The sequence below is a fragment of the Hippoglossus hippoglossus genome, chromosome 1 (assembly GCF_009819705.1).
Source record: "Hippoglossus hippoglossus isolate fHipHip1 chromosome 1, fHipHip1.pri, whole genome shotgun sequence".
In the NCBI taxonomy this organism is placed as follows: domain Eukaryota; kingdom Metazoa; phylum Chordata; class Actinopteri; order Pleuronectiformes; family Pleuronectidae; genus Hippoglossus; species Hippoglossus hippoglossus.
In genome coordinates, this window is record NC_047151.1 from 25,601,590 (window position 1) to 25,673,678 (window position 72,089).

At 43.7% G+C, this 72,089-nt stretch overlaps 3 protein-coding genes and 1 long non-coding RNA gene across 7 annotated transcripts; 2 read left to right on the forward strand and 2 right to left on the reverse strand.

Annotated features, from left to right (window-relative positions):
• The first annotated feature begins 1,972 nt into the window (after positions 1 to 1,972).
• Positions 1,973 to 12,234, forward strand: LOC117762975 (beta-1,3-galactosyltransferase 2-like). The gene is made up of 2 exons (XM_034587784.1): positions 1,973 to 2,003; positions 11,278 to 12,234. The coding sequence occupies exons 1-2, from the start codon at positions 1,973 to 1,975 to the stop codon at positions 12,168 to 12,170; spliced, it is 924 nt and encodes a 307-aa protein (XP_034443675.1). The 3' UTR covers positions 12,171 to 12,234.
• Positions 9,762 to 10,264, reverse strand: LOC117763000. Its single transcript, XR_004614105.1, has 2 exons — positions 10,136 to 10,264; positions 9,762 to 10,044 (listed from the first exon to the last, which is right to left on the reverse strand). It is a non-coding gene; the product is annotated as an uncharacterized LOC117763000 (long non-coding RNA).
• Positions 12,235 to 16,066: 3,832 nt separating the features above from the next.
• On the reverse strand, positions 16,067 to 18,348 carry LOC117762961 (beta-1,3-galactosyltransferase 5-like). 4 transcript variants are annotated; one of them, XM_034587762.1, is made up of 2 exons: positions 18,090 to 18,280; positions 16,067 to 17,249 (listed from the first exon to the last, which is right to left on the reverse strand). In XM_034587762.1, the coding sequence occupies exon 2, from the start codon at positions 17,242 to 17,244 to the stop codon at positions 16,291 to 16,293; it is 954 nt and encodes a 317-aa protein (XP_034443653.1). In that variant the 5' UTR covers positions 17,245 to 17,249; positions 18,090 to 18,280; the 3' UTR covers positions 16,067 to 16,290. The 4 variants fall into 4 exon arrangements, with proteins under 4 accessions (XP_034443653.1, XP_034443643.1, XP_034443632.1 ...); XM_034587752.1 differs by having other exon boundaries at positions 16,214 to 17,249; positions 18,137 to 18,348; XM_034587741.1 differs by having other exon boundaries at positions 16,214 to 17,261; positions 18,137 to 18,348.
• Positions 18,349 to 27,779: 9,431 nt separating this feature from the next.
• On the forward strand, positions 27,780 to 58,056 carry LOC117764493 (vasorin-like; the record flags this gene model as incomplete). Its single annotated transcript, XM_034590368.1, is given in 9 exon segments — positions 27,780 to 27,826; positions 41,539 to 41,618; positions 52,829 to 53,939; positions 53,941 to 53,983; positions 53,985 to 54,092; positions 54,094 to 54,300; positions 54,302 to 54,551; positions 54,554 to 54,793; positions 54,796 to 58,056. Coding segments are annotated over 9 exon segments (2,268 nt in total), but the record flags the coding sequence as incomplete, so codon positions are not given.
• Between the last annotated feature and the right edge of the window lie 14,033 nt (positions 58,057 to 72,089).

A 72,089-nucleotide genomic window follows, 5' to 3' on the forward strand; every position in this document is an offset into this window, starting at 1 on the left:
TTGTTTATATTTGGTTGTATTTTAGATTTATTTATAGTTTATGATAAAGTTGATGGTTAAGCTGTAGAATATTAAGCCTTAATAATTATCAAATTAACAACAACACGACTAATACAAATTTGAGGTGTAAAATAAATGATGAGATTAAATGTGTTGATTAATCTGCTGTAACTGCTTTTGATCACTGATTTCTAATTACTTTCTCAATTATCATATTATATATATATATATATATATATATATATATATATATATATATATATATATATATATATATATATATAAATAAAAAAATAAATAAATAAAAAAAAAAAAAAAAAAAAAAAATATATATATATACACACACACACACGAAAAAAAAAAAAGAGTTCTAGAAACTTTAGACACTGATTTAGTAAATAAACTGGTATATTTCGTTACTGGTCGACCCGAAAGTCTGGATTCCTGTGAAGGGCAAGGGCCTGCAGGGAGTCTATGTGGACTGGTGAGAAGCTTGATTTGTCTGTTCGGGGTTTTACTGTGGAACAGAGAAAACGACGCGGCGCAGAGGTCCGTTCAAGGTAAGTTAGGAAAGGTAGCGATGGTGCGTTGACTGCCCATTGGTGACCTCCGCAAATCAGAAAACTCAGCGACTCGAGTGTTCCACTAACGAGGCGTTTAAAAAAAAGTGATATTTCATGACTTCGAACATGTGCAGTGTCTCCTGGTGTTTTCTGCTATCATTGTTGGTTAATTTGATTTACCGGTGTGCTCGTAATCTGTCGGGTGAATTGAGAATATAATTGAGTTTTAGTTGTTGTTTGCTTGGACTTTATAACTAACTGTGTAAAGTGACCCGTTTCAAGAAATGGTCAGAGCCACACCAACAACTATTCTTTCCACCAATTGCACCTTTTTTTTATAAGATTTTACATTCTCAAAAACATCAGTTACCGAAATATATATATTTTTTAATCCCAATCCTTGAGTTATTTTGTTGGTTAGTGAAAAGTTAAAAGTCCCTATCTGGTAAGTGCCATGCATTATCATTATAATAATAAAACTCATGGCCAATGACAAAATAATTAAATGTCTGATTTGTTAAATTATATGATCAGTGAAATATAAAATCAGTGTCTTGAAAATTATCTAGTGAAAGAACAATAATATCTCAACAATATGTGATGCTATTTAATACTTTGTTTATTACTTTAGATAAAATTTAATAAAGATTATTAATTATATCCAAATGAATACAGACGAGTATAGACTGAGCTTTGACAGTGTTTGTCGCCATGGTATTCACACTGAACAAGAGTGTGTGGTGAAGCAACTAGAGGATCAAAGCGGCGGCAGCAGTCACTGAAGAGCTGGTGAGACTCTTTTGTTATGGATTGTACTTGCAAATATTGGGTAATCGTTTGAGATGATCGCCACATTACAGCTTAAATGTGATGCCAGATTAAAACTAATGTTTCCATATATCCTCTTGGTCACTCTAAGGTTGCACAAAACCAATTTCAACAGGGTCTACCTGCTGAGCGAGTTTACCCCCTTAAGCTCCTGGAACATTCTATTGAGCACAAAGGCAACAATGTGAACCGTGCTGTCTTTGAGAGTCTTGGGTGACAAGTTGAGATGAAACCGTTTCTTTGGCTGAAGAACGGTTATGACACATCCTAGGAGGAAGATATGTGTGTACATGTATATTTATGTTTCCACTGACAGATGGTAGATGACTGAGCTGTTGTTGTTAATCTGGATTGGTATTTCTGAGAGTGCTGCTGTCGTTGGATAACACAAGTCTCTTCTCTTTGCAGTTTCAATGGAGAACGGGAGGATTCAGATAAAACACATCTTTATCTGCATCATGGGAGTGGCAACCATCGTCTTGGTCAGTATGAACTTCGACAGGAGATTGATTCTCGGGAATTCAGTAATCAAGAGTAGCTATGCTGCTTTTAAAAGTCGAGGAACTACCCTGGCTCTAAGAATGACTCCAAGAATAACATCACCACCATCAGGAGAACCACAATGGGAGGATCCTGGGCCATATCATGTGGCCTATCCACGAAACTACAAATTCATCATAAGCAACACACCGACATGTAGGACCAGGTCTCCTTTCCTGCTCATGATGGTCCCGGTCGCGCCCAGTGATGTGGCGGCTCGGGACGCCATCAGAAAGACATGGGGAAGTGAGACAGTGGTTCAGGGTGAGGTGGTGGGGACGCTCTTCTTAGTGGGCCTGCCTGGAGGAGCTGATGCTGGGCAGCAGCAAGAGAAACTCAGTCAGGAGAATGATCTGCACCGCGACCTGATCCAGAGCGACTTCCAGGACAGCTACCGCAATCTGACCATCAAGACCATGGTCATGCTGGAGTGGCTGGCTGCTCACTGCACCAACGCTTCTTACGTCATGAAGATTGACTCGGACATGTTGGTCCATGTCCCCAACTTGGTCAAACTGTTGGTGGATCCCGGCACGGCCAAACAAAACTACATGACAGGTTTGGTGTGGTGGCACAGCCCAGTTTTGAGAGACCCATTTAATAAGTTCTACCTCCCGAGAGACGTTATCGCTGAGCCGGAGTTCCCCCCCTATCCTCTGGGCATGGCCTACGTCATGTCCCTGGACCTTCCCTGGAAGATCCTGCAAGTCTCTCCTCGGATTAAACCGCTCTTCATTGAAGACGCCTACCTGGGGATGTGTCTGAAGCACCTGGGCATTTCCCCCACCGACCCCCCGGAAAACACCATGTTTATCGTCGACCCCGTGCATCCTCTGAGCAGCTGCAGCCTCTCAAAGGTCATCGCCGTGACAACGACGAGCATCGCACAGATGAAGAGTTACTGGGAGACGAGCAAAGGACCAGACGCTAAATGCTGAGCTTCAGATCATGTTTGTTTGAACTGAAAGTAGTTTCTTGTGGGCGGTGGTGGGGCGACTTCATTTCATATTTAGTCTGGGGGGGAAACCAAGAGTGGAGGATTTATTCAGTTTTTGCAGAAGTTGAACATAAAAATGTTTGTATAAAATAAATGTAATGCTTTGAAACCACAATATTTGTGTAATCGAATGTTTTTCTCAAACAGCTGACAGTTCGAAGCTGTACTACTTCATATCATGATCCTGAACCGAGTCTCTGTCTGAAACATGATTTCATCCACATGAAGAGAAGTTGAAAAAAATGAGCTGTTTTGGTTATAGACGTGTTTGGAGTAACCAACTTGTGGATTCAATCATCTCGTGTTTTCGGGGAAAGGATCCTCAGACGATTCTCAGACAGTCCAGAGAATCTCTTGACATTCTCTAGAGGGGGTGTAACTGCAGAGAAGGTCTGGACCCAGTTCTGCAGCAAGAGTAGCCTACTAATGATTGGAGAAATCTGTCTGTTTGTCTTTCATTTGTGTTGCTGCGAGTCTGCAACAGACTGTATAAAGATGGACGACATGATGATTCCTCAAAAGTGACGCCACCGCGTCTCCATCGCTGTTTGGCCGCTGGCTGCAGTGGCGGTCATAAACCCTGCCTCCTCCATGTTAGTGGATTGGACTTGGACCAAAATATGAATAATCAAAGTACAAAAAAAAATCAAATAGATTTTTCTCTGGTTAATGTCATTTATTCTTATCTGATTTTATTCCAGCAAGCTTAGTCTTAATTACTCATCTGGTTATTATAAAAATGGGGTGAAATGTCAACTTTAGTATCTTAACAGATTTTGGCTTCATTTCTGGATGGAGACGTGTCGACCACGTTTATTTACAGTCTATGGTTTGTAACTAGAAACTATTTAATCCCATCAGGCTATTTTTCATCACCCAGTTGCTAGTTTATTTTTGAAATGTTGCCGCTCATGCCACTTAAGAATTTGAAGGTGCAATAAAATGGACACTGTTCATAAAATCTTTGACGTCATATTTGGAAAATGTATGTTGCAATTTATAAAGTTAGCAGTGGAGTTTTGTTCCTGCTTCTGCAATCAACCCTCTGCACTGCTGTAGTTGCTCCTTTTGTCCACAAGAGGGCAGAATAACACCAGGTAAAATCTACAGGCATTAACACAAACGGCATTAGATTATGAATGAGTATTGAATAATAATCATACTGGCTTTGATGTATTTACATCTTTCCTGTACATTTAAGTTTTTACAACATTTAAGTTGATAATATTCCCAAACTGTCAGAATTAAACATGTTTACAGCCTGATTTGGTCTCAACGGCTAAGTTACCACTTCATGACCTCTGTATGGGCCTAAAATGATGCATAATGAAGGGGCGTGGCCTCTGTAGCGTTACCTGGGTGCTGTGCGCGGATGCCGTGGCCACAACGCTATGAACTGTGGGTAATTGTCTTTGTCAAAGTCTTTAGAAATGCCAATTTAAGGCGTGTGTGTGTGTGTGTGTGTGTGTGTGTGTAAGTGTAAAGGGAGTTTTCACAGTGGGAAAGTTGTTTTCAGACATGAACTCCGGAGGATGTCGGCACGATGGGGTCTGGACTTTCTCCGGAGTTTTTCCTTTTTCACACATGAACGACGCAGCAGGAGATTCTCCGCTCACAGACGTTCACAATGCAGAAATCTCCAGAGTGGATGTGACGTGTAAATTCTTCCTCCTGATATATTTCTACTCTCTTTCCTTCAGTTTTGCGTCTCCTGCTGTTTTCTTGCATGGGCCCTTTTGGATATTTGTCAGGGGGGCGCTGGAAGGAGAAGGTATCAGGAGATTATCCGGAGTACAGTGCAGGTCTGAAAGCAGCTACTGACATATTGGGCACCAACCTCAGCGTCTGTGAGTCCTTGGCGGTGAACAGTGGGTCTCGGCCTTGAGGACCGTGACCTTCCCTTGGTCTCTTCCTCTCTCCAGCTGTCTGCGATCTGTTCTCCCTCCGTCAGATAGGGAGGATCCTCCAGTCAAAGGCCCTGCTCGCCCTCTTGCTGCTGACGGCATAAATCACACACATGTTGAAAACCCAAACCCTGGCTCCACACATCATTCATTGTTGTGCTGCCATCTAACGCCAGAGATCCCGCTCAGTGTCTGGGACCACGACATAAATCACTGCTGGCTCTCACCCACTGTGCAGCAACGTACCAGGTTACATCTGGCAAGTAACTATCTTTTTCTTGTGTGTGTGAATCCTGTTAATGATGCAGTGAAGCGGGTGCTTCATGGACAGTCTGGAGTTTTGCACTTTGTCTCGGGAACAAGATTTACAGTCATTACCTGAAGCAGCAAGTCGGAGCAGGATGACTCGTTTGTGTTCAGACACATCGTCACTTCCTGTCTGCGCCCACCAGACACTCTCACACACACACACACTGCAGAGGAATTAGCTTATCTCCTTTTCTATCTCCTAGCAGGTTGGGTTGGACTAATGTTTATATTTATATTATTTAGGTGTGAGACAGATTTGAATAACAATGAGAAAGACCGAAAGAAAGTAGGAAAGAAAATGAATGTCTTGAAAATATGTAAATCCTAAATGTAATATAACTTGAGTCCTGGTCATGAGGTCCAGTTGAAATCTGTTTAAAGTACAACACAGATACTTTGAAAATGTAAACCCCATCCCCCTCTCACCCGTCATGTGCCGCTCCGCGGACCGATATAATTTACGCGAGGTGAGTCGCTACGTTTAAAAGGACAACAAATTACTAACTTAAATAACACGATACTTACTTGAACATAAAGAACAAAATAAACCCAACCCAAATAATAAATGAAACAATCTGCATAACCTACCAGGTTTAGCAGTCAGTTACATTATATGTTGTGTATGTTCCAGCAAAGACTGGTTCTTACAGTTTATTCTGTGTTCAGCAGGTGGAAGCACCACCGATTTCAGACAGAACCGATGTACTGGGCTCTGGGTTTGTACCCTCATGGTTAAATGCACATATTGTAAGTCACTTTGGATAAAAGCATCAGCTAAATGAAATGTAATGTACTGAAAGAAATAAAACATTGTACAAATAGATAAAATGTCTTTCTACCTCATCTGTAATATTCAAGGTGATAATCTCCCACAGAGCTGTTGATAACAGTCCACATCAAGTCTCTCCACTTCTCTGTGTGAAAACATAATTATATAATAAATATGAGAACTGTTTACAACAGTGGTGTGTGGAGATTATAATCTTATCTAAACTGTCTAATTCACTGTAAATTCCATAACAGGCTAAATAAACGAGATGGTAATAGTAATGGTGGTTATACCAGCCTGTATCAGAACATTTGTGAAACATATAGTTACTATCACATGCAACTTACACATGTAGCGTATTGATATTAACTTATTAACTTATTAAAATCAAGTCACAACCAAACACACGACTCTGTAGTAGTGTAGTTAATTTGCTTCAATCTGTTCACTACACGTGTTAAATAAACGGTACCTTTTAATAACAATTACATATTAAAAACCACGCCCGCAGAGGAGTAGCAACTAGGAGGAGTCAGCACCGGTAAGCGGTCGCCGGGTGAACGCCCACTGCGAGCCTCATTTCCGCTCTTCAGAAACTAACGGCTGTCGTCACGGACTCTGCGTTTCTCCTGGTCCGTAAACAGCGGTCGGTTGGACTCGTCACGCCAGACAACGCTGTAGGTTGCGTGTAGCGCCATCGCAAACGGGTAAGAGCTGTGTGTCTAAGAAGATGTTCGGAGTTCAGTTAACGTGATCACCAGGTAATCTCCACCTGGGGCGCTTAAGTGATCTTCATTGACTGCTGTTCGCCACGAGTTGGAGTTTTAAACCACATCTTCTGTTTAATTCACGTGTTGTATGTTTTTCTTCCGAACTTTATTCCCCCCATTCTTGATTTATGATGGATTCAAGATGATTGTTATTTGGGTTCTAATTAGAGAAATATTGCCTTGCCAATGGTTTTTGATTTTATGTGAAATTTCACTTCCCATCTGCCCACAAGCCGTTTCTGTGGTTTGAGGTTAGGTAGGTGATGGCATTCTCTGCGCCGCAGATCAGCTGTGTGTCGGTTGTCTGTTTTTCACACGCGCTGTGTGTCGGTTACTGGCGGTGGAGTTGCCGGTTTATCTCCTGCATTTCCTCCAAGAACAAGTTGGTTTATGCACTGAAGTTAATGTCAGGACTCGACGGTATGAAGATGCGCATCTTCCGGTCTGTCGATAACAATCAGAGCCCCGTTAGAACGAATGAGTGGATTCAGAAGGTGACACACTGGAGGGCTTTTACTTTGAAACAGGTTCTGAAAAAAGTGTTGTAACTACATTTGTGTCTCAGACCGATACACGTTGTGGTTCACAGCAGAATAAACAGAGAAAATGATCTTTCACCTGAGTTTTAATGTTTATCTGAATTTATGTCACAAACAAATGGTTGCAACACTTCCTGAATGCCTTTACAAAACTGTGTAGTACTGGTATTTATTTGTGTACAAGGGACTTCTTTCATAGAAGGAAATAGTCAAATTTATGGCCACAATCAAATCAAAGCCATTATGTAAAAACATTGTCCTGCAGTAGCAGCTCCTCTGCAGAACTTGCATTGTAAATATGAATTGATATTAATTTAAATACTTTGCATTGAATAGAAAAAGTTGCACAACTGCCCTTTATGTATATTTACTTCTTGTACATTCAGCCTTTAACAGAAATTGCAAAAAAATAATAAGTATGACCCTCCTGACTGGGATTTTTGGAAGATATCAGGGTGGTAGATCTCGTCTTATGTTTGGAATTAAAGTGATCTTGGGCTCAAAGGTTGGTGACCACTGATTTAAGCTGAAGACTGCAGTAACTCTTTCGGTCTCATAGATCCATTGTTACAGTCATACCTTACGTTATTGGTTGCTGCAATACAGTGAAGTGATTCCTTCTTAAAATCAGCATGGAGCACATAATGATCAGACTTTCACTGTATCCTAGTAATGTAATGTATCCTAGTTTTGATTGTCATGTGTAAACGCCACAGAGTCACTACCAGGATGTGGCTCAAGGTGTGTGCTCTATGTAAGAGAGCACTCAGACTAGCTGTTTGTCACATTCATGGACAGGATATCTCGTTGCATTCAAGGTCTTCTGAAGTGTCTGGTTTGGGGGCATCGCAGGTCTCGCCAGATAACGTGACCTTGTATGTTCATCAGATCGTGACGTTCGGATTCCACGATACCGCTTGGAGGCCGGAGTGAAGTGGTTAAAGCTGAGTGTGTGTGTGTGTGTGTGTGTGTGAACTGCTTCTGCTGTTGTTTGCTGGGACTTTGTTTCAGGAGGATCAGTCTGATAAACTTCTTGTATAATGTGTAATAATTATTACATTTAATTTAAGCAGAGCCTGACTTATTCATTTGTTGGATGATGAAAAATGGACGCATCGGAATCTATTGTTTTTGCAGATATGAACACTTTTATTTTACAGAATAAATAATTCAGAAAAATTGTTTTTTATCTTTACATTTGTAGAATAGTTATTTATATTTGGTTGTATTTTAGATTTATTTATAGTTTATGATAAAGTACAAAATACAACAACAGGACTAATACAAATTTGAGGTGTAAAATAAATGATGAGATTAAATGTGTTGATTAATCTGCTGTAACTGCTTTTGATCACTGATTTCTAATTACTTTCTCAATTATCAGATAATACAAATATGATATCAAGACAAATGGAAAAAAAATCAGCAAATCAGTGTCTAGAAACTCTAGTGTTTTTCACTACAGGTGAGTTAATAGTAAAAGAAGAAAATAAAAATAAATCCAGGTCACCGTCTCGAGACATAATATTCACAAGACGCCACTGTCAAGGGCTGTGTCTAGAAACTCGAGACACTAAAACTAGTAATTAAACTGGTAGGTGTCTTTACTGATAAACCCGAAAGTCTGGATTCCTGTGAAGGGCAAGGGCCTGCAGGGAGTCTATGTGCACTGGCAGGAAGCTTGATCTGTCTGCTCGGGGTTTTACTGCAGAAAAAAAGGAAACGACGCGGCGCAGAGGTCCGTTCAAGGTAAGTTAGGAAAGGTAGCGATGGTGCGTTGACTGCCCATTGGTGACCTCCGCAAATCAGAAAACTCGAGCGACTCGAGTGTTCCACTAACGAGGCGTTTTTAAAAAAGTGATATTTCATGACTTCGAACATGTGCAGTGTCTCCTGGTGTTTTCTGCTATCATTGTTGGTTGATTTGATTTACCGGTGTGCTCGTAATCTCTGTCGGGTGAATTGAGAATATAATTGAGTTAGTTATGTTGTTCACTAGACGAATTTTCGTCACTACAAACCTCTGCAAACTCGCCTAATTCCTGGCAGACAGTGCCTGTTTACAGATGGCAAGTTCCGCGTTCGCCCTAGACACATACAACCAGGAACGGGTTCCGCAGTGGTGGGGGCTGGGGAAGGGGGCGTGCCGCCGTGGAGTCGCGGAGCGAAGGTGTTGTCCAATTAGCATATGAGTGGCAGCGAATCACTTGTTAGAATTTATCTCACTTCACCATTGGATGAAACCACAGACTAAAGGCACTTGTGATTGGCTGGTAGGTCTGTTGCTATTGGTCACCCTGGGTCATTATAATACACACGTGGGTAAACCCCTCCCACACAATATTAATAATAATAATAATTAATATATAGTTATTACTAATAATTTATATATATATATATATATATATTAATTAATATATATTATTAGTAAGCCATTACCAAAAGCACTGCAGTTACTGAAGACTATACATTCATTCATGTGATGCTTGATGTTATATGTTGAACATATTGTAGAGGGAAAAAAACATGAACAAGGTATATGTTGAGTCAAAGCTTTATTTACATACAGCACAAATAATGTAAAAACACAACTGGCCTAGCCAGTGAAAAACTAATCAGGTGAAGGTTGACATGTCTCTTTGCCGCCTCTGGGTCATAAGTTCTTTGTGGGACTCTGTCCGAATCTGCTCCAGTGTGTAGACGTCTGTGGTGTGTAGCTGTGAGATTCAGTGTAGCTTCCAGTCTTATTTGAAGTGTGGCACACAGGTCGGTGAGCTCCTGGCTGTGGAAGGATGGATCTATGTCATCTGTCCCGCTTCAATCAGCTGTAAACGCAATCAGCACAATTAGCACAGTTCAATGACAACATACACCTACACATGTAACTGAAAAATGATCTAATGAATCTAATCTTACCCTCTTTCTTCTCTGTCGACTCCTGAACTTCTCAATGCTGCTGCAAGAGCTGCAAGGTCCGGTTGGATGTACAGTAAGTTCCTTCATACTGGCTCTTAGTACGTCTTAGTACGTCTTAGTACAGGCAGCTGGAAAACAACATGAGTAACATGAGTATATTATTAATAATGGGAATAGCCTCGCTACATCACCGTTGGAAGATCCACAGTAAACAAACACAATTACTTACATACAATGGCGTCATTTTCCACACTGCAAATCCGGACTTGCAGCTAGAGTCTCGGCCAAATGTGCATGTGCCTCGTTGTGTGTGTGGGGGGGGCTCAGGCTGTGAAAACACAATGATGAAATGGATCAGATAAAGTAAACCTGGAGAATGTATTTTATACAGCACAGTGCGTCTCTTCTTTAATCTCACCCTTGCTCCGGTTCGTGGCGCCGGCCATTTGCCTCCGAGGTGTGAAGAGACGGGCAGTTTCCTATTAAATACCACAGGACAAAAAGTCACGTTTATGAAAAAACTTAACAAGAACAAACTCTTGAGTTGAAGCAGTTCGTACATATTTAAACATGCACTCGTTCTGCTCAAGCACTCGATGCTCTCTTCTTCATTTAGCAACTTTCTCGCTAATCCCACAGTTGTTAACACGCTATTCAGAGCTAAGAGTGTGTGTGTGTGTGTGTGTGTGTGTGTGTGTGTGTGTGTGTGTGTGTGTGTGTGTGTGTGTGTGTGTGTGTGTGTGTGTGTGTGTGTGTGTGTGTGTGTGTGTGTGTGTGTGTGTGTGTGTGTGTGTGTGTGTGTGTTTCACCGACATGGTAGGTGACTGAACTATGAGCTGCTGTTTAATCTGGATTGTTATTCCTGAGAAAGTGCTGCTGTCGTTTATTGAGACTGTAATCCGTGGCATAGTCTCAACACGTTGGATAACACGAGTCTCTTCTCTTTGCAGTTTCAATGGAGAACGGGAGGATTCAGATAAAACGCATCTTTATCTGCATCCTGGGAGTGGCGACCATCGTCTTGGTCAATATGAATTTAGACAGGAGATTGTCTCTCGGGAATTCAGAAATCAAGATCAGCTATGCTGCTTTTAAAAGTCGAGCAACTACCCTGACTCCAAGAATGACTCCTAAAATAACAACACCATCATCATCATCATCATCACCAGGAGAACCACAATGGGAGGATCCTGGGCCATATCATGTGGCCTATCCACGAAACTACAAATTCATCATAAGCAACACACCGACATGTAGGACCAGGTCTCCTTTCCTGGTCATGATGGTCCCGGTCGCACCCAGTGATGTGGCGGCTCGGGACGCCATCAGAAAGACATGGGGAAGTGAGACAGTGGTTCAGGGTGAGGTGGTGGGGACGCTCTTCTTAGTGGGCCTGCCTGGAGGAGCTGATGCTGGGCAGCAGCAAGAGAAACTCAGTCAGGAGAATGATCTGCACCGCGACCTGATCCAGAGCGACTTCCAGGACAGCTACCGCAATCTGACCATCAAGACCATGGTCATGCTGGAGTGGCTGGCTGCTCACTGCACCAACACTTCTTACGTCATGAAGATTGACTCGGACATGTTGGTCCATGTCCCCAACTTGGTCAAACTGTTGGTGGATCCCGGCACGGCCAAACAAAACTACATGACAGGTTTGGTGTGGTGGCACAGCCCAGTTTTGAGAAACCCATTTAATAAGTTCTACCTCCCGAGAGACGTTATCGCTGAGCCGGAGTTCCCCCCCTATCCTCTGGGCATGGCCTACGTCATGTCCCTGGACCTTCCCTGGAAGATCCTGCAAGTCTCTCCTCGGATTAAACCGCTCTTCATTGAAGACGCCTACCTGGGGATGTGTCTGAAGCACCTGGGCATTTCCCCCACCGACCCCCCGGAAAACACCATGTTTATCGTCGACCCCGTGCATCCTCTGAGCAGCTGCAGCCTCTCAAAGGTCATCGCCGTGACAACGACGAGCATCGCACAGATGAAGAGTTACTGGGAGACGAGCAAAGGACCAGACGCTAAATGCTGAGCTTCAGATCATGTTTGTTTGAACTGAAAGTAGTTTCTTGTGGGCGATGGTGGGGCGACTTCATCTCATATTTAGTCTGGGGGAGAAAAACCAAGAGTGGAGGATTTATTCAGTTTTTAGATTACAATATTTGTGTAATCTAATGTTTTTCTCAAACAGCTGACAGTTCGAAGCTGTACTACTTCATATCATGATCCTGAACCGAGTCTCTGTCTGAAACATGATTTTATCCACATGAAGAGAAGTTGAAAAAATGAGCTGTTTTGGTTATAGACGTGTTTGGAGTAACCAACTTGTGGATTCAATCATCTCGTGTTTTCGGGGGAAAGGATCCTCAACGATTCTCAGACAGTCCAGAGAATCTCTTGACATTCTCTAGAGGGGGTGTAACTGCAGAGAAGGTCTGGACCCAGTTCTGCAGCAAGAGTAGCCTACTAATGATTGGAGAAATCTGTCTGTTTGTCTTTCATTTGTGTTGCTGCGAGTCTGCAACAGACTGTATAAAGATGGACGACATGATGACTCCTCAAAAGTGACGCCACCGCGTCTCCATCGCTGTTTGGCCGCTGGCTGCAGTGGCGGTCATAAACCCTGCCTCCTCCATGTTAGTGGATTGGACTTGGACCAAAATATGAATAATCAAAGTACAAAAAAAAATCAAATAGATTTTTCTCTGGTTAATGTCATTTATTCTTATCTGATTTTATTCCAGCAAGCTTAGTCTTAATTACTCATCTGGTTATTATAAAAATGGGGTGAAATGTCAACTTTAGTATCTTAACAGATTTTGGCTTCATTTCTGGATGGAGACGTGTCGACCACGTTTATTTACAGTCTATGGTTTGTAACTAGAAACTATTTAATCCCATCAGGCTATTTTTCATCACCCAGTTGCTAGTTTATTTTGAAATGTTGCCGCTCATGCCACTTAAGAATTTGAAGGTGCAATAAAATGGACGTTGTTCATAAAATCTTTGACGTCATATTTGGAAAATGTATGTTGCAATTTATAAAGTTAGCAGTGGAGTTTTGTTCCTGCCTCTGCAATCAACCCTCTGCACTGCTGTAGTTGCTCCTTTTGTCCACAAGAGGGCAGAATAACACCAGGTAAAATCTACAGGCATTAACACAAACGGCATTAGATTATGAATGAGTATTGAATAATAATCATACTGGCTTTGATGTATTTACATCTTTACTGTACATTTAAGTTTTTTCAACATGTAAGTCGATAATATTCCCAAACTGTCAGAATTAAACATGTTTACAGCCTGATTTGGTCTCAACGGCTAAGTTACCCCTTCATGACCTCTGTATGGGCCTAAAGTGATGCATAATGAAGGGGCGTGGCCTCTGTAGCGTTACCTGGGTGCTGTGCGCGGATGCCGTGGCCACAACGCTATGAACTGTGGGTAATTGTCTGTCAAAGTCTTTAGAAATGCCAATTTAAGGCGTGTGTGTGTAAAGGGAGTTTTCACAGTGGGAAAGTTGTTTTCAGACATGAACTCCGGAGGATGTCGGCACGACGGGGTCTGGACTTTCTCCGGAGTTTTTCCTTTTTCACACATGAACGACGCAGCAGGAGATTCTCCGCTCACAGACGTTCACAATGCAGAAATCTCCAGAGTGGATGTGACGTGTAAATTCTTCCTCCTGATATATTTCTACTCTTTCCTTCAGTTTTGCGTCTCCTGCTGTTTTCTTGCATGGGCCCTTTTGGATATTTCTCAGGGGGGCGCTGGAAGGAGAAGGTATCAGGAGATTATCCGGAGTACAGTGCAGGTCTGAAAGCAGCTACTGACATATTGGGCACCAACCTCAGCGTCTGTGAGTCCTTGGCGGTGAACAGTGGGTCTCGGCCTTGAGGACCGTGACCTTCCCTTGGTCTCTTCCTCTCTCCAGCTGTCTGCGATCTGTTCTCCCTCCGTCAGATAGGGAGGATCCTCCAGTCAAAGGCCCTGCTCGCCCTCTTGCTGCTGACGGCATAAATCACACACATGTTGAAAACCCAAACCCTGGCTCCACACATCATTCATTGTTGTGCTGCCATCTAACGCCAGAGATCCCGCTCAGTGTCTGGGACCACGACATAAATCACTGCTGGCTCTCACCCACTGTGCAGCAAAGTACCAGGTTACATCTGGCAAGTAACTATCTTTTTCTTGTGTGTGTGAATCCTGTTAATGATGCAGTGAAGCGGGTGCTTCATGGACAGTCTGGAGTTTTGCACTTTGTCTCGGGAACAAGATTTACAGTCATTACCTGAAGCAGCAAGTCGGAGCAGGATGACTCGTTTGTGTTCAGACACATCGTCACTTCCTGTCTGCGCCCACCAGACACTCTCACACACACACACACACACACACACACTGCAGAGGAATTTGCTTATCTCCTTTTCTATCTCCTAGCAGGTTGGGTTGGACTAATGTTTATATTTATATTATTTAGGTCTGAGACAGATTTGAATAACAATGAGAAAGACCGAAAGAAAGTAGGAAAGAAAATGAATGTCTTGAAAATATGTAAATCCTTTAAATGTAATATAACTTGAGTCCTGGTCATGAGGTCCAGTTGAAATCTGTTTAAAGTACAACACAGATACTTTGAAAATGTAAACCCCATCCCCCTCTCACCCGTCATGTGCCCCCTGCAGACAGCTGTCCTCTCCGTCACCCTGACAAAACACAGCAACACACACACACACACACACACACACACACCCCTGCTCATCTGCATGATCCGTTAACTCGTCTGATCAGTTTATTTTACTGAGTGCACCTTTATAATTCATGTAAAAGTCAATTTACAAGATTCCCTCACGTTATCTGAATAAGATTTTTAAATACTGAGGATTGATTCGGACAGAAAACTACAGAAGTCACTACAAGAGCCTGATACCAGTGTTGTTTATGAAAGACAAAAAAAACACATAAATATTAATACATTAATCAATATACAGAAATGTAGAAATCATAAAAACATTATGTAGAAGTACAGAAATATCAATTCGTGAGTTATTTGAATAATTTGGGGCTATTACACTACAACTCTGAAAACATCAGACTTTGACAACCTCTAATGAGGAGAATCAGTTTTTATGTTCAGTATCTAAATCCACATGATGTTCTGATCCGTGTCCGACCTGAGACCACGTAGTGGTTTGATTTATCACTTGTACACACACATTGTTCTGTGTAACAAAGGGAGAAGGTGCCTCCATGTTGTCTGCAAACACAATAATCATCTTTATTTAAAACAAAAAGGAAGCAGCAACTAAAAGACGTCACAAATTCAGTCAATTTAAAAGAGAGCAGTTGAAAAAGTTCACTCACTAAAAGAAAATTAAAATTCAAGTAAAACCAGAGACGTCTCTCAGAAAAACTTATAAGAAATTGAGTCAGCCGACATTATTTCCTCGGGCAGATCGTTCCAGATCGTCTCAGAGCCAGATGAGATCATTTTGGTCCCTTTAGTTTCCAACCAGCTTTCTGAGACAGGTAGCAGACGTCTGCCCGAGGATGTAGAGGTAGGAGCTAGGGTGTAGGAGCTAGTGTGTAGGATCTGGTGTGTAGGAGCTAGGGTGTAGGAGCTAGTGTGTAGGAGCTGGGGTGTAGGAGCTAGTGTGTAGGATCTGGTGTGTAGGAGCTGGTGTGTAGGAGCTAGGGTGTAGGAGCTAGTGTGTAGGAGCTGGTGTGTAGGATCTGGTGTGTAGGAGCTAGTGTGTAGGAGCTAGTGTGTAGGAGCTGGTGTGTAGGAGCTGGTGTGTAGGAGCTAGTGTGTAGGATCTGGGGTGTAGGAGCTAGTGTGTAGGAGCTAGTGTGTAAGAGCTAGGGTGTAGGAGCTAGTGTGTAGGAGCTAGTGTGTAGGATCTGGGGTGTAGGAGCTGGGGTGTAGGAGCTGGGGTGTAGGTCAGATACACAAGATTGAGAAAGACTTTAAACTTAAAATAAAATTCTAAAACATGGAGCCGGTGTAAAGAGGCTAAAACAGGAGTGATGTGATAACGTCTCTGGGGTCTAGATGAAAGTCTGAAAATATGCTCCACTTCATTTAGCAGTAGAGTCGCCCCACCACCGCCCACAAGAAACTACTTTCAGTTCAAACAAACATGATCTGAAGCTCAGCATTTAGCGCCTGGTCCTTTGCTCGTCTCCCAGTAACTCTTCATCTGTGCGATGCTCGTCGTTGTCATGGCGATGACCTTTGAGAGGCTGCAGCTGCTCAGAGGATGCACGGGGTCGACGATAAACATGGTGTTTTCCGGGGGGTCGGTGGGGGAAATGCCCAGGTGCTTCAGACACATCCCCAGGTAGGCGTCTTCAATGAAGAGCGGTTTAATCCGAGGAGAGACTTGCAGGATCTTCCAGGGAAGGTCCAGGGACATGACGTAGGCCATGCCCAGAGGATAGGGGGGGAACTCCGGCTCAGCGATAACGTCTCTCGGGAGGTAGAACTTATTAAATGGGTTTCTCAAAACTGGGCTGTGCCACCACACCAAACCTGTCATGTAGTTTTGTTTGGCCGTGCCGGGATCCACCAACAGTTTGACCAAGTTGGGGACATGGACCAACATGTCCGAGTCAATCTTCATGACGTAAGAAGCGTTGGTGCAGTGAGCAGCCAGCCACTCCAGCATGACCATGGTCTTGATGGTCAGATTGCGGTAGCTGTCCTGGAAGTCGCTCTGGATCAGGTCGCGGTGCAGATCATTCTCCTGACTGAGTTTCTCTTGCTGCTGCCCAGCATCAGCTCCTCCAGGCAGGCCCACTAAGAAGAGCGTCCCCACCACCTCACCCTGAACCACTGTCTCACTTCCCCATGTCTTTCGGATGGCGTCCCGAGCCGCCACATCACTGGGCGCGACTGGGACCATCATGACCAGGAAAGGAGACCTGGTCCTACATGTCGGTGTGTCGTCCATGATGATTTGGTAGTTTCGTGGATAGGCCACATGATACGTTGACAAAGATCCGGGACTCCAGTTGCCATCAAAGCTGAGATAGATGAGGAAGACGGCCGCCGTCCCCAGGATGCAGATCAAAATGTGTTTTAATTGTCTCCTCCTGTTCCCCATTGAACCTACAGAGAAACGACACTCGTGTTGTCACATGACGAACAGCAATTCTCTCAAATATGATTCAGGTAAAACAGCAGCACACGACTCAGTCGTCCACCATGTTTGAGAGAAAGAAACATGATGTAATGATTAAAAACAAATGCAATGCAAGTGTAATCATTCCAAATGTTTTCAAGTAGCAATCATGCAAATTATAACTGATTTATACAAATGACTGTGCTGTAAACAAAATTATATTTAGGAAACAAAGGTTGTAATAATGATTATATTCTAACCATGTTTTGTATTTTTAGTCGTTCATCTTCTCTGGTGAAGTTACATGACTAAATGCTGGAAAGACTGTATTTGATTTGCATTCACCGGCCACACTGTCAATAAAAATGTTTTAAAACCACGTCCACATATTTACAGATTGATTTTTTTTTTCGCCCAGATGATGAAACTTAATTCTGTTTTCATCCTGTCACAAGGTTTTTTAATTCCATATCTGGGCTCTATTGCTGTGGGATCTTCAAATTGTTTTCAAATCACTTCTTATTCTTTGCTTTTAAACTGTTTACTATTTGTTTCAATTTTCAACTTGGAAAACACCTTGTTACTGTGTGTTGAAGGGAATTAATGTAGATTTTTACTGTTATTCTACAAGTTTAATTTCTATTATTATACAAATGTATTATTATAATATTATTATTAATAATATGTAGACACATTAAAGTCTTGTCTCATGAATGATCTCAGTTTAAAACACTTGATGCTAAATGTCTATAGTAGGTTTTGATTGATTTTCTCCTTTTACAGCTTAAAGGTGTGGATGTTCCCCGTGTAGCGCGGTGTTGTCCCACCTCTCCCCGGGGAAAGAGACTCTCCCACGGCGCAGCTTCTCACTCACCACCGCTGCAGAGACTCGGTGAAAACCTGGTGACTCTTCCCTCTCCTCTCCGTTTTCCGTCTCCGTGTAGGTTTGGACGTTTTTCCATGACTTACAGAAAATGTACCAATTACTGTCACTTCCTCGTTTTAGTTTTAGGTTGACGAAAAAACCCGAAGTGGAGTTTCTTGATTACTGGACTGAATGGAAGTGGACGGACAACAGAGAAATCCTGGAATGGAGCCCAACACCTCTAACCTACGGTGGGCGAGAGAGCTCAACGCGTGCAAATCAATTTGAGGACACGTGCGCTCACAAGGGGACACACACACACACACACACACACACACACACACACACACACACACACACACACACACACACACACACACAGAAGATGCACCTGCTGTAGTGTGTAATGCTTTGAAAGGTCCGTCACCATTGACCAATAGAAGACTGAGATCATTTCTCAGTACGTCCGACCTGGAGAAAGTCATTCATGCTTTCATATCCTCACACCTGGATTACTGCAATTCTTAGAGTGCAACATGACACTTCACCACTAGATGTCACTAAATCCTACACACTGAACCTATAACATTGCCTAAATCACATTTTTGACTGTAGGCTATGTCTTTGTAATCCCAATAAAAGACTTTTATCCTTTAAACACAAGCAAACATACCAAAAAAAAAAAAAAAAAAAAAACTGACCAGAACTAAATCTGTGAAATACTCTTCTATCACGTGTACTTATGTCTTTGTCTTCTCCAACGCCGTGTCTCCGTCCGTCTCACACACCATGAGCAGAGCATTAAAAGTGAGAGTGAGCCAGACTCCGTGGTGATTTAGTGGTCGCAGACAGTGAGAGGGTAGAGGCCAAGCTCTGGGTCTCATACTATCTCTCCCCATTCACCAGCCCATAAATAATCACACTCACACAGTGACACCAGGGAAACTGCAGACGGAGGAGATGAAGGATGGAAGAAGAAAGACGGAGGGGGAGGTGGTGTCTTTTGATGGAGAGAGAGAGAGAGAGAGAGAGAGAGAGAGAGAGAGAGAGAGAGAGAGAGAGAGAGAGAGAGAGAGAGAGAGAGAGAGAGAGAGAGAGAGAGAGAGAGAGAGAGAGAGAGAGAGAGAGAGAGAGAGAGAGAGAGAGAGAGAGAGAGAGAGAGAGAGAGAGAGAGAGGTGTTTGCACAATGAAACTAGTACAAAGCCCAACAAACAAGTTTAAATTCACTACATCTGAAGTTTTATTTTCAAGATCCATAAATTACTCTGAGAAATCAACAAAAAATTTGCTAAACGTCTTACAGTGTTAAAGAAAGTGAAAATAAATTCCTAGATCCGCCGCTGAACCAAAATGTAATAGTTTCAATCAATGAAATCAAATGAAATTTGTACAGCCCGTATTCACAAACCACAATTTGCCTCATAGGACTTAACAAAGTGCGACATCCTCTGTTCTTTACCCTCATGAATAATATAATATAATATAAATAAACTTCAAACAGGAACCATAGAAACCTCAGAGAGATTTGATGTGTCCCTCTCTACCAGGACGGACAGAAGAGTAATAGATGCCATGTGCAGCAGAGCACATCAACACAATTACAATATTTACAACACTCACGAGAAAAGACAGCGACTAACATAAATGAAGATGTTTAAAGTATCAATACAAAAGAAATATGTCTGACAGAGATGAAGGGAGCAGCAAGGACAGCTGCAGTGACTGTGTTGTGTTGTTGACGTCCACGCCGTTTCCCTCCTCTTTACATTTTGTGGACTTCCTCCTCACCACGAGGACCCCTGCCACTCAGGTTCTCACGATCCCTGTCGGAGAGTCACTGCGGGCTGTGAGAACCACCGCCGCCCCCCCCCCGACCGTGCCGGGGTCTGCGCTCCCCTGACGCGAGCGCGCAGACGCAAACAAAAACACACACAAACATGTCGCTGCTGGACGTATATGTTGTACAAACAGATTCACACGACGGCAAACACGGGCTCTGCATCCTGACTTCACTCCATCGTCTCTTAAAACAAACACAGCTGCAGCTGGAGCATCGAATGTGCTTTGTGTGGATCATGTAAACCATATGTGATCAGTCTCCAGTACATGTGTGTGTGTACATTCATGATAGTGTGTCATTGTCAGCGAGGAGCAGGAGTAGAGGAGGCAGTAACTAAGGCGAAATCTATACTACTATTTGAAAATTGGCGATTTCAAACTAAAACCATCACTGTTCACCTGGAAACTCACATTAAGTCACTATGGTGTAAACAGGAATTGCTTGATTAATAGGAAAAAATGTATTCCCACAACAGGGACAGCAAAAGCTTTGAATTGATCCCCCATGTTGTGTCCTACACTGGAAGCTGACGTTGTCCTCTGGGAGGGGGTCACGTGAAAGGAGCCTGACGAATTAGCGAAGTCTACGACTTGACTGAAAGGACCCGATCAGCAAGCGGTTGTGAGTGTCTGCGTCATCTTTTCCAATTGTCTCGGTTTCAGCTCGTTTAGAGGGGGTTTTCAAACTAAAACGGGACCAGCAGCATTTCCAAACGTCCCAGTTTTAGCGTCTCTAAAACTCCGGAGCAGTGTGGACGTCCTGTGTTTCAAACCAGAACGTAGTGGTGTGGATATCACCTTATGATGGTAGAGGATCAGGTATTTACAGTCAGATTAACTTAGGCTGTAGAATGTGCGCCTCCTCCCCAATCGGGGGATGGAGGCGTGTTGTTGAGGTGCAGCTCGTACACCTGCTCGACCAATCGTGAGTCACTCTCAGCCGTCATTCGTTCACTGTGTTTTTCAAAGCATCTAATAACTAATTAAAACCAAACCTGAACAAACTAAGACGACAGAGACCATCTTTGATCTATTTGTTGTGTAATTTGATATTTTCAGGTTTGGTCCATGTCCTATCTGCTAACATGGAAGAAGCGGGGTTTATGACAAGTGCTGCAGCCGTCCACCAGGGGGCGATCAAGATGATTTGGCTTCACTTTGGGAGATGGTTTCCTCCAGCAAAGTTCAGCTCAGTTCATTTTGAGTTCATCTGCAGATCTACACTCTCCCTCCGTCATCTCTGGAATATTTGTGCTCTTTTCGTTTTTTCCCCCGTCGCTGCAGCATCGTTGCCTCGGCGATGGCGTCCGTCCTCACGAGGCGTCTCACGAGGCGTCTCACCACAGCTCATTAACAGCGCTGATGACTCCGGAGCCGCCGCCGCCGCCGCTGCTGCTCTGAGATTCGTCATTAACATCTGTTTGTGGCCGGCGAGGCAAAGGCTGAAGGCCGCGAGAAAACAAAACAACAACACTGACGAGGCTGACGACTGCAGAGTCTGGAGCATGGACGCAGGACGGGTTCCCATGGCTGTGTCCTCCTCCTCCCTCGTGTTTTCCTTCCTCCCCTCCTTCCCTCTCACTGTCCCTTGTCAAATCCCTCCCTGTCTTTACCATCCTCCCTCCTCACTTTCTGTCTTATCTCCCCCCCCCCCCCCCCCCCCCCCTGTCCTTGTGTCTATCACCTCTCCTCCGTCCTGTCCTCACCTGCTCTGCCTCTTCTCTTTTCCGGCTCCTTCTCTCTCAAAGCTTCACTCCTCTCTCTCTCTCTGTCGGAGATAAGATGTGGCAAAATGAGACTCTGCTTCAAAGTGGGAATCCTCGCCTGTGTCGGCCCTGCCAAAGTGCTCATGAGCAAATTCATCACAGCTGCATGAGTGTTCTGCAGCGTTTGTAGTCAAACATGGCATCTATAGAAGGAAGAAGACAAAACAAATGTTCTTTAGTCATGAACACCTTAAGGGAAAATGTGCACTGTCCTTAACTCTGAAGCAAATTGATGTGAAGTGATGTTTGTTGTTCACTTCATGCACCTTGATGTGTATTAAGGTGTCAGGAAGGCAGCGGGTTTATCACACTCACTGGATTGATGCATCGCATTTGTCTCCAGCTGCTTTCAGACGTTTTACTGAAAGTTTCCAGAGAGGCTGTACTACTTGGGAAAGCAAATGTCTGAGTCAGTAGCCGCGGACATTTTACAAAACTCTTCCTCTCAGCGGATCATCGTGTTCTGCCCCAGGCGTTCAGGGACAGTCTCATTCTGGGTACTTCATATGTTAAAGGTAGATATATACTATGTTTATGTTTATGTTTACTTATTAATTGTTTGGGCAATGTACTGCAATGACCCCTTCAAACTTATTTTTAAGGTAATAGTATTTGTATTAATGTGTGTATCTGTATACATATTATATATATTTAAGTACATGCTGTGTATGTACTTTTTGTATGTGTATGCATTTACATGTATGTACATTAATTCAAAGGGTTAAAATACTAATATAAAATATTATTAAATTAAGAGGGAAACAGGTGTTTTACTATTCACGATAATAATAAACTAAACGCACTAACCGATGACCAGAAATATCACACACACACACACACACACGGCATGCATGCATGTGTGTGTCTGTGTGTGTGTGTGTGTGTGTCTGTCAGGGTACAGGTGGCAACTTCATCATCAGCGGTGAAAAGTTCTATTAATACGCCAGAGTTAAAGAGGAACACACACACACACACACACACACACAGAGACATGACAGTTATATGGAGAAAGAAAAAGGCAGAAGTCAAAAGACATAGAGAGGGAAATAAAAATAAAATCCTTCTGCTTTCTGGCAGTGAACCAAACACAGAGTCTGACTGCCCCCCCCCCCCTGGGGAGAACAACTCCAGGCCTGAATTCCTTTGTGTTATTTCATGTTTTCCTCTCCACCACAGTTTCTCTCTGAAACACAGTCTGTGTGCGAGCCCTCCATAAAGCAACTTCCCCCACGTCTGCACTGCTGTAAAACAAGCTGTGTAGTCAGGGCGATGTAGTCAGGGCGATACAAGCCGTTTGAGCATTTATTCCATATCCTTGATATCACATGTCAGTCCCCTCCACTAGTTCGGTCTTTGTCAGCACTAGTTGGACATTTGGTCGCACTAGTTCAGCATCTTACTGTACTAGTTGAACAAAAAATCTTCCTAGTCACTCTTTTTCAGCAACTAGTGCCACTTTTGTTCAACTAGTTACAACAGAAACCTTACTAGTAACACTGTGCACTGAGCACTAGTAGCACCAAAGTCCCTACTAGTTGGCTTTTTGCTGCACTAGTGGCCCTCTGGACCGAACTAGTAATGCTGAAAGTGTTACTAGCTAACTAGTGAGCTGCAAAAGCTCTGACATGTAAGCTAGTCAAACATGGATTCAGCTCACTAGTAAACTAATTTTCTGCACTAGTTGAACTAGTGGGAGCCAAATGTCCAACTAGTGCTGACAAAGACCGAACTAGTGGAGGGGACTGACATTTGATATCAAGGATATGGAATAAATGCTCAAATGGCTTGCCATAAAACAGACAGGCATGACACACACACACACATGTACACATGTACACTGCCTGCTCTGCACAAGTCAAATAAGTGCACACACACACACACACACTCCCAGAGCAACACCCCCTGGATCTTATCCCTCTGTGTTTTCCTGTGTTATTTACATTCCTGTGAAGCTACAAGTCTGAGGAGGTTGGGAGGGACTCAGGGAGACGAGCGAGGGTCTTACACGGACAGAAGTCATTTCCGCTGCTGTGTTGGGGGCGGGGGGGGGGGCGTGGGGGGGGGGGGCGTGGGGGGTCAGTGAAGGGTCAAGTCTTCCCCAGCCCCGACTGTGTGAATCACATAAACACTGCGACTCAAACACTCCCACTTGGTACCCGAGTGCAGCCGAGGAACCTTCCACACAACACTCTGTACTTGTTCACAGACGTGTGGCTGTGTTGAGGATCCACTGAGGAGATAATATGTAACAATGAATTAAGATGTCTAAAAACTTTGTGTACTCACATTATCACAAATGATGGAGGGAAAAACACACGTCCAGCCAGTTACATGTTTTTACCTTTTTTTTATTGGTCACTTGTAATTGATCATATTAATTTATTGCTGTTTGCTGCGTAATGTGAATAAAACCATCCAACTGGGTCGTTGTTTTGATCGAGACCTCATGTGGCTGAACGACATATTGCATGTTTAAGTCCTGCGGAACATTCTGGATCATTTCTAGATGTTAAATCACAGTCAAACAAACAAAGCCTCCAAGATAACTTTGAATCACCAACGGAAGTAAAACTATTTTTGTACTTGGTAAATGCTGTTTTCCTTCAAACGCCAGAAAACCAGTTTATATATATATATATTATATGACATAAGAATTTGTGTTATTATGATTTGTAGGTAAATCAAATGACATTTATGTGTAAAGTTGCTGTAGCGATGCTTTAATCCCATCATGTGATTATATTACATTATGATTATCACTTTAGAAGGTGTAGAAGTTGCACATTTGTTCGTAGCCAATTGCAACATACACTTTATTCAATACTATTAAATAAAAAACACAAGCTTCTGAAGAATTTCAATAAAATTAAGAGAACAAACATGGATGCAAAATTTGTAAAAAAAACAACAAATAAATGTACTAAAAAAATGTAATCTTTTATTCTAAATATAAACTAATTTCAGCTCATAAAAACAAATCACTCCATTTATTTCTTTATTTAAAAAATGTAATCTCACCTTTTTTAATTTGTCTGCCGGCCTTGTTCTTCACTTGTTGTTGAGAGAAACGTTATCACCCCCCAGTTATCAGAGCTTTAAACAAGATGCTGTGTTTTTAAACTCGTCAGTTTCACGTATTGATTTGTTCCCATGAGAAAATCCCTCTTCGGTGTTTCACTGTAAAGCAGCAGAACAAACACAAGTGTGAAGGATCAGGGTCGTTGTGTTTGTTTTCTCGCACTGCTGTCACACGCACGCACGCACGCACGCACACACACACACACACACACACACTCACACACACACACACACACACACACTCGACACAAAGCAACTCTTTACTGGGACTCATCCCACAGCCCAGCTGGCCTTGAACCCACTGATAGCGACTACGTACAGTAAATGAAGAATGTGATTAAATGATTAAATATTAATGAACTTTTCTAGTTATGATCTACTCAAAGCTGTTTACAGTACAAAACCCATTCACCCATTCACACAGTGCGTTTATTCCCAGTCCCGCTTCTATCACACACACAGCAGTTGTCAGGGGCAGTTGTGGTTCAGTATCTTGCCCCAGGGACACTTTGGAATACAGGCTGGAAGAGCCGGGAATGGAACCACCGACCCTCTGGTTAGTGGACGACCCGCTCTGAGCCACAGCCTCAAAATGTCCTTCTGAGACACGTATGTCAAGGAACTGACTATGGCGTCTGAGTTTGGGCAGTTATGGCTCAGGGGGTAAAGCGGGTCGTCCACTAACCGTTTATCTATCATATATTTTTGCTTGTTAGAGTTTGTAAGCAAACCCAATAGTGGACAGAATGCAATGAAATAAAGAAAATTATTTAAAAAAAAAAGAAGATAAAAGAAGAAACGGCCCATTTAAGGGGGATTAGGTTTTCAGTTCTGAGATCAGACAACTCCAACGTAGTTAAAACATGATTTCACTTTGGGATCAAATCGACGACGAGCACATTCCTCTGTGTTTTTATTGAGTGTGAGTCATGTTGATGGAAACTGGACTTCATCTGGACACAGCTCGTGCAAGTCCCGGCTCGACTGAGTGACCGCCTCGTTTTAGACTCTCAGATGTCAGTGTGTTTATGTGTGTGTGTGTGTGTGTGTGTGTGTGTGTGTGTCGCTGCTCATGTATGTGTAGATTTTATGTATGTATTTAAAAACTCTATATTTAGACGTGTGTCTTGTTTTTCCTCTGTCGGATGGATTGTTGACATCTGTCCGGCCGTGTTAGCACATGTGAGTGACACCGGCTCCACTGGCGGCGCACGGCAGTGTCGTCGGCCGTCTGGTGAATGCGAGGGCAGCGTCGGGTTTCGCCGTGTTCCCGTGCACGCAGCACAACCCTGCGTTTTTTGACTTTAGTGTCTCCGTCCACAGCTCATTTGCAGCTGAGGTGACAAGTGGAAGTAACTTTCGACTAACTTTCCCAAGACTGGGTATAAATACACCGGCTCAAAATGGAAAGGCAAACTTGGAGGGTGAACTGTAAATAAAGAGAAATGTAATGGGAGGGTGAACTTTCGTAAAGTCTGCGGCGAGGAAATGCTCGTAAACCCCGCCTCCTCCATGTTAGTGGAAAGTGCATGGGCCAAACTAAAAAATCTAACTACATGTTAAAGTTTCTATTATTAAAAATTGGGGGAAATGTCATGATTGACAGCCGAGACTGACTCATGATTGGTCGAACCAGTGGAGACAGGTCGCACTCGCGTCGGGTGCGGACAGAAAACACAGGATCACCTGTCAGGTTCACGTCAGGCTCGGTTAATTCACTCTCGGGCTCGGATGCGTGCAGCTTGTTGCACTGCCACCTAATGGCCAAAAAGAAACAGTTAATGCACCCGCTAGGCTCAATGAATCGCTACATCGTTTAAAAAACAAGATGGTGAGTGTCACTGGTGCGTGTGCTGCTCCTCTGAACTACATGATCGATTGAGTTATGTACCTGTCAGATTTAATTATGTAGCTTTTGGATCACGTTCATCTGGTTTTAAACCTTTGTTTGTAATCAACCTTTTATTTCCTTCGTTGCACGACACTACATCTTCCCACTGAACAGTTTTTCTGACCTCAGGTTTGTCTTCTTCAGTCGTAGACCCCCTGGATAATATAATGTTATTACTAAGCCCCCTCGGGCCGAGACGTGCAGGGCTGCCCATAGCCGATCACGTTTTATATAAATGTCGGTTTTAGGGTTTTTTAGGTTTAAATTGATTCAGTTTTCGTGAAGTCAGAATTAAGAGCGGGATCTAATTTTCTATATACTTTATTCTGCTTGTTTAATAGCATTTAGATTGTGGGCTCCATGCCTGGTTTATCAAGTTTATTGATATTAATTTCTCCTCTAAAGCATTTAAAACTTCTGACTCACCACCTGATCAAGTCCCGGCCTTTCTCGATATCCTTTCCTGCAGCTGCACAACTCCAGGATCCCATCATGGTCCAGAGCTGGTTCAGACGTGATTCTTAGTCCTAGAGGGGGTCGTGCCAGATTTCTTAATTCACTGCGAACATAAATCAGAGACAGAGCAACATGTTATCATTACACAGTTACTCACATCAACTGTAATACAATAACACAAAGCTGTATATTGTGCAGAGGTGTGTGTGATCCGCTGATATGCGTCACAGCTCTGACGTGGAGAATAAAGCACCGGACCGAACCATCCTTCCTGCTGCGGATCTCTTTTGCAGGTGCCTCGGTCTCGGGGATGCGCCCGGCTGCGCGCTCTGGCTCCAACTCGGCCCCTCCCACTTCTCCAGCTCGTATAAGTGCTCGCTTGCTTCACTTCAATGAGAGCTATTGTTGGAGAGTCCGTGCGCCCCTGAACGCTGGCGGATCCCGGAGCCGGACCCTGACAGACGGATCGTGCGCTCCCGTGACTCGCCTCCTCTTTGGTTTTTAAAGTTTGTGCGTAAACGCGAACTCTGCTGCATCAGTGGAAGAAGTTTGTGGAAAGTTTTTCTGGGGTTTTGCATCGAGAGACTCGCTGACAAAGTGGATAAAAAACATTTAGCGTGAAACGCTGCTGCAGTGCGTCCCCGCGGATTTTGGATTACTGCGCCAAGGTACGTGTCTCCTGCGCTTTTCTCCCACTTACGATTCTTTCTAAATGTGCCTTTTTACGCACAACGCGAATGACTGACCCACTCCTTCTCCTCCTCTGCAATGAATGTGATTCCACTAGCAGTTAAATGGCAGAACTCCTGCTCATGTACGAAGTCTTTATGATGCTGTGATATCCATTAGAGCCAGTGCGTAAACCTGTGAATCTGCAAACTTTGATGCTCTCCGATAATTGATCCAGGATCAGCCCCCCTGCTGCGCCTGTGCCCAGAGGTCCCTGGCTCGCATGTGAAAAGCTTCCCTTGTGGTCGGAGACTTTTTTTTTTACTCAGCGTATCCATTGATTCCTCTTCCCCGGCGCACGGATCACTATCTCGGGTCAGGATCTACCCGGCCAGACGCGCGGGCAGGAGAGACACAGGGAGGAGTGTTTCCCTGCAGAGATATGTGGAAACAGGATTAGCTCTTATCTGCTGTCATTGCTCCAAACCGTGCTCGTGTCGAATGTATCGGATTAGAGGTCGTTATCTGCCCCTCCACGGTTTCTCGCACTTGTGGCTGTTTGTTTGCACCTCGGATGGAGGATACTTTAATCTGTGATGATCCCCAGAGACGAATCAGGAGGTTCCCGTTGGGACAAACAGGCTTCCTGCGGGGTTTTAAGACTCATGTCTCATGCAGTGTGAACTAGATCTTATTTATTGTCTCATTTTAAATATATTTTGGTCCAACAAACCAAACATTGCAACAAGCTGGAGTAAATAATTGAAGCTTATCTTAAGAAACAAGTCAAACTTTTGGACTAATGATAAAACAAAAGAACGAATTTTGGAAAACATTTTGGCCATTTTCACTGTTTTCTGACAGTTTAAATAATGAGTGATTAATCAAACATTTACTAGCTTCTTCCCTGACCTGTACCACAACCTTCACACCAAGTTCATGATAATCTGTTTCTGTGTAATCCTGCTAACAGGCAGACGGACGAGGTAATAAACTAGTATAGTAATGCATGGCCGAGTTCCTCTGAGAACCCATTCACTGTTCAAGAGCTCGACGATGAGTTCGGGGACAATAAAGTTCCAACTCAATATTATTTCGGTGAGTGGGCAGGAAAAACAAACCCAGTTTGGAGTGCGAGTCTGGGAAAAGCAAAGAAAGGTGGAGACGGGGATGGACCGGAGCACCGACAGGAGAGCGGCTGAGAGCAAAGCAAACATTCCTGACTCGGTGTCTCAGCAATTTAATTAAGGTTCCTGTGAGATGCTGCAGCGAGCACCTCGAGGTGAAGGCTTAACCCCCAACTCCCACCACCCCGACCCCCCACCCACCCCTGTTTCCAGCTTGGACTAATCCCAAGGGGTCAGCTAAATAAGTGTTTGGGTCACGCCACGATGACAACTAAATAGGGGGGGGACCCCCGAAGGAAAGCTCCCCAATCAGGGAGTTAATAACCCCATGAAGGAAGTTAAGAGGTACAAGGTGAAGGGGATCGAGACATGGGTTGGATGGTGTGTGTGTGTGTGTGTGTGTGTGTGTGTGTGTGTGTGTGTGTGTGTGTGTGTGTGTGTGTGTGTGTGTGTGTGTGTGTGTGTGTGTGTGTGTGTGTGTGTGCGTGTGCGTGGATGAAATTTCAGTTGTTATCAGCCACACCAACTAAAAGCCCCTCCTCTTAGTGGAGTTTAAGTGTGCCCTGTGGTGCTCTGATGACACACACACACACACACACACACACACACACACACACACACACACACACACACACACACACACACACACACACACACACACACACTTCAGGTCAGATTTCGGTCACTGTACCACTGGCGGGATATATTTTTATAGGGAGATAAATTCCTGAAACAAGCTGCTATTTTATTTCATCCGCTACTGATCGACTCGTGGCAAAGTTTTTCTTGGCCCCTGGGGACAGAAAGCGTTTCCCTCCTGTTGTTGTCCTGACCAAAACATCTTCTTTATGTGTTCTTCCCCCCCCCTCGGCGTCCACAGCGCTCGGCGTGTGCAGACGCTGCAGAGAGGCTCGTCTCCAGCCACGCCCTCCTGCTCGCTTGTTGTTGGTTTTCTGTTCGATTTGTTTTCCATCTTGGTTTTTCTGCCACGGCCCTGAAATTTGCTCTGGGTTTTCTCTTTTATGTGGAACCAGAATGTCACACTCACTCTGCCTCAAATCCTCGTGATACCCAACCCCCGCCACACTCCTCAGTGATATTGGAAGGTCTACTGCCAAAGTTTACTACAGTATAGTTAAGGTTATGGAAAGATCTTGTGTGTATATATATATATATATAAGCATGGAAAACAAACTATGGTTAAAGCGTGGTAAGGGTTTGGCAATGAAATCACTTGGTTAAGTTTAGATAAAGGTTGTGGTTATGGTTTAAAAGTTTGTCGTGGGCGGTGAAAGCTCGACTTTACGCTTCACTAAATGGAAACACTGCAGCTTTTCACACTGGCATTAAAGCTGCTGTGTTAATCGTGCACTGCAGAACTGTCCAATATGATTCAGAATGATACTCGGCTTTAATATTCATCCGCACTTTCTACGTTTCAGTTTGAACATCCATCACCTTTGCTAGATTTTACATCTGCGGTCCACACAACTCTGGAGTTTACGAGCCCCTAAAATTGAGAAATGCATCTAGCCTGGTTTTAGTTTGTGTATTTGTATGGACAGAGATATGCAGTTAAAACCCTCATCTGGACGGAGATTGTTTATGTTTTCAATTTAAAACTTAAAATTGACATTCTTTTTGGTCTTTTGGGTGTTTTTGCAACTTTCCACGAAAATTGGCCCAAAAAAAAGGCAAAGTTCCACATTTCCATTTGCTATTATGTGATAATTCTAAAGAGGCATATCTCCTAATATCTCATAAATAAAATGAGCGTTGCTAAATTAATTAATTTAGTGATTCTTGCAACTTTTGTATCTTGGGGAAGCGAATGAAATAAAACTTTTAGCGCCCTCTAGTGGTAGTGTTACGTATGACACTGTGCCCCGACGCCTTGAGGAAACATACTGCATCACACAATGCACCAATTCAAAAAGTGTTGTATTTTTCCAATAATAAGAAGAAACCAACTCTATTTTTAAGTAGAGGATCTAAATGTGAATCTGGATCTCTTCCTGTGCAGATGTGTAGGTGGGGGGGGGGGCTGAGCGGCGTGTCAGCTCATTTGGGAACGTTTAAGGAAGCAGGGACCTCGCAGATGTAGCGGACGTCCAGCAACAAGCCTCTGATAAATCATCCTGCTGGGTTCAGTCACTACGCTGCTCAGGCGGATTTGACCTGAAAGACCCTGAAACTATTTACACTGACAAGCTGCTGATGATGTTTACTGACGACAGTTGTTCCCCTGGTTTGTTCCAATTAAGTTTCCAATTGTGTATAAATATATAGAATTTGAATTAAGAAAATACACATAAATGCACATTTTCTGCATCAACAAACATAAACCCAGATACCGATGCGTCTGTGAACTGTTCATATTGAACGGTCCAGCTCTGATTTAAAGATATTGATTCACACAATCTGTATTTGTTAAATTATTGCCAATGGACTCTGTGTTGCAATCAAATGCAGTTTTATTAACTTGGTAAATACACGTATGTAAGTTATAACATGCGTAATGTAGATGAAGCCATTTGGGATATGGCTAAATTTGGTTTCTGTTTTCAGCGACACGTAAAGTCTCACGTTACGTCTTTACAGGCTTCCTTGACACCACAGGAATGCTTCACTCAAACCTACAGCAGGCGGAGACTTAACGTGCCCACTGAAGGGGAACCCCTACTTTCCAAGAACATGAACCCACCCACCCATCCTCCTCACCCCCTCACCCCCAGGGAGGGTTTAGGGGGGACGCTACTCCTTTACTAACCCATGAAGCGTGTCTCTAAGTACCCCCCCCCCCCCCCCCTCATCCTCACAGTGTGTTGTATAAACAAGGAGGTGCGGTAGGAAGGTAAAGAGCGTGACACACACACACACACACACACACTGTATAAACTCCGACATTCCTCCGCGGTACCAGGAGACACCAGGAGATGAAGATGCCTCCGACAGCAGATCTGTGGTCAGATTTCTCCGCAACAGAAACACAAGGCCGAGATTGTAACAGCGTTTAACCTCTTGATAACCTGATATCAGCAGTTTTCTCTCTCCGCTCGTGTCCCCTAATGAAGTGTTGAAAGAAGTGCACGTGAAGTTGAAGTTAGAACAGTTGCCGTGTGTTCGGGTTTATCTCGCAGAGGGAAGCAGTTGTATGGAATAAACGTTGTGTGGGATAAAAGCCAAGTTTCTCCAAATAATGACGTAAATGTTTTGCGAAAGGCAGAGGCTCAGATGTCAGACTGTGTTTTCACTCTCGTATTCCCGATTCAGATTCTGGCTCCAACAGGCTCTCAACTTCCAGACCTCTTTTAAATACCCCCCCCTTTTCCCCCCTGAGGGCACATAGTCTACCTGTACACACACATCCTCACACTCAAAAGCCCTCAGACCACACACACACACACACACACACACATACAGACACACACACACAGAGTCCAGTTTGAAGTACACAACAGCGAGATGGGAGATACCGTTTGACCGTGGACGCGTGTGCCGGAGCTCACACACGTGTGCGGCGCAGCGTATTTGTCGGGACGTGTGAAAGATCGCTGAGCCAGCTGCCTCGGGTGGAAGTGGAGGTGAATGGGTCTTGTGCCTCGGTGTGTGTGTGTGTGTGTGTGTGTGTGTGTCTGCATTCAGATGCACATGTAGTGTCATGTTCCCCCTTTTACTCTCGTTTTGTTGTAGCACTGACATGCAAATCCTGCTTTTGTGCTACTGCAAATCTGTGTTTACCTTTCCTGTGCCATTCATGAGTTGTTTTGTGTGAGGCCACCGGCAGCACAGGGATGTTAATGCAGGAAAATCAAGAGGGAGCCAGATAAACCGGTGATGAGAGACAATAAGACAATAATCAGGGGGAAACTGAGCTGAAGTGGTTTGAAACCGGATGATTTTTACAGACACATAGTTTTAACCGATTTGGTTGACTCATCGGTTTTAAACGTTATTCAGTTCGATGAAAGAAGTTCATGTTACAAACAAGTTCAGCGGGATATTAATCCAATCTAATCCCTGTGTTGACTGGAGATAATCACAAAGATGTGGTGGAAATACACAGTTTTACGACAATGACAGCAACGAGCATAGATTCACAAAGGGAAACTGCACTTTATCACCACAAACGTCTTTTACCACTTGTGTAAGAATCACGTCGAACTGTTCGGACACAGTTGTAAGAGGTTGTAAGAAGCTTTTGCCTGTGACACACACTCGCATGTCAATGAATCATGAAGATATAAAGGAGATGCTGCCACGACTTAACTCTGCAAAGGCCCCAATTCACACGTCCGATAGCCACAAGCTAGGCGCCAAGTGTGCCACTAAAACAGGAGGACAAGGAGGTGGGAGCTTTGATGATCTGATGTATCGATATCTGGATATGAAAGTTTGGTTATGTCGCTCGGCCCTGGGTGGGACTGTTACACACTTTGGTTTAGTTTGATTGATTGACAGTTGTGGTGGGAGTGAATTAAGATGTGATTGATAGGTTCGCGCTGTTTGGAGCGGCGTCAATGGAAGGGCTCAAAGGTCGATGAGATTATCCCACCATTGTTTTTTTTCTCAAAGTAAAAACAACTCGTTCGCAACATGAAGCTGGATTTCATCCCAGGAAGCTGCGGCTGCTGCGGCTGCTGCTTCACCGCAGACAAATCAAATGCCGATCAATTAGTGTCAAGTGTTTCTCCCTGAGATTCAACTAAATTAAAGATGGTGTTGAGTACTCGTTGCTTGATGAGGTGCAACTCGCAAAGGTGTGGCTTGTTCCTCAACTAATTCAACCAGGACATTCATAGTTTGGCCTCAAGTCATCTGCTCAGTGTTTGGGCACAAGAGGAATTATCCCCAACAGCCTTGAGTGTGTGTGTGTGTGTGTGTGTGTGTGTGTGTGTGTGTGTGTGTGTGTGCCCGCACAGTCTTGCCAGACCCAGTTATGTTGTAATACTCTGCAGCTCATTATCAAACTGACACTGTAGCTCCTACAGTGTTGAAGTTACACTACGTTTTCGCAGGTTTTTCTGACTAATCCGCGCTAATTTGGAAATCAACACCTTGAGCGCTTTTCAAAGAATCCGGGTACACGCTGTATACGTTTGCACACATCCATTCTTGCACAGACAGTCTCTGCTCCCCCTGCCTCTCACACACACACACACACACACATTCACACATGCATGCACACAGAGCCGCCGTCGTCCTCGGAGGCCCCGCTTCAGCTGGCAGGGGATTAAGAGGTCAGGAGTCAAAGGAGGGACCAGTCAACCTGCAGAGCGCGACGAGAAACTGACCAAGCAGAAGAAAACTCACAGATATTGTGCTGAATCAGAGTAAAAAAACACAATCCGGATTCTCCGAGTTAGAAAAGTCGACCCCACGGAACAAGCGCCGCACAGCCGAGTGTGTTCTGTGGTTCATCGTGATCCCACTTGGCTTCGAGCCGAGCGTCGGATGATGCTTGGACCACCAAAGATAGACAAACAGATGAAACCAGCACGTTGGGGCTTGTGCAAGATTCACAAGTGTTACTCACTTGTTTATCGAAATGAGAGCTGGTTAAGGTCACGATTTCAACAGTTGGCTCGGATCTTAATGTCAAAGCTCGTGAGGTGTGTGGCATTTAGAGAGCAAAGGGGACTTGAGGGCAGCTGTAAACAAATATTATAAAACCTTATAATTAATGTAGCGCAGTAAAAAAAATCAATTCTCATAATGTTGACAGTAATACACAGAATTATGGTTTAATATAACGTTTCAGTGAAGAGTCTAAGATGGTAAATATACTTCTTGAGCCTCACAACATCTGTCGGCGCGGCTGCAACAATGAACCCAGTCAATCAAGAGGGCAAAGGAACAAAGGCACAGAAGAAATGACCCATATAATACAAAGTGTCCAAATAAAACAACTGTGGAGCTTAATGTGTTTCTGTCAATTAAACTCAAACTGCAGGAAAACAAGTTCGGAGCAGAACTATGCCTTTCATTGTCTGTGGATGGCAACGTTTGCTTTACTGCAAAACAGACCCGCAAATGTTCAAATGTGCTGAAAGCTGAGAATAATTACAAACCATGTCCACAACAACCTGTCAACTTTAAACTGTTGTGACTGTTTAGCATGCACATTTTTAAAACTGTTGTTCTGGAGTCAACGAGGCACAGATTATTTCTTCATCACACCCACGTGACATGTCTGCAGAGAGCAGGAGACGGACACAGCTCGTCGCGTCGTCCTGTTATTTGCACCCGGGTGAAAAGTGCAAAAGGCAAATCAAATTTATCTGATGAAAGGAAACGTAACTCTCCCTCCGACTTTATAACCAGCTGTTTGTTTGACTCGGTGCCGTCTCAGATGAAACCTCCGTCTGAATCGCTCGGCACTTGACTCTCCACTCTGTCCTGTGCCCAGCGTAGCAAACTGTGGCTGTGGGCGAGCCTGTGGTATTTTTAATTTGGACATCTTGTTCACAGATGAGAGCCGAACGCCACTTCAAAGAGAAAGGAGCGGATCGACAGTGAGGCTGCAGCAGCGTCAGTGCAGCGGGGGGGCGATAATGTTGCTCGTTCACAGAAAAACGACGATAAACACAGATATTGTGAACAAACGTTAATAAAGCACAAGCTAAAGAATTTACATCAGAAGGTACAAAAGATGACATTTTTGATTTGTGCATAGGCCGTATATAAAGAGGGACGACAGGATGAAACTCCCCAAAACGTCTTGATCGCCCCCTGGTGGTCGGCTGTAGTATAGGTTTAAACCATTTGCATCCTCCATGTTAGCAGATGGGACATGGACCAAATGAAAAAGTCAAATACAATTTCCCCAAACATTATAGGTAGTTCTCATCACACTGATGTCCGAGGGTTATTCAATGTTATAAAAAAACATTGAAACTTCCTGATTGACAGCTGAGACTGACTCGCGATTGGTCGAGTGGGACCTCAACACCACTGTGGATATTTTGGCTTCATTTTGTACAATAGGACATTATGCTCGATTACGGCAAAAATTATAATCACGATAATTCTGGTCGATATTGAACTGACGATTATTTAACATGTTTACTCACGCATTTATTGAACTTTAAAGACAGATAAATCCTTAAGATAATATGCAATATATTGAGAGTTCTTTCGTATACTTTGTTGTTGGAAGCCATAATCATAGCTGAATTTCATCTAATTGCCCGGCCCTAACTGGACGGGGCTGTACTTTAATTATTGCCTGTAAAACCCATCGTTGTGCTGCCGGTAATTCACAGGATAATTGCGTCCGCTCTGCTCATGTGTAAGTGCACCAGCCTCGAGTCTGAGGGAACAAATTAAGTAATTGGAGGGTACGTTTAGGGACGGCTAACTAAACCTTGTGTTTACCGACACCTGCCAGGCTCTGTTTTAAAGGGGGACAGTGTTTATTTCCTTGTGTCTGTCGTGTGTTTTGCACCGATGCCCTCGCGCAGGCCACAGACAGTCCATAAACACAGACAGACCAAGACAAGTCCAAGACAAGCAGTCTGTCGTTCAGTCAGCGGCAGGAACGTTGCTCCACAGCTTCGACGAGGCCAAGACACACCAGACTGCTGCTCTCAGCGGAACAGATGGGATGTATTAAGACAAATTGAGGTAGCGAAGGCTGATGGAGCAATTTCCCGCGTCTCGCAGCAGCAAGAGAACTTGTATAATATATCTGTGCTGGGTTTCAATTGGGCTGTTAAAATGTGCCATTGCTCAAAGGGCTGGGGAAGGGGTGTGTGGGGTTGAGGAAGGGAAACGTCGATGAGTTTGTCTGTAAGTTTGCAGGATTGTGCAAAAAACTACTGAACGCATTTCCACGAAACTTTGTGCAAGGATGCGGTATATGTTTTTCAAAAATCTGGCATGTTAAGGGGACTGAAATTTACGTTTGGTATTTGGTGCAGATCCAAATAAGAATCTGGATCCAGCAGATTCAAATTGGGTCTTAATGGAAAAGTGCCATTCTAGCTCCCAGAGTTTTATATAATGTATAAAGTGATGATAGCTTGTGGGTTTCCTTCATATTATTGCCTCTGCTTCATTAGAGTGTTTCTAATCTTGGAATGGACGAGGAGAAAACTAGGCAGCTGAGGGTCACATCACATCAGGGTCGGCACAGAGAACAGCTGAATAAACAAACAGCCGTGGACGTGGAGTAAAAACTGCAAGTCGACTCAGTAATGTGCCTACGATTCATACTAATGTACAGTATTTTCAAAATGTATTAGTGTCTTGAAGGAAAACTGAGCTTATAGACATATAAACCAGATCTTTTCTTTGCTGGAATAAAAAAAAAGTGGTCTCAAAGGATTTCAAGTAGGAAATAAAGGTTTTAAATGCCAGGATTGACCGAATATAGAAAATATTTAGGTTTTGCAGGATAATGAAAGTTCTTTTTGAGACTGGCTCTATGAGAGAACATGTTTGGGACGTTCTGGAAAGGAGAGTGTGTTTTCTTTGGAATCCCATCCGTGTCCCTACGGACAATGTGAAGAAACCAGTTCCAGTGTATCTGATCTCTGCGTCTTATCAGATCCACGGCTGTGATTAACACGACCGAGCTGCACTTGCTCAGAAACGTACCCGTGTTTGTTAAGCTGAGCCTCTGTAGGTTCTCCGGTTGACGGAGTCACATACTTGGTTTTCCCATGAAATTCAACAGGACAGATAACATCTTTAAAGGAATCTGAAGGGAGCAAGGCCACACTTTCATTAGAACATTTCAGCTCCTTCGAGATTCATTTAAATTCACAGTTTGATAAAACTACTTTCGAAAGTCGTTCTAATGACGATTTAAGTAAAGGAATTTCTATGCATTTGCATGAAGTTTCACGACTAAATGACCCAGAAGTATCAATAAAACGGCCGAATCATCTCGTCCCCTTTGCGTGAAATGTTTTTAAAAAGGACAGCGTTGTTTGTTATTAGTGCAAAAATCAAGTGAGGTCACTTGTGGCTTCAGTGGGAATCTATGCGTGTGTTTGTGTGTTTGCGTGTGTGTGTGTGTATCCACGCTCCCATCCATCCTCACAAACACAACAACACCATTTTCCCCTCCTGGTTCCCTCTCCAAACATCCCCTCCAGCCTCGGGGCTTTTTTGTTTTTTTCCAGAGTCGTGTGTCAGCGCCCGCTCTGCAGCGGAGCATGTCGTCGCCATTCCTCCACATTTCAGAGTCCAGTTACACCACAGAGGCGGCGCCGCAGCTCGCAGGGTCCTCACAAACCGGCGAGGTTGTGATAAAAAAAAAAAAGAAGCATTGCACAACTTTTGGAGTTTTGGAAATTTACTAAACTTTGCAGACTTGGTTCATTGTTGCCCAACACTGTCCTCTGCTCCGAGTTATGTTACTGCTTTTAGTGTTGACTGTGTATTTTTGGGCTTGTTTGTGGTGATTTTACTTTCTTTAGTTGTGCGGCTGTAACCTGTAATTGGTTTTATTTGGGCTGTTGGGTTGAAATGGAACATTCATCAGAGTCCAATTACATCCTCCGAGGTGAAATGTGGCTCTGCTGGTTCACCGTGAACTCTCCTCCGAGGTCGACGTTTTAGCCATTTCATACATTGCCTGAGCAGCACCTGTGATAAGTGTTGTAACAGTCGTGGTTTAGTTACACAGAAAAACACTCCCTCAACTGTTGCATGCAACCAGTAAATCCTTTTAATTATGAACTCAATTATCATTTCAATTGCGACACGCAAAGTCGTTTTCCACAGAACAAGAGGGTACCGACAAAGAAGGTTGTTTGAGGTGTGAAACCCGTCGCCTGCAACTGCTCCTCTGACTGTGGCTGCGCCTTCTCAAAGAATTAGAAAGGATTTAATGATGAAACAATGCTAAGAATGAATGGTTAACACCATTAATTAACTCTTAACAACTACTCAAAACGCTTTACAGTACAAGTCACACACACACACACACCATTCATTCACTGTCAGCACAGCCATCAGGGGCGATTTGGGGTTCACACACTTTGGAATGCAGATCCGAGGAGTCTGGGATCGAACCACCGATCCCTCGGTTAGTGGACGACCCACAAACCCATCGACTACACAAGTACACTGAATCAGAGTAAACACAAGTATACACAACACATCAGACTTTTAGCATCAAACAAGAGGAAAAGAGTGTTAACGTGACCTTTGACCATTTTGAACTAAATCACTTGTGATTTTCTTGATGCGTTTACAATCTGCAAAGTAACTGAATGAGTTGCGGACACAGTGGCTTGATTCAGGACTTTAAATAAGTCGTCTGTTATTCGCAGTGAGTCTGACATGAGCCTGTGCTCGTGGTGGAGTGAAGGCAAACAGAGACAGAGCCTGGGATCTGTCCTGATTAATGATGTGTTGACGAGATAAGAGCTACGAGTGTGTTTGTGTGCGATGACATCAGAGGTCTGAACTCGGTCTGATCCGTGAGTTTAGGTAAACATCAAGTCCGATGCTCTCCGCAACACAATTGGCCTTTTTGTTTTCCGTCCGCGGTTGTTTGCTATTTTGAGAGTTTTCTTAATAAAAGCATCAAACTTTATGTAACAGCTGCAGGGAAACTGATTTTCTGGCAGTGACATTTTGCACAAATAGCACAAGATGATCTTTGTCCAAACTAAAGTTAGATTCAGATTTTCCTCGGCAGAGTCGACCTCACAGGACAGATTTTGTGTGCGTGGAGAATAACGGCAGGGATCAGATCTCGGATCAGAACGACCCCACGAAGAGTTAAAAACATCAGATTTTTCTGTTCCTGTGTAAAATGCAGCCTTTGTTTCTGGGTCATGAACCTGCCGAGGTCACTGACTTTGACCGAACCAAACAAACACACACACATGTCACTTTGCACTAATTGATTCCCCTCCCAGCAGAGACGCGAATTAGGATTTTCTCTGTGTGTGTGTGTGTGTGTGTGCGCGCATGTGTGTGTTTACTTTAAAGGATCTTCCAGGAGTTAAGTAAATAGATAAGTGACAAAGTAAACACCCATCCCACACACACACACACACACACACACCCTAACGACATCCTACTTCAGTTGTACATTTCTACACACACATTGAATGTACGTGCGTCATATTAGTGAAAGTCGTCCTGTGTTCACAACATCCAGACGGTGAACTTTTCCCAATCATAATCCAATTATAATCGTGTGTGTGTTAGTGTGTGTGTGTTCCTATAGAAATCTCTCTCTGCAGTAAATCCGTCCACACTCCCTGACCCAACACTGGGATAATGAGGTGATCCAGCAGCAGGGGACAAGTTCGTAGAGGTCTTTGGGCCATGGGTTTCAGTGTGTGTGTGTGTGTGTGTCTGTGTGTGTGTGCGTGCGTGTGTGTGAGTGTGGCTGCAGCAGCGCTCATGATGGTGTAAATTTGTGTTTGCGTGAGACAGATATGATCTGGGAGACGTGTGATTGTAAATAACTGCTCTGATTGTTGCTGATTTTCTGCCATGTCTGGAAATTTCCAGCACGAATTACTTATTAGGCCAGAAGTCAGCGCTCAGGCAGCGTGTCGCTCGCTGCCGTGGCGACGATCCGAGCACATTCTCATTACCACAGATTTCACGTACGGCTCCGCTCAGTTGGAAAATGTTGAGCTCTAATACAAATGTGCCTAAATTCCTACTTTGTTTCGAGGCAATTTGGTCATGTGACGTTTATGAACAAGCAAAAATGAAAGGGTAATTTACTGAGTCTCCACGTGTTTGGAAAACTTGCACCAAATGACCTGTGACAGCATCGAGCACTGTTGCACACACAGTTAGTCACAGTGCCTCGAAGCCAAGAGGTTAAAATCATGGTTACAAGTGTTTTAAAATAAATATTTACACACAGACGGCAATAAAACAAGTTAACATTAACATTAACATAAAGTCTGAAGTCGTGTTCAAGGAGACAGTCAGAAGTCAAAAGGACATAAAACTGTGTGACACGTTCTGCAGGAATTTCACAACGTGATTTAAAGGAGGGACCCAGTTTCTGTCATGTTCTCATCTACGCTACGAAGAATTCTGCCTTTAGGTACGAAAAGAGATGTAACCGTCACTTCCAATGCGTCTTTTACGTTGGCATGATTGTCAACAATGCATCCACCAGAGGGCAGTGCAGGGTTGACAGTTTCTGACAACAGCAAACGTGGCGACGGTGAAAGGAGGTTGTGATTAAGTAGCTTTTACGAAAGAGGCAAACGTGGTCCAGCGCACCAACTTGAAAAGGCACTTCACCATTTTGACGTTACACTTTCCCTATGATCGTCTAGTTTGAACTATCGCTACACTGCCCCCCTGTGAGTTTTGGTGGTACTGCTCCATTTTGTCCGTTCGTCTACATCCGTAGTTTTTAGAGGACGTGGACAAATACAGACGAAAGGAACGCAGAGTACGGACTAAAGGCTCCGTCCATATCCGTCTAATAACGCTGATCATAAATGAGCGACATGTCCCTGCACTCAAAGTTATTCTAAATAATAATAATTACTCTAATAACTTCTGTAGATGATCCTCTAGAAGACAAAGTAAGTTATTTTCCAGTGTTATTAAAGTCGTACTCATTTGTGTTGTTACTACAGAGTCGGACTGTTGTCGTCAGCTCATCCAACAGCGACAGGAGAAGAGGCAGCGAGGAGTTTGCTCCACGACAGTAAAATAAGTAAGTAAAGCTGTCAAGGTTTTTATGTTTTTACGTCTGTTTGTTGGTTTGTTGTTTGTCAGGAGGATTACGCAAAAACCTACGGAACAGATTTTGGCGAAACTTGCTGGAAGGATGGCACACGGTCGTTCTCCTTAAACTTCGGTGCAGATCCAGGGTTTTGTTTTGTTTTCACACTTTCTTTAACGTCGCCATTTTTGAACGTTTTCACTGTTTTCCCAGAGAATAATTCATGGATCTTGATAGAAAGAATCTGGCGTATTTAGGGAAGGGATAAAAATGAGTGTGTGAAACTTAAGGGTCTGTGAGGTACGTGCCAGTCTAGTTAAGTGCATCGAAACATTGAGTGATTACAGGCACAAAGATGCAGATCTGGCTCGTGTTAATAAGTTAATGTGTATGAATGGGCAGCTGCGTATCTGACACATCGTCCATAGAGGAGAACACAGAGTGGAAACTTTCCCTTTGGCTGGTGAGCCAACCTGGTTTGGTATTTTCGGGTGGCACAGTTGGGCACACCTCTTGGTTTCAGGGTGAATTTTTGTTACACTGGTTTTTCCACTGAGGGTTTGACATTTTGAAATCCAGCGACGAGGCGCCACATGCACAGTCAGGCATCGTGCCACAGCAGCTACAGCAGCAAGACAGTCGTGGATGTCAAAGGTTGTGTGTCTGTGTGTGTGTGTGTGTGTGTGTGTGTGTGTGTGTGTCTTCACCTCACACTCCATTGGCTGCGAGCCTGTCCTGTCTGTCAGCAGTTGGGAATAAGTACGTTACCTGCGCTCACACAGGTGTGCCACAGGGCACCTGGCAGTAGGAACAACCCCCTCAAACATGTCTCCTCTTCTTTAAATCCTCAGGGAAGTTGCAGATCCTCCAGGTGCTTTGACGTCTTCTGTGAGCGAATATTTTAATCTCTACAGTTGAGAAAAGACATTTATTCCAAACCCCTAAAAACAACTTGATTCTAGCTTGTTTTTTTTTTTTTACGAGCTGGAGTTGAGTTGATTGAGGTAGATTACTCCACTCTTCTCGACTCTTTTGATGTTTTGTCTGTGAAGCGTGAAGCAGTGAAGCGTATCATCAGTCCCTCCCCCCCGTCACCCTCCGATCTGTCAGATCCCGGCCTGCCATCACTTGTTTATATTTAAATGGCATCTCGCCTGGAGCTGAGATACTGACAGAGGTCACAGACACACAGTTGCTCTTTTCTTTTCAGCAACAGCAAAGGATCAGTTGGGTTTTTAACTTGGGTGTTAAAACTTTAATTCTTACTGCACCCAGTTGTAACACTATGTGATAGTTGATATGCTGCATTACCAATTTTCCCTTTTGGATTCTGATAAGTGATCCTGGACTTTGCGAATCGACTGATATCGAGAACTGATCCGATTCCAGTGCATTTAAAAATATAACAACTTATATTAGACTCACAGACTTTGGTTAAACCCTTTTCAAATACTTTATGTGATCGCTAATGTTTTGTAATTTACAATATGAGCTTTTCACAGACAGTTATCAGTGTTGGCGTTTATATGGAAACTTTTGTTTTAAAGAATAAACAATGCAGAGAAGACATGCATTTATGTTTTTACGAATCCTTAAATCGGTATCAGGATTAATTTTTGCCTGTTATCAGTGTCGGTCGGGCTCCGCTAAGTTTGTCACTATTAACATTCCTGTTGTTCTGGACAGTCCACATGAAGAATAAGTGGTAATGGAAGTAAAACACGATAAAGACTAAACCGTCCTTTTTTTCTAGCAGGCATTCAGACTTGTTCCACACAGATGTACCCAGAAAACTTTTAGTACCGAGCTGACGTCAGCCAGCAAGTGCCAAACCAAGAGGTGTGGCACTGAAACAGGTATCGATGATATGATACCACTTCCTCATAAGACACAGTGTTTGGTCAAACAATATGAGAAACGTTCTGGTGATGCTCCGGCACCATATTAAAGTATTTCAGTTTCATTAAAAGCTCTAAACTCGTGTTTTTTATTGTAGATGGTTGTATTTACAGTGTAAATATGTGTGTAGACAGATTAAAAGATCTATCAGACCTTCTAGTCTCACACACACCTCAAATATCTAAATCATATCTATAAAGTTTTTAAATGGTTTGGATGATTTATTGGCGTTTACCAATGTCAGAGACTTGTCACTGCAGTTCTGTTCTGGAACCACATCAGTGGGAAGCTAACATCAGTTTTACCACAGAAACCTCAATCAAAACACAGATACTATCGTAAACAGGCAGGTTCTGAGGACGGGCCTGTTTCCCCTGAGAGCAACATTTCCTAAATCCTCCGAGCAGAGATTTGACGGGCGGCAGCAGCAGCAGCAGCAGCGGCGGCGGCGGTGGCGGCGTTGGCAGCGGTGGCAGCAGCAGCACACCTAGATACCACTTTACATTTTCATCATAGCTGCAGGAGCATAGCTGGCATCTCTGCCATACCTGAGTGAGACACCAACGACACCCAGGCGTCACCGAGACAGCCCCGTGGAGCGAGGCGGGCGAGGTCGCTGACAAATGATTGATTATTAGACTTCAGTGGATTCGGTGGTTCTATAATAACATGTACCTTTGCCAAGGAGGTTACGTCTTCATTGCTGTTTGTCTGTCTGCAGAAACTACTGAATGATTTTCTTGAAGCTTGGGTGAAGGGTGGGGGGGTATGGGCGGGTGGATCCAGTGTCTTTTTAAAAAAAAATCTCTTTCCCAGGAAATAATTCATGGATCATGATTGAAAGAATAAAAGACCTATGGAGAGGACTGATATCTGTGAGTTTGTGTAACCTGGTGCATGCTGGTAGATTTGAAGGGGGCTGTTGGGCCTCGTGCTCTGAGTGCCGCTCTAGTTTACATGACAATCTCCCCACAGCTTTTATAATTACTGGGCGGAACCAGGTTAAGCAGAGGTTATTAAATGCCTTGCGGCTCTTCCAAGCATTAACAAGGACAAATAAGACCATTTCCGCCTCAGACAAAGAGGTTGTCTCTTCATGAATATCTAAGTTACCAGCTGTTACTGATAATGCAGGGAAGGAGTACGAGAGGTTTATAAAGACCTGGTATCTGTGCTGACAGATCTGATCTCATGTACACAGCTACGTCTGTTTACCACTCGTGATCGGATCTAACTTCCCGGCTCTGTATGCAAATACTCACGACCATCATTTGTGCTAGTGCAGATGTGTGTGTGTGGTGATGGTGTGTGTCTGTGTCGGAACGAACGAGCGAGAGAGAGAGAGAGAGAGAGACGTAGAGAGTGAGCAGGAGTCAGGAGGGACTGAACGACAGATTTGACCAATTTGAGAACAACATCCATCATTATATGTTATGTTAGGTGTGAATAAAGAGAGAGGCTTACAAACACATTTGATTCATTGTGAAACTGAGGAGGACGTTAGTTGGGTTGGCGTCCTCTATATGCAGCTCAGGACGGATTCGAACACGCTGAAAAGAACGTGGCCACATGCGTCGCAGACCAGCTCCCAACGTGGACCGATCTCAGGACGTATTTGGGTGCATTCCGATCTAAATTAAGCGCTGACCACATGTGATTGGATCTCTCAGGACGGACGTCTCGGTCTGACGGGGTCAAAGTTGGTTCGAAGGTTAGAGGGGGGGAAGGACTGGTGGAGAAGAAGAAGAAGAAGAAGAAGAAGAAGAAGAAGAAGAAGAAGCAACCACAGTATATAAATCACAGACGTGACTCACATCCGATTAGGATCCAGCAGCCAATGAAAACTCCAGGAGAGAGTTTCACAGAAGTTCAGCTACAAATGACAAGAGGAGATGAGCCGTCACACACTGCGTTATTAACTTGTTCCAGAGGTGCCTGGTCCTCTGCGTGTGTGTGTGTGTGTGTTTGTGTGTGTGTGTGTGTCACGCATTTTGTCAAAATGAGTGACAACATTAAGAATACGGTGAAATCCAAAAGAGAAAAGAGGTGGAACTTCCTCTAAGAGTTCAGTGACGTGAGAAAACAGGACCAGTGTGGGAGGCTGTGTATGTAATTGAGCTTTTACACTAATAGTTAGTGTGTGTGTGTTTGTTTTTTCTTTCACCTAGTCTATTGTGTTGAGTGTGACACATTCATGTGCTGCTGCTGTTAGTCTGGAGGTGTTTTGGCTGTGTCTGCCTCGCTGCAGGTACGAGTTGGTTCACTGTTGTGTGAGAAGCCCTTTGACACCAGTGTTTGCAAATAGAGTTCAACAGCACGGCTCCAGAAGATTCATTTTCTGAATAGAGGTTTTGATAATCAGCCACAATATTTTAACCATCCAAGGTAACTTAACACTATAAGACTGTGAAACAATGTTTTATTCTCCTGTAGACGCCACAAGTCTGTATGATATCAACTGTGTTTTAAGGAAAAATGTGTTTTAATCACAATGTTGATGCCATGGAAATGTTTCCCACAGCCGTGAAAACCAGGACGACAATGATCGGAATGTTCAGCGTAATATTAAGACAAATCTGCAAATGCGTGCCGAGATCTGTGTCGCGATAAATCTTCAAATGTATTCACAGATAATAGACAATCAATCAATCACTCACATTTTTTTTTGTGTAGCCCATATTCACAAATCATAATTTGTCTCATAGGGCTGTAACAAGGTGCGGCTGATAAGTGGCTGAAAGACGAGTCAGCAGTTACAGCTCAGACGCACCTCGCAGTCTGCGGCTGTTTTATATGATTTGTGCAGATCTGCACATATGTGGGGATTTGTCCTTTTCATCTTGTCCTTTTACACATTTATAAATCGGATTATGCACGTACAGATTGACACTTGTGTGTTTTGCCGTCTGCTAAGCGTCCAGTCTTGTGGATGCATCACTTTAACCGGACTCCCTGGATTGTATCACTGTTTATTTCCGTCGCACCTGAAACAACACAGCCACACCTTGTCCTGCTACTGCAGAGCTATGTTTAGCAATACAAGTAACAACAGTGTCAGCGTTTCCTATTCCACTTTCCTCTAATGGACTGGTCCTTCATTGTTTGTGCCGTATTGTGTGTTGTTAGTTGTTAATGATGATTGAGGCTGGAGGCCGTCCTGGGTGTCGACCCATCGTCTCATCAACCATTGGTGTGTGAGCTGCCGTCATTCTGACCAGCGCCATCTTGGTTTGTGAAACCGGAAGGAACCAAAGTTGGAGGAGCAGGGGGTGGAGCCTAACTGAGAGTTTGAGGACGGTGCAGGCCCAGTAGCACCTGTGACCTGCACCCATTGGACGGTGCTAGCTGTCAATCACACATAATCCATGCTAAATGAACCATAATTTACAAAATGAGCATCATGCTCGAAACTAGAGATTGAGACATAAACTCCTCAGGAAAATGTTTACCGACGTTATAAATCAAGTGAGAAGTCATTTTCTCACATACTCCTATAGAAACTGACTTCCTTTAAAACCAGTGGAGTCGCCCTCTGCTGGTGATATGACAGAAGACAGGTGTCAGGCCCCTCTGCATTGGCTTCACTTTACGGATCCGGAGTCTACCTCCACTTTATATACAGTCTATGATATGGAGAGATTAGCTGGAGTGCACGGAGGTGAAAGGTCAGCACTTCTCAAAGTGTCTCAGGCTGTAGCTGCACTTCAGTGATTAGATTCAGTCGGTTACTTTATCGAGCCGAGTGAGGGAGGAGTGTTTAAAATCTGCCTCTGAGACTTAATATATATTTTTTTATCATTTCCTCACACACTTGCTTGAGCATGTGCACACTCTCCTGAGCGACTCCCGCTCGGCACCAACAGCGTGTCGACTTCATCTGCTTACACAATAGCTTCTGCAGCTAAAGACTTTTAGACAGATTGAAGTCGTTAAACTCAGATTTTACTGCTGAGCCTTTTCAGACGTGAGGTAACAGGATATTCCACTGCGGGGAGTTTCGGGGGTGTGGGAGTGAAGGTAAAGTTCGTCCCACTAACTCATGGGCCCCCTTTTTTCTCTCCACGAAAGTGACGCAATGTCCCTGCAGACCGGCCAAATTCATGATCCGTGCTCTGTCTCTTTGTACCTTCACTCCTGACTTTCCGGTCCTCCTGTCTCCCACACAACCCCCCCCCCCCCCCTTCTATGCACTTTTACAGACCATGAGTTTGTACAATTGTAGTGGGGATATAAGTCATCGTTGTAACTTTACAACAGCTGTAACAGCTCACTCTGCTGCTCCTTTAGCAGCCATGTGGTTACTGCTTTTACAGTTTTTCCAGTTTCCCTTGGTGATTTATTTAATGTCCTTAAGGCGTCCTACTTCCTACATTTGGTGTAAATAAAGAAAGAAAGCCAAGCCTCCGTCCTGGTAAGAATCTCAGTGCTCATCCTCGACAGAAACAAAGAGGGAGAAACAACAAAAAGGAACATTGCACGTTGTGCTGCTGCGAATCCGCCATTAATTGGACATGTTTGACGTTGATTGGGATGCACCGGACTATGTTGGAGAGTAGAGGAGGAACTTGAGCAGGACGTGATGTATGAATCCTGCTGCGGAGATCATGTGTTTCTGTTTACATCACATCGACCCCAACGGCGGAAACCCCATCACCAAAAGCTTTAAAATCTCGAACGTCTTTCCAAGTTGACGTCGACGTCTTCTACGTGTGTGACACCTCTGAGATATTTATATTCTTCCAGTTTCTTGACATTTACGTTTTTCATGAGATTTCAGAATAATAAGTTCAGAGTTCAGTGCTTGTTTGAAAGCAGCTCTGCAGATCCGGACCCAAAGATAGACACAATGCATTTTGGGTAAGGTGACTCCTACAATCCTGCAGCTGTTACCTTAGCGAGGACAGTGTTTGTATAAATGATTTAAACAACTGGTCAAAACTATGAAAAATCCGATGTGAGTTGTAATGAACTTGATTAACAGCTAATGTTTGTTGTGCTTGACCAGGATATCTGAGAACGTGATCCCTCTGCCGCAGCTCGAGAGAACGTCAGCGCTGTCGTATCTGGCTTCTGTCAAACACTTATTAAGTCTCAGTTTTGTTTACAGCACATTTTGGATAAATTGAGGCCGTAGTCAGCTACCAGCTTTTAAATTTCTCTCCCTTTCTCTTGTGTTCTTTTCCTCATCGTCTATAGGTCTCCCTCTCTTGTTTCTTCTTTCCTCCGTCGCTCTACCTTTCTCTTATCGGGGGGGGAGGACAAAGGTTTATGTGGGCTGTTCATTCTGCCTCACAGTGAGGGATGGCTGCAGTGTATTGTGGGTAACAGAATCCAGCTGTGTTGTAGACTAGTGTTTGTGTGTCTGCTGGTGTGAACATGTGCAGGAATGTGCGTGTGTGTGTGTGTGTGTGTGTGTGTGTGTGTGTGCAGTATGTGCTGCAGGTCTCACGTGCACGTTGACCTGTTTCATGTCGTTTTGACGGCGACGCTTCTCTTTCATCACGTGTCCTTATCTTCACTCGTACAAATCGCTCAGGACTTACTGTGTGCCGCAAAGTCTTAACAGCAGAAAACTCCCTGTCACATCTGATCATGAATTTTTGACGTTGGGGAGGGAACATAAATCCAGGTTATGGGATTACAGTGTAACGCTCGCAGGGTAAAACTGCTGTGCATGTTTTGACGTCCTAGGTTGATGTTAATATCGCAGTTGGCAGATTCTTGGCTGTGGGACATGGGCACGGAGTCTCTATCAAACTGCAGGACCAACAGCCCAAGATAATAAAATAGACGCGCTCAGATTAGGCTGGAAACATTTTGTATTTCACTCCTTCTCTTTCCTCCCACTGATCTCCAGTCATTCCTTTTGAAAAGCTGAGACAGCTTCAGAAATAGGAGGATTTATATGTGAAGCAGCTGCAATCGAAGTTCAGAATAGATTCGCTTTTCTGCAAATGATCTGCTCGGAATATATATACTGCGGAAAAACTCTGGTTTACGATACTTCTGCTCTGCCAATTCCTTATTTAATGCCTGACCAAAGAGATTTAGAGCGTTTACATGGTTGAACTGAACAGTGCAACAACTACTGCGACTGATAAGTGATGGAAGGATAATTTCAAAGATGATACAGATTATGCACAGACTCCTAAAAAGTGGAGAAAATCTGCAGCGATAAACTAAATTAGAAATTAAAGGAGATTATATTTTGTCTTTCTTTCCTCTAGGTTGTTATTTATGTTTTTTAGTGATTGTAAAAGTTCTGCAAATGTTTTTTTCTGAACATTACAATTATGAACCTGAATATAATGATAATATGTCTAATTTAAGCACTTGAAATCAGCTGCTACAATATTTCCAAGTTTCAAACTGATAAAACCAATCAGGATTAATTTAGGAACTGCTACACACCAGGAACAAACCATAATTTAACACATGCAATTATTATTTTTTTTTTAACTCAACTTCAAGACAGAGATGCAGAATTTAGCTTTTGAAAAAGGCAGAAAGAGCCAACGCAAAGAGGCCTGAGCGTAAATCGAGGTAAATGGGACAAACTGTACATCTTGTAAAATCGACTTGACACATGGTTTAATCTACATGTTCTAACACACCGACCAGAAACACACTGTTTACTCAGGATTTAAAATGGAAGATATATATCCTTGGGTAAAGCCTGTTTACTTTTTCCTATACAGACTTAAAGCCTCCGTTATGCACGAGTGCTTTCTTCTTTCTTTCCTTCATTCATATTTCGTTCAGTCGTTTCCTCACAAGCTTACTGTTCTATGAGCGACTGCACACAAAGAAAGATCCAGATTCCCGAGCTGAGTGCGTCTTTAAAGCCGAGACGTAAGGACATGTACCTGAAACAAAAGCCTTCACATGCCTCGTCATCGCAGTGATACCTGCATGAGGTCGGACAGCTTCAGTGTGTGTGTGAAGGTGTGTGTGTGTGTGTGAAGGTGTGCGTCGTGTGTTTGTGTCTTAGTGAGAACAATGCTGATGAGAGCAGCTCTTTTCTTTCTGCGGCTGCTGTGACAGAGTGGTTCGGTAGCTTTAGACGTTTCTCTATGTGAACTGTCTCCACTCATCTCTGTGCGCCGGGTAAAAAGAATGTCAGTGGCTGGGTCGTATTTATTTCAGCACATTTGCACAGTGGTCGTTCTCGTCTGAAGTCAAACTAACGGATAATGGAAAGTTAAAATCTATATGTATTTCAGTGTCAAGGTTAAACAACATTAGCCTTCAACCACTTCCTCAGTAACTATTCTCTTGTTGTTATGATCTTTTATTATTTGTTAAACTCACCAAAGAGGACACGCTTTTCATCGTGTGTCATGAAAATTATTTTCCTTGGATACTAGATGTTAAAAACTACTTAGGACTGGAACAATAAAGTTGTTTGTTGATTAAAATACTTCAAAAGTGAAGCACTGAGTTCAGGTACAAGTCAAAATATTTCGTTCAGTGCTATTTGTGTATTTAGGGAAGAAGTTCAGGAGTTTGGGAGGATCAGGGTTCGACGTGCACAATTTGACTTTCATATTTTCTCCCCATTTCCATGTTTTGGCCCCGAGACATTGTACCAACAAGACTCCAACTGTAACTAAACTGTAATTGGAAACCGATTCATAAAACTTGTCACAGAGCAGACATCACTCTGTGGTTTGCAGCAAGACACAGCAGATCCAGAGACGTTTATTCTACACACTCAGTTTTTTTACCCTTTTGCCGCATATTTGTCAGCATGTTGCAGTGACTTTTATATCAAACAGAAAAGCACCAGACACATGTGGAGAACTTGTGTTCACAGACGAGCCGATTGCAGCGTCCAGCCACATTGTTTAGTCTGTCCTGTGAGTCGCAGGTTGGAGGTTTGATCTGTTTCTGAAGTGCCGCTGAAGTCCTGAAACGAGACTGTCAGATTTGGCAGCTTCTGGTTTATATTAGTTGCCCTTGAAATCCCAGTTGTGGTTCTAAACACAAAATTAATTTTGTAACCATTTAAATACCATTGATTTCTGTAAATAGTCACTTTGACCTTCCTCTCTCTTGCCTCACTTTCATTCTTCTTTGTTCTCTTTTCAGTTTGATCTCAGTTGTGACAGAATTTGAGGGAATATTGCAAATTCCTGACAAACCCTGACCTCCGTCACTGCATGAATGGAGGTGTGGGGCCAGAGGTGCGCTCCTGACTTCATTAGCACATCCTGGGTTTCTCCTTCACTTTCACGTCAGGAGTCCTGGAAAGGGCACGAGTGCAAGAGTTTACTAATGCAAACCAGGTCAGGGGGCGAGGAAAGAGGGAGTGATGAAAGCGGGAAGAAGAAGAAGGGGTGACATGGGGATATGTGCTCGAATTTATTGGACGTTGTCGTGAAAATTCTGAAAATACCAAAGATGTAGCCACCTCCATGTTAGAGGGCCGTCGGGTTCCAGTTGGTTACGTTGGCTGGGCAGATATTTTACACTGCACATGTCTGTGATGGGCGAAAACAAGCAATCACCATGCATCAGGCTCAAGTCGGGTTTGGACACACAAAAAAAACTGCGCTGGGTTAGTTGTTCCTGTTTGGTCATTTAAAACCTAAACCTTAATAGATCAGTGTAAACATGAAATGTGTGTATAAACATTAATTTATGGAGAAAATCCAGTTTGCATGTGCTGCACTACCACAAAACAGCGCCCCATGCCCCCCATTTCTGAACAAGTCTGTGTGTGGCGCCTATTTTTTCGGTAACACGATAAGGCAAATATGTCAAAACATATGATTGAATGTTCGGGGGTGTATGTGTGTCTCTGTGTGCCTTCTCACTCACAGCATATTTGCTCAGAAGTATGTTGTATGTTGTAGCCGTGTGGCTGCGGGTGTCCAACTGCTCTGCGGCAGACTGGGTTTCACGCACTAAGGACTGTGTCATAAACACAGGGAACAGGCTGAATGTGTTTCTCACTTACCCCAGGAAGGGTCACCCTGGGTGGGCTGTGTTAACTCATGGTCTTGGTCTGTGGGTCCTGATCCCGGGGGTATCTGCTCATTAAGGATATAAAACATGAAATCCACTTTGATGGAGCAGTTAGTGTTTGTATATACTGTCTGCCTGTGTGAGTGTGGAAGCTAGGGTTTGTTGATTATGCTTGTTTATGAGCTAATAGATTTAGACTTTAGGAATTACATTGAGAAAAATACTTCTTAACTTTCATAAATTCATCAGTAACGGTGTCTTTAACTGGTTGTTTCATACTGTACTTAGTATGTGTCACTAACACCAACCGTTTTCTTTCTTGTGTCTTTCAGAGTTCCAGGCCGGACACCACGATGTTACCTTACTTCCTGCTCTGTTCCTCTCATCTGGGCAGGTGTTATCCTCCGACTGCCCAGTAGACTGTTCCTGCCAAGCCCAGGACTCTATATTCTGCATTCAACGACGGTCCAGCACTGTGCCCCGTGTCCCCACCGACACCCAAGAACTCTACATCTTCCAGAACGGCATCAACACTTTGTCCCAAGATGACTTCAGAGGCTTGGTAGAGTTGGAGATGCTCGACCTGAGTCAGAATAAGCTGGTGGAGATTCCAGATGGCGTGTTTGAGATGCTGTCAAAGCTGAAGAACCTGGACCTGTCCTCGAACGACATCACCCACATTTCCAAAGGCAGTTTTTCTGGCTTGGTCCAGCTTGAGAGGCTGTATCTCCATGCAAACGCCATTCAGAGTATCCACTTGGAAGCTTTTGAGGGTTTAGATATGCTCCTGGAACTCAAGCTCCAAGGGAACCAGCTCACATCTCTTCCATCCCTGCACTTCCCCAGACTTCTGCTTCTAGACCTCAGCAACAACAACATCCCAAGCCTGGGACCCTCAGACCTCCAGACTCCTCACCTGGAAGCCCTTAAGCTGGCCTCTCTGGGGCTTACCTCTGTGGATGAGGATCTTATAACTTCCCTTGGGAACCTCCACAAGCTCGATATCTCTGCAAACAAGTTAACTGAGGTGCCACAGGCCTTAAAGCAAGACTCCCTCAAGGGGCTGATCAAGCTCAACCTGGCAGCCAACCCATTTGGAGAGCTTAGGATGGAGGACTTCCAGAAACTGACAGGACTTCAAGAGCTGGATCTAAGTGGACTTAATCTCCAGGGTTTTCCACAGAGTTTCTTCCAGATATTCCCAAAATTGATGCGCCTTACAGCAGCTGAGAACCCATTCAACTGCTTGTGTCCATTAGCCTGGTTCCCTCTGTGGCTAACTGAGAAGGGTGTGAGTCTTGGGAGGCCTGAGGAAACTAGATGCCACTTCCCTCTAGTTAATGCTGGAAAGATGCTGTCAGCACTTGAGCACAAAGATTTTGGATGTCCACCTACCACAACAGTGCTGATTGGCTCACCCATTGGAAGCACCTCTGTCCCCAGATGCTCCCACACCACCTGAAGCCACCCATACCAATGCTATTCCTCCCTCCTCCACCTCCCAGTGAGGAAACAGTGTCCTCAAAAACAGTCAGCTATCCCCTTCTCCGCCAGAACCATCCAGTCTCCCCTAGTTCCACTAGCGGGGAAAATGAGCAAGCACATCTGCCCACCAAACATCTGCCTCAATGGGGGCACCTGTAATTTTGATCCATTGGGTCAACTCAGCTGTCTGTGTCCATCAGGAACATCTGGCCTCTATTGTGAAAATGTGGATGAAGTTCCTGAGCCACCACAACCTGCAGCAACAGAGGTTCCGGTAGTTGCCGCTGTGATGCCTGCTGATCTTGATGCCATCAGCTCCACGCCAGGTGACCTCCACGTCTATCCTTCTTGACCTGCATCGCTTCATTGAGACACGGCCACACATTCGTGGGATAAGGTTGACCTACCGTAACCTCTCAGGACCTGACCGCCGCCCCATTATCCTGAGTGTACCGGCATCCTACCCTGAGTACACTTTGCGTGGTTTGAGACCCAACTGCACCTATTCAGTATGTGCTAGTCCCCTGGGCGAGAAAGTCCTCTCTAGGTCAAACAGCTCCGTAGAAACAGGTCGTGTACAGAAGCTCGGACCGAAGGGGTTCCACTGACATCCTTAGAGCCCAGGGTGGAGACACAGAGCCAGGTAACATATACTCTGATCCCTGCCCTGGCTGCCTTGGCATTGGTACTGGGGTTGGCTGTGGTGGCTGGGACAATCATCTGCCTGCGGAAGAAGAGGCAGTCCAAGGCAGGATGGAGCTGGAGCTGGGCCCCAGCTGATCCCGATCCCATGGAACTGGAGGGGATCAAGGCCTGCCTGAGAATGGGGGAAATGGTACATTACACCAGAAGCAGCCTGAGATTGAGCGCTGTCACACTCCTCAGCCACCTTCATCCTCGCAACAAAATGGGGGCTTGGACTATGAGGTACCATTGATGCAAGGACATTGCCCATCAAACAACAATCTAGCATCACTAAAGCCTTCCTATTTCTAAGATGCAATAAAATACAAACACTTGGAAAGATTTAGGTGTGAGTGGGCTTACCCATCAGGACTTTTTACATCCTGCTTTGGCTCGTTTAGTGGTTAAAGTCTAGTTTCATTCTAATTTCAAATATCCTCAATTTGAAAAGCGGCACTTACTTATTTGGATTTGTCTAAATGATAGATCATCTATTTTCAAGACACTAAATGATACTGAATGTTGCAGATAGAAAGCATATTGGAAATGTGCTAAACCACTGTGGGACAATAAACAGGATGTGTTTCAAAGTCATCCAGCTGAGTTTGACGGTGGTGAGACCCAACCGAGTGATTTAACTAAGTGCAATCGACTAGACCGGTCTTAGTAGAGGAGTGAAAATGGAAGTGCCTTTTTGCATTGACACAACTGTATTCAACAGCTTATTTTTTTTATAAAAGAAACTATGTGAATGAGCTGTCATCCTGTTGCTGGATTTGGGAGAAACAGGAGGAAGGTGCGTCAGGCCACAGAAGTCGAGGATATGACGGTGGTTTAAATGAAAACAGGACTTGCCTGGACCACAGGCCCTGGAGCAAAAAGGGGGTTTGAACAACTCCACCTGCTCCATGGGAACTTTAAAAAGAACTTGCACTGAGAAGACATATTCCCTTCCCTTTCTGGTGTCCCAGTGACGAGCCGCCAAAAGACTGATGGTCACATGAGGAAATGCAATAAGAAAAAATAAAAAAGCTGCCTAAACTCCACATTATGTTGTTGACATAATCTAATCTGAAAGTTTCTTCACGTGCGGATTTGGATTTTTTCAGTATCAACAGACAATGATTTTTCTTTCTATACATCTCAAAAGCTTCTGGCTCCGCAGGAGATACATTTGCTGTGAAAGATAAATGGACTGAATGAAAAGCCATTGTGAATTGACTTTGTCGATATTGTTTTGTGCCGTGACGAGAAGACTGTTGTGTGTAGCCGATATCATGATATTCTGTATGATGTGTTTTCTTTTCTATTGTTTGTGTATTTTCTGTTATTGTTCTTTCAGTATTGTCAGTTGAAACTTTTACGGATTTTACCCACCGTGCAAAAATGCTAAAGTCATTATGTGTCACATTACTAATTTAAGTCTATGAGACCTTCTCAATCTCTGAGCCAACCGGCTTTTATACGACGACGAATTAGCCTCTGCGGGAAACGACCAATATTTTGGGGCTTCCGGTGTAGACAGCTGATATCCGAGCCGAAAATCCCTTCGCTGTACAGAGTTTACAGTCCGACTAGTTGCTTTTATCATTGGATCTTTGCGCCACACAAAACACAAACAGTGATACTTTCTTTACGTGTTCAAGGTCTGGACCATATGTCGACTAATCTCGGACTGTCGGCAATCAGAGCCTGCTCAAACGTGATTGGTCGAAGTAGAATATACAGAATCTGTTTATAGAGATTAACGAGAACGGCAACAAAAACAACCGCCAGCAATCAACTCTAGGAAGTTAGAATTAAATAATTGAACTACAACTCGGCAACAGAGCTTTTTCGCCAACATACAGTATAACTACATCTAACCGTGAAGTGTCAGACACTTTATTCTCTCTGCCAGCTCTGCCAACGCTTCATAAAGACATGGTTCAGCCTCAGACCGTTAGCGACTTCCAACACTGTGTTCAAAGGCCTTTTGCCACAGAGCCCAAACCCATAAAGCTGCACACATGTGCCGAGCAAACAAAGCAAGTTCAAAGAGATTCAAGGCAATTTGCTGTAAGTGTCAGTAACTTTTAGACACTGGTTGTTTCCTCTCTGTGTTGCCGACTGTATCGTTTCTGAGATAGAGTCTAAACAATGTTCCATCCATCCATCCATTATCTATTCTGCTCATCCTTTTGAGGATCTTTGGGGGATGGAGCCCATCCCAGCTGAGTGAGTAAGAGGCGGGTACATCCCGGACATGTCGTCACCAAACTGACAAATAAAGACAAGCGATCATTCACCCTTATGTTCACAGCTACAGGCAAGTTAGCGTTGCCAGTTAACCTAACCTGCTTGTCTTTGGACCGTGGGAGGAAGCTGGAGTGCCTGGATTTATTGCACGCAGGTGTGAGAACATGCAAACGCCACAGAGCTGGAGTGAGTCGACAATGTTAACCACTGTTCCACCGTGCCGCCCCTTTCACAGTGTTCCCCTGTAGCTTTTTTCTCGTCTTACACGCTTTCCCTCTTGCTGCTTCTCGACACTTCACTTTAACCATCCTGTGTTTTTGCCTAACAACGATCATTGGCGTGTGTTTGGAGACTGTTTTTCCTGTTTACTGCTTAACCAGACTGTGAAATGCACCATTCGGAGGAATTTAGAGTCTCGGAAAGTCACAAACTTTTAGTGCTTTTTTTCCTCCCTTCTCCTTAGAAAAAGATTGCTGAATCCCAGGCAGGTTACCAGAGACGTGCCTTAGCAGCACTCTGAGCCTTACCGAGATCTCGTAGAGTCATGTTACATACTGATGTGTATTTCAGGAACAAAAGGGCCTTTATTTTGCCTCACAAGACATCGCATTTTATTACATTACAAACTAAAAATGAAGAAACATGAAATGTAATGTAACCAATTTAGCCAGTTTTTAAAATAAAAGAGCTTTCTTTGTTCTCGGTCGTCTAAACAGCCAAAAGCTAAGATGACTGTGTGTTTTCAGTTGGATTGTTCAGGTGTGTGTGACGTATGTGCGTAACGTGTGTTTTGGTAAGTTGTCGTCTTTATAATGGAGCTCATGCACTACACTGTCCAAAATCAACTCCCCATCCTCCAGCTCCTCTGCGCTCTTCACTCTGTCAATATTCCAGCAAACACAGACACAGACGCTCATATACAATATCTGCTTTCCCCCAATATATCAACTGGAAGACTCTCTGTTTGGCTTTGGACAGCGAGAGGGGGCAGGAAATGTTTGACATGTTTTCATCATGCTTGTTACGGTATCTTCCCTGTTTATTTAGGGGAAGCTTTTCTGTCTTATCGTTTTCGTGTTTGTCAGATTCGTCTTTACATGTTCGTCAGATGCTGAGAAAAAAAGAGCAGTATTAAAATGCCTTAATGACAATACGCCTGTGGTCTTGTGTGTTTATTTCATGAATGGCACTGGCTGAAGATTTCAGTCACTTTTAAATGTTTTAATGGAGCAGTAACGAACATGTTAACGAGCTCAGTAGCGAGGGTTTTTACAGTTTTCCTCCTTTTTGTGGATTTGAGGAATCTGGGCACGATGCACAGGGCTGCTGCCGTTTACAAGCTAAGTTTAAGACTTTTTAATAAATGAAATTCAAGAGCTTTGTCAAGTACGACCGATATGAAGGAATAGTTGCAGAGGATATTAGTGGATGGAGATAATAACTATTTGTGTAGCACTTTTCAATACAAGTTACAAAGTGCGTTACAACAAACTATGAAAATCACATCAAAATATCAGAATAAAAATGATAATTAAGATACAGATAATAAAAGCAAGAGACATCACATGATAAAATCTCAAATATATGAATTAACTTCACCCTGATGTTAACATAATTAAGAGCCACCTAAATTAATCATATTTAAGATCTAGTATATAATATTTTTATGTATTTTATAAATGCAATTTTAGACTTAAGACGGAAACCCGTGGTTGTAGTTTATGAGTCTGTTTCGAATGTACAGGGGTGTTAAATATAAAGAGTGAGAAAAAGATTTCATTCCCAACAGAAGATTCCTCACACACAAACAGACACACAAACAGACACACACACACAGAAACACACACTGACCTCAACCACAACCTGATTACTTTATAAGGTTACGTTGGTGTGTGGATGGAGGTCATTTGCTGTATTTTCCGCTAATAACCAAGAACAGATGCTGATGGAAAAAAACAAACTAAATAACACACAGTTTCCAGATGAGACGACTGAGCTGCTTTTGCCAGTGGCTGTTTTCTTGCTGACTCAACTTTTAAATTTTTTTCTTACACCCTTCTCCACAGTTCACTGCAATGAAAACGCACACAAAGACCCAAAAGTCCACACTTATACAGTGAGGAATACAAGATGCAGCTTGTGAGGGTAAATCATCCACTGAACATCTGGTTTATCTGGTTTACATCTGGTTTATCTTTGCCATAGAGTGAATGTTTGGATTTTTCGATCCAGATATAAACACTCCTGCTCCAGTGTTGTGTCACTGATCAGAAATTCAAGTCAAACCCGAGTGGAGACGAAGGTGACTTCACTGCTTAGGTATGTCTGCTCTGATAAAAAAAACCCACTGGAGCTGCAGTGCAGTTTGAGTGTGTTGTGGATCTTCTGAAAATTTAACACAAACGTGTGGAAACGACGGAGCGACCCTGGAAGAGCACAGGTGTCGCTCGGTCCAGGTCTTAACACAGAGCTGTGATAAAAAATACCAGGGTCCTGGAAGTGACACAGACACAGTCTGCAGCTATTATACTAATAAATACAACATTGTGCTTTGTCGAGGGCTGTGCCTCGTGCTGGATTGTTACACAGCTGCAAGGTTAAGAGTGGAGGAAGACTCACAATCTCTATATGAGCAGCAGTGGTGACACTGTTTCTTATTTGTTCTGGCACAGACAGACGGCATCAAGGTCCCATTGATACACTCGCTCGAGCCATGTTGATTCAGGCCTCGTCTACACGACAGCACATATTTTCTCGAATGGATATTTTTCCTCTTTGTCCAGAAAAGGGAACTAAACAGACATTCCGGGCCGGTAGGTGGCGATAACGTTTACATCAACGATCCTATCGTTATCTATCATATTTATTTAGAGTATTTTTGTTACTATTTATTAAGTTCCCAAGAATTTTAAATTTTCAAATGTAATTTTAATCTGACATGAAACTTCATTCAGCTCATTCTGCCACGAGCAACAGTCGACACATCAGGAAACCGTCGCATTCAGGAACTGCATCCTATGTTTCCCATGTGAGTGTGTTCACCGAAATAAAACCGAGATGTGATATTTAGTCATAAACTAATAAACAAGCTGCAATAAGACAGAAGCAGATGCACATAGAAGTTAGTGCAACTTCCTGCTGACTTCTGAATCCGTCACTTTGCCATTTGAAGTGTAAATCTCAGAAAAACAGTGGAAAGACTCTAAAGAAACACAAATTATACTGTTTCTAAGAGTTTGGACGACTGACGCAGCCACATGAGGCTCAGAGGGCAGGTTTCTCAGATTATCATCCTGAATTCCACAGAAAATTACTGTGGGATAAACAGTTTTGTTTGGTTGTTTTATGCGTTTACTAAAACAAGAGCCAGTTTGAAAGGATGTGGTGTTGGATGGCAAACTGTAACCGAGGCGGTAAGTGATTTCCTTTTTTAGGATTGTGCAGAGCAGTGGGCAGCGAACATAAACACTGATATAAAGCTTGTAAAATGTCAGAATAGCACAGAAGCGATAGAACAGGAAACTCAGACGGAGCCGCCGGAGTCTGGAACATTTTTTTTGCCCACTTCTCGGATCCGCGTGTTGGTGAAAGGAATTCGTCGAGAAGCTGGAAAAATACTCTCTGGAAAAACTATCCAGTGACAAACAAGTGTTCAGGACAGTTTGCTAGAAACACAACACACATCAGTTCAGGAGCAGAATGTGCTGCAGTGTCGTGTTGTAGGTCTCACTAAGAACACAACGTGCACACCGAACGACTTGTGGAACTATATTCCGTCTCAGACGTTTGTCTTTCCTCTTGTGTATTTTTTTGTGTAGCCTGTGTAACAGATATGTAAAGTTCAAGAGCCCAAAGTCTGCAGTACAGCAAAGGGAGTAAAGTCCTGCTCCTGAAACATCAAGTCAGGAGTCCAGCCGATTTCAAACAATAACCCAAATAAAAAGTATGAAAAGGAATATGAGCAGAATATGTCTCCTTTAAGTAAAAGCATCGAATGTATGAGGCTTCACTGGAACAAACGTGGAGGAGGAGGAGGAGGGGGATTTAAGAACTGGACCGATTGGATGAATCCTCTGACTAACTCTCCTTGGCAAGTTACTTCCTGAGCATCTTCGATAACCTCGTACAAGCAGGTTGTGTTTTCACCTCTGTCCATTCGCTGGTTGCTTTGTTTGGTTGTGAACAATATTACACAAGAACAACTGGACGGATTTCCACTAAACCTGGTGGAAGGATGTGGTTTGTGTCAGGGAGGAACCTGTTAAATCAGGAGGCGAAACCAGGATGCATTCTTTTCACTTTCCTTTACACAGATCGGGCAGGTTTTGTGGATGAGTGTTTGCAATTCGATGCAGCTTGATGGACCTTAAGGTGACCGATGGGCGTTGTATGGTTGTTGTATATTCTCTACAAGTTGAATAAGTTTTTGTTACTTCACACACATTTAATCCAACTTTAAAAGCAGTTTTGTAATTATCAACACATGCAGAATCTCTTTATATTTAACAAAAACCTTATTGGTGCAAATCAAGACAACTTTTTTCACAATTTCTGCAATGCAACATTAATCTGGACTAAAAAAAGGTGTTTCAGATATATTCTCCCCTCACAAAAACCTTACAACAAACCTGGCAACCCCATTAAAGACCTAAAGTTACAGCGTGAAGGTGTGGCTGGTCCCCGACGTGATCAAAGTTTGCTTTCATTTTTAAAATTTCTCATCAAACCTAGCACGTATACAACCACACAATGGAGCCACCGCGAGGCCTCCAAATTAAAACAAACCCCAACTTCACAGCCCATCACCCTCATTAGCCCCAAAATGTGCTTCTCGTTCAGAGAGCCTGCTCCACATGGACGGCTGAGGGGCGCTGAGAGAAGAGAAAGAGACGCAGAGAGAAAAAAGAGAAAGCAGGGGAGGGGGAGAGGCTTGATTTATTTGAACAATCTGGTTGTAATGAAAGCAGCCGGCGCTCGCTGGGGGTGGATAGATGGAGCGAGCAGAGAAAGAGGAGGGAGGAACCAGTGAACGGGGTGAAATCCAACTGCAGACAGATTGTTGGACTTGATAATGGTTTAAACGGACCATACAAACCTCTTAACCCCCCCGGCTCAGTGTGTGTGTGTGTGTACATGTACTGTTCCTCACTTACCATATTACAACTGCGAATTCCAGATGCTGCAATATATCTTTCTATCAGTGCTGACATACCTGTGCAATATATGAGGGCCAGAGAGAGAATGTTAACTACAGCTGCTCACACACTAAAAGCATGCTTTATGGTTTATGTCTCCTGGAGGCTGACGCTTTTTTCAAGAGAAAAACGCCGCCACAAAGATCTTGGATGTCTAAGTTAAAAGGGTTTGTACAGACGCCAGAGTTTAAAAAACAATTTACGCATGCACTGAATCTTTTGGCACTGATTCCGAACTCGGATCTGTCCCCAGAATGCATTTCTACTTGTGAGCTGGAGGTTTATGTCTCCGCTCGGATCAAAACCCAGCAAATCACAGCCACTTACTGGAGTTACGCAACGATTCACAGAAACCGGACCTGCCTTCATCTGCGGGAAGGAAGTTCCAAAACATTCTCCGACCTGACGACCACGGACATCATCTGCACCTTCTCTCCGATACGACCCACAGGAGCCTCTTCTAGGATTGCCATACAACAATAGCAGGGTTGCCGGGCCTTGGTCGTCACGGTTAACGGTCATGGTTTGGTAACGTTTAGACAAAAACAAACCTGATAAGATTGTGAATTGGTTTAAAAATATGTTCTTCCTTAATGCTAGAGGATGTTTGGTGTCATGGTTACAGTGTTAAATCAGAACGGCGCTCAGACATCACATGATTCCATCAAGGCCTCTTTCATTTCTTGAGAAATTTATGACAATCTCTATCTTGCCATGTTAAGGATTGAGAGAAAAAATCCTGGATCTGCCCGTAAATCTGAATGCTGCTCATTTATTAAGTTAATTCATTTTTCTATTTTAACGAGTTCTTCTCCAAAAATATGATGTGGTATAGATTACTTGAATCTAAATGAATCTTTAAAATGTATCTTGCTGTAACAGAAAAACTCTCGGACTTCTCCCAGACTATTGTACCTCCCAGTGTGTTGTATCTATTCCCATTCAATCATCACTGGGAACAAAATTTGTCATTTGAAAGAATTTGAAAGTTTCTGTTAATCACATGATTAACAGAAACATTTATCAAACTCAAGAATTGAACACATTTACTCTTGTTTGAGCAACATTTGCTAAGATCTGTGATTCCCATCTGTTTTAGAAACCAGAGAAGGGAAGAATGGAAAGTATTGAGGAATAAACTTTTTATTGGTTATGGTTGATTCATAGGATTCATAGACAGTGAAAGTTTATCCACACTTTCCTGAATATCTTAAACAATTCTGACTTGACTTAAATTGAACCTTTCTCGATCTCAAAGCCCTTTTTTTTACCTTCCAGGGTGAAGAGCAGCAGAATGAACCCTGATGGTCACATGAGCGATGACATCACTGCATTTGGACTCAATCAATCACTTAAAAAGCAGAACTGAATAAAGCGAATCACTTAAAGAGGAGCCTGACTTTGTAGTCGTCTCCAAAATGGCTTCCCACACAGTCTTGGTTGAGTTCTCATGTTCCTTCTTCTCATGAGAAAATCACGGTGGATAAAGTGCTGGACGACTCTTTTCCCCTCTGAACTACAACACACGCTTTAATTGAATTAGCTTTAATTGCCATTCATTTGCCCGAAGAGCCCAAAGGTCTCCTCTTACCCAGGGCGCCTAATGACTTCCATGTTCTCCGAGGCACAATTTGAAGTTAAATGGAAAAGTAACACAGCGCAGCGCTACCCGAGATCTCTGAGATAAAAACATTTTCCCGTAAAGGACGAGGACTGGAGGAGAACTCTGCTTTAGCTAATTGATGAAATGAAAATTGAGGAAGAATCAGAAGAGGAAACAAACTAGAGCAGAAACAAGATCCTTAAATTCGACTGGAAATTTCAAAGCTAAGATGACATAGTAAACGATCGCACCCGTTTCCACTCACTCATAGATCAGTTTTCTATCTATGCCTGATTTTATTCATCAAGATCCATGAATAATTCGTAGAGAAATTCACAAAAATGTTGAATGTTAAGGACAGTGAATAGACTTGCTGCGTCCGCCCCTTATCGCAGAGTTCCTCCCAGGCCCATATTCCACCCTTTCACCAAGATTTAATAAAATCCGTTGAGTAGTTTCTGCATAATCCTGCTACCAGTCGGACACACAGCGATGCAAGTGAAGTGAAAGGAAAGTGCAGTCAGCAGATGTAACCTGTGTGTCTCTGCTGGGAGGACTCGCGGCCCTTGGAGCAGCAGCTGAGGGTTTATTGGGCTCCAGTTTTTTTTTTTGCGGCACAACAATAGGGCCCCGGGGCCAGGCAGGGTCGAGTTGTGATAGGAGATGACATGAGTGCACAGAGCCGGGATTACCAAGGACTCGCACCTTCTCTGGGGCCGTCACTGCAAAGCATAACAGACACGGCCGTGTAAAACACATGTCTGCGTACGATGTGCGGGAGGCGTAAATCACACATGAGCATGGGAAGGCGCAGTCATGCGGGCAGACATGTCAAAAAACACAGATGCAGAGAGGAATCACAGCGCTGACAAAGCCACGTAAACATTCAGTCCACTGAAAGAAGAAAGGGGAGAAGTTTGTCCAACTTTAACAGAACACGTATTGTTCACCAATTGCTGACTTTTTTCAGTGTAGAAGATCTCTGATTTGTTCGAGAGCAGTTTGATGTTGAAGTGGCTCATAGGGACAAACGCACAGAGACTGTTTAGCCTTAGTAGTTTTGGTTTGAAGGCCTCAGACTCTGATCCTGTCTCCAGCAGCAGGAGACAGATGTTTTAGCCCAAACCGAAGAACCTGCTGCACAGAGGTTTGCAGAGTTATTCAACATCAGCCTCTAATCTGGTGATAGGATTCAACATTCACTACATGCAGTCAACAAGGGGTTTGGGTCTTTTGTAGAGAAGTGTGGCCGCCCCGCCGTGAGGAACATGCCGGCGCAGAGTTGGTGAAAGCTGCCCCCCCCCCACCAAGCTGCTAAGCTACAACAGAGGTATACCTGTAAACCCAGGTGAGCACTTGTGTGCTTTCTTTATTCCCTCTTAACTCCTCTCAGTCTCCTCCTCAGCTCCACAGAACAAAGCTCCTCTCTGAAGCCTCCACTGCTGCGGGGCCCGTTCCCCTCGACCTTTCCCCCCTCGACAGGTGACCTCCGACCCCCGCAGGCTGCAGGCGTCTCGCGCCAACAATACAGGGTGTTTCCAGTGTCTTAGCTATTTTCAGCCTCCGATCCCTTCCCCTTGTCATCTTTAATTACTCCTTTTCTGTCGCTCCTCTTCTCCGTGTGCCTTCCTGACCGCTGCTTTTTTATTTTCTCTCCCACTCGTGTGCTTGTATGTGATGTTACGAGCTCATTCTCCCACAGTCGTTTAAACCGACGCGTTGGCAGCGACACACGACTTACATCTAAATGTCCCTGTTTTCTTTTTACCTCTCAGTTTTCTCCCCCCCCCTTTCTTCTTCCCTCCCACGTTCTGTTTGCTGTCCCCTGGACTCAGGAAGCGTCTGGTACGCCTCTGGGCCTCTCCCCTCCCCTCCCCTCCCCTCCCCTCATCAAATTGATACCAATTGAGTTATTAAGCTGCCACCCCCATGACAAAGGCCCCTGTTTTATTGGTGCTTGTGGATCCAGATGTGAGGCAGGTTTGGACGTGACCTGGCAGGAAGGAGGAAGGGGGTGGAGGATGCGGGGGCGGGGGCGAGTCAGGAGGGAGAGAGGGAGGAAGTTATTTGTATTTGGACAATATCAAACATGTTGATTTCAGATTGGACAGCGTGTGTGTTGGTTTTATGAGGTGTGTTTCACTGTTTCCTGAAGGTACCAGCTGGTCAGAGCTGGTGCTGGTTCACACTCGGCCCCAAGTGGATTCGTATTTGGATCATGATAATACAGAAGAGTTTCTCTTGGTAGTTTTCAGGCTACACCAATAAGAACTAATGACACAGGCCCAACAGTCTCCTTCAGAAAAACACATTTAAATCCACGAGATTCAGATTCTAAAAGTGCTTTAAAAACACAGATTTAACATTTAACTAAGCTTTAAATTCCCTTCAACAGTAACAGATTGAATTTATGTTTAGTTGCTTGAATCCAGAGAAGAGGAGTTTGTTTTGAACTGAGGGAGGAAGATGTTTTTTTTTTTACTGTTCTACAACTTCATTCTGGGCCTCGTCTCCTCCATGTTCACTGTTTCCTACTGGAGACGGCTGGTGCTGTTTTTTTCCCGTGACACCGGTGAGTGACGGTTGGAGGAGATGAGGAAGGGAAGAGATGGAAAATAAGATGAGTTCGTGAATCATAGCTCAAAATGTGACAGTGACAGGGGCGGATCTAGGAGTGGGGCCAGGGGGGCACCGACACCAGCTGGAATCTGATTGGTCCTTCAAGTTTATTTGAAACAATTTTGCCAATATATTCAATGATGTGTGGCTTTGCTCCAAACTATAGAGCCAACAGTTAACTAGTAATGATTTCAATGTGCACCTTACTCACTGTGTCTCGATCCAGACGCTGCATTTGGAGACAGATTGCATCACAGCAGCGGGACAAGTCTGTTCCATTTCAAAGGCTCCTTCAAATGCAGCCAACAAACGCACCCGTGCACTCCAGAGAAGTTAAGGCTCCAAACTTATCCCAGGATTCATTCCGCTTCAGCGACAAACCCTTTTTCAAAGAGGTAATGGCGCTGGCACACGACAAGTCGTCCCAACGCTTGAATACGATGCTTCAACTCAACCAAATCAAAACCAAGACATTAAAACTATCTTCAGCTCTGTTGCTATACAAACAGAAAACAGAAATCCTCTGTAGACCAGACCGTCTCATTTCGGTTCGACCTACACGCTCTACGTGGCCCACGAAGGAAATGTCTTCGTACACCAGGTAGACCACGTCCTCCGAAGGACGCAGCGCCCTGACTTGAGACACAGCTTCTGAATCAGGAATTCTTCATGTATGTATGTTGGCCCCTACATATTGTGAATGCCACTGCAGTGAGCGCAGACTGAACTGGGACCTGGAGGTTTTTCATACTGGGTGCGGTGTGTCTCGTGTCGCTGATATTTCATAAAAACCATATTGTTCTCTGCAGCTTTACGAGCACATTGTTCCTTTTTGTTCCTTCTCTTTAAGTTTAAATGTTTTTTTCTTTCCTCTGCTGAGCAAGAACGACTCTTTTTGCATTAAATCCTCCTCCAGTGTTTCACGTTGAACAACAGCCAACGGCAGGAAGTCTAAACCGTCCTCAGAGAGGCACTGAACATTTACACTTAAACATTTTACGTACACTTCCTCCTTTTTTCTAGATTCTCCATCTGCTCCTCAGTCATGTTTGGCTGCTTTAAGCTTGTTGACCGACAGACATCAGCTCATTTCCTTTCACACACACGGGTCCCTGAAGAGCCTCCACACAAACGACAGACCTCCCTCAGTTATGAGTTTTTCCTGCTCAGACAAAAGACATTGTGTGTCCGTCTCTATTGAGACGACCGAGTGTGATGAAATGTTTAAACTCGTCAGACTCGGCACTTCGGGAGCAGGTGCAGGCGACGGAGGACACAATGATTTCACCTCGGAGACGAGACGCACAAGGTCAGCTATGTTCTTATTGTGAGAGAAAGACACACAAAACACACATGAACACACACACACAGACAGACACACACGCACACACGCACACACACACACACACACAGACATATTTAAGCTCTGTTGTATTTCGCTGTCACTATGTTTCCTTCTACTTGCAAAGCAAAATCAATGCTTTAAAAAACAGTAACTTATATGATGGACTGAAGTTATATGAAGTGTTGATTTGTTTCAATGGCTTCTTAGTTCTTGTTGATTTTGGATCATCTGATTGAAACTGGCTGGTCAATGCTGCTTTTACATATGAAAAGAGATTCGTCCATAACAGCCACTGCCTCACACACTTTGATGCGTCCTTTACGTTGGCCTAGTTGTTAAGCAACACAGCAACAAACATGGCGGCAGTGGAGGTTGTCAGTTCAGCCATTGACAAAAACATTACATTTTGGTGCGGATCTGGACCAACGGGTGATTCTTTTTTACATTTTCATTAATTTATCAGAACATAATTCCTGGATCTTGATGAAAAACAAATCTGGAATGTTTAGGGGACTTAATATTTAAGAGTGTTTGTAATTTGGTGCAGATCTAAAATAAAAATCTGGATCAAGTGAATTTAAACGTGGTTTCATAAGGGGAAGGTTGGGTCTTGGGCGGAGGTGCGACCACAGTAGTTGTCACCTACTTTCCTGACAACATAAACTTCCCGACATCATAGCTAATCAATAATAAAATAATAAGTAAAAATAAGTTTTAGGTACAAGCCAGACTTCTTTGAATGTTTTGTTCCCCCCGCCCCCCCTCACACACAGGCAGATTATGGATTGTGTGGGATCAGCAGTGACTGTGAGAACACTGGAAAGCTCGCAGGTGGGAGATTGAATATTAAGAACCCAGCAGCAGGCTGCGTGGCGCCCGCGGAGAGGAGATATGAGAGAGTGTGTTTAAGGGATTCTTGTGTGTGTGGTGATGCGTTGCCGGGGAGAAACCGGAGAGGAAATGTTCTAATGGGACACAGATGTGTGCACCAATACCTTCTGGGTCAATATGGGATGAGTTTCCTGATTATATTAGTTCAAACTTTTCAAAACATGTCTTCACCGTCCGGGATATTTTGGCCTCGTGCTTGTACGATGGGAGGATTAGTGGAGATGCATCGTCCATCTTCACGTAGAGTTGGGTTGTAACACAGCGGTGATGCATATACAAGACCGTTAAGCTGGAGGGGATTTAGGAAAGACAGATTTTAATACAGATCGGTCAAAACTGAGGAAGAAGAGGCCGAGATAACCCAGCTTTTAATCTCAAGCATTAGTTTAGCTCCAAAAATAAAGTGAAGCTCCAAAAATGACCACAGCTCAACCACACGTCCAATCACCTGTCACGCTCCCGTCGTCTCAGATTTCCCTTAATCCATTCACCCTGTAACTCCGTCCCTCCTTCTGCTCATCTAAACTCTCATCCCTCCATCCTCTTTCACCTCCTTCCCTCATCCCTTCTTATTCCGTTTGTTTCCTCTCAGACGTCTCACACATATTCTTCTTTCCTCTATACATCCCAACCTCTGTCATCGTGTGGTACTTGCTAGTGAAACACTTTTTTAAAACCTCAAATCTTCAGCTTCTAACCTGAGGCCAAATTTCAGATAACGCTGTTGACGTCATCCATTTTTTTTTTACCCATAAACGAACTTTTTCTTTACAGGTTGAGCAGTAAACTGATCTTCACGTCTCAGCAACATCTAGTTGCAATATTCTCGGCCTGAAACAACTGCTCTGTCCTCATTCGTCCAAAAAATATTGCAATCCTCTGCCATTGTATAACAGTTAAATGTTGTGTGACATTTTAATTAGGATTTTCATTATGAATAGATGGATTAGAGCTCTAACGCTGGAACATGAGCCAGCGTTGCACAAGGCGAGTTAATCCAAACCACAGCTGCAGCGCTCATGATGCAATCTCATGAGAGGACTGCTCAATATTAATGAAAATAAAAACACAGAGAGAAAACATCCTGATTCACATGCTTTTCTTTTATTCCTCTCTCTGCTGACTCACTCTTTTCCTTTCCTCCCTTTTCTGCTCACTGATAAACTGAAAACGAGTTCACTAAGAAGAACAAAGAAACACGAGTAACACCATTATTCCAACAGACGACTTACATTCTGCAGCACATCTGTCATGTTTGTTCCGGACAATGTTATCAAACTATTGAAGATAAATTCTAAACTGTTGACACATTTTACAGTGACGTGTTATTCAATCAGAGTTTGAATGCCATGGTCTTGTACTGACTGTGTTGCATCTACTTAAGGACATAGTTAACCAGCATGTCCTCCAGTAGCCACAGCAGGATAATATCAAGTTTCATGAACTCCTCACTCACCAGATCTTCATCCCATAGAAGGAAACACCTTGTCCAGAACATCCAATGCTTTCACTGTTAAATGTGAGTAGCAGCATAACAGCGCCCGTGTTAAAAGGGGGCATTCAAACTTTGTCTGTTGCTAAGTGACAGCAGTAATAACAATAATACCACCTTTATTTGTATAGCACTTATCTAAACGAGGTTACAAAGTGCTTCACACACAAGTCCGTGGCAGTAAGGGGCGGGACAAGCTGGTGACGCAAATCACAGAAATCCTCCGTAGACCAGATCTACATAGAGTAGACCGAGCCCTCTGGAGGAAGTGGCCCCTGAACTGGGACATGTTGGCATGTAGCACTAACTCCATGCATCTCCATGCAGTTAGCATGTTACTGAAACATAGGATCCAACTGGCAAAGCACAAACAAACCCTCCAAACATTCATAAATAACAAATGTAGACTGGGACAGAAGAATAACGTCATTAGAACCTGTGAGTGGCTGTCAGCTGTAGCAGGCTCCCTGCATAGATGAAGGTTTGGTTCTGACCCGGCCCTTTAGCACGCCTCTCCCCATTCACAACCACAGCGAACAACCACAGCGATTGTATTCATAAATAAAACTGGTGTTAAATCTCCATTTACGCAACATTTGGTTAAAGTCCATCAGCGGAGGAGGCGTGTGTGATACTTTATGGATTTTGTTTTGCCAACCTATAACAATATTATGATGTAATTATCTATCTTAGCTTGTTGGCCTTTCGCTGCCTGAGGGAACAAACCTGTAATATGGATATTTATAGTTTGATTCGTTCCTTCTGGAACATTCTTCATCGCTTAGCAAACACGGAGTTCTTTTTCTTCCACCCACCTTGTTTTAAATCAGCCAATGAGATTAATACGTTGTCTGAGAAACGACTCTGCAGCTCGATCTGTTTTTCTCATTCCGTGTCTCGGTCCTTCCGTCTCTGAGGTACGAGCGGATTGAGTGCCGACTGACGGACGGAATTAAGTACGTGCAAACTCTCTGGCAACCCTCCCTTCAGTACCTCATAGTGTTTAATCAAAACCATGCCCCGCACTTGCCCCCGTCCTTCCACTGCAGCTCCTCCACTCTTCTCAAACAGAAAGAGAAGTCCTTCTTTTCTTCTTCTTCTTCTTCTTTTTGTGTGTGCTTGTTGATCTTTTTTCATACAGTGGAAAGTTTACACAAAGGAGAGCCTTATCCCCGGAGCCTGCCTCTCTCGCTCCGCTTTCCAAATACCTGCAGGATGAAATCAAACTCCCTTTTGAAAATTGCATTATAAGTGTGTGTGTGTGTGTGTGTCTCCCCCTCCCCCCCCCCCCCCCCCCCCTAACCTCTCCCCTCGTCAGATGAGCGTTCCCGCTCTCCAGGAGAGGGTCAGCCGTCACTCCGTGGGCGTCAGACCTCGTTGCAGGTCTTAATTAATGCGTGGGGGAGGTTTCGTGGGAGAAAGGAGGCGCTGCCAGAGAAAACACAGGAAGCTGGAACAGGTAAGATACGGCTTTACGTGGATGGACGGTGCATTTTTAGGAGCTGACGCGTGAAGCTCGACAAAATGATCTGGCACCTTCTTCTCCGAGACATATGGTCCGAATTGGTGGTAACGTACAAGAGTGTATACTTTCCATAAGTTAGCCAGCAGGAGGGAAACGGGACAATGAATAATAAATGTAGAGTTATTTCATTTCATCCCTTCAAACACATGTTCTGAACGAGTGGTCAGTTTGTTATCGTATGAAACTGAACCGGTACAATGACCCACTTTGTGCTTTGTTTGTCTCGGCCTGTTTGTGGAACTTGTCATGAATCAAAATGAGAACTGTTGAACTTCATCTTATCGAACCGCAGACAAACGTGCAAACTTGAAGTGAAGAATAGGGAACTTGAGTTAAAGAGAAATATGAAGCTGCTTTTTGGGGACGTGCAGTGAACTCCGGATAATCTCCTGACGTTATCCTCAAGGGCTGCAGAACGCAAAACACCAAGTCAGAGGCTCAGGACATTCGCTGGAGTTTTTCCTGTCAGACCCTCTAATAAAGAGAACGTAAGAAGACAGCAGGATCATGTTCGGA

What these genes read in the sequence shown, in the direction of transcription:
- LOC117762975 (XM_034587784.1), top strand. Translation starts at nt 1,973, where the DNA reads ATGACTCCAAGAATAACATCACCACCATCAG. An exon ending in AATAACATCACCACCATCAG is followed by an intron (nt 2,004 to 11,277) that starts GAGAACCACAAT and finishes CTAAAATAACAA; the next exon opens with CACCATCATCATCATCATCA.
- LOC117762961 (XM_034587741.1), bottom strand. Translation starts at nt 18,224, where the DNA reads ATGGAAAAACGTCCAAACCTACACGGAGACGGAAAACGGAGAGGAGAG. An exon ending in ACCGAGTCTCTGCAGCGGTG is followed by an intron (nt 17,262 to 18,136) that starts GTGAGTGAGAAG and finishes AACACGAGTGTC; the next exon opens with GTTTCTCTGTAGGTTCAATG.